Raw genomic sequence first — 71714 nt, 5'->3', positions numbered from 1 at the left:
AAGTGTGTGGTGAATGGCTCCTTCAACGCAAGACTTTTCAGCTGATTTGGAAGGAGTTAAAGAATATCAACTAAGCATTCCCATAGGGCTTGTGTGAGCCTGGAAATGAAGTCTTTAAGTGAGAGGGTAAAACTACAGGACAGCAACTTCATGCTGCTTACACTAGCACAATCACTTCATTGGTGTGATTAAACTGCCCTCAGTCAATATGGGGTGTACAGCAAAAGGACTTCTGTGGGGGTACAAGCTTCAGAGATATGGCAGGAGGGTGTCTGGAAATAATTACAGCTATCCACAGGTATGGATTTACTCCTGACCAGTCTGATAAAGTATTGCACAGAGCAAGCTGAGGACAGGCAATGGGGGAACGGCACTGTGCTGCTCCTTGTGTTTGGGAATTAGGTTTCAGAGTTGGCTGAATACTGTTTATGGCCTGAAACTGGGGAAAGCCTCTAAGAAAGCAATGTGAGGTTTTGCCTGGAGGCTGAGCAGTGATGAAGCCACACTAGTGGTTTGGGCAGTTTTCAACATTTTTTAAATGTAAAATAGGCGGTGTTTTGCTCCTCTGATGAAAAAGAAACGCTTGCACTGGAGGTGTAAAGTCTGAGTCTGTGATTAGACATATCATTATGCTGCAATGGAAAACACTTCCCAGGGTGCCTGCTCCTTGTCAGTGTGGCTTGGGGTGTCAAGCCACCCTGCAGGGCCTTACTGCTGACAGATATCTCTCCTATTCTCACAACTTCTCATTTATAAACTTCTCTACCTTCATTTCAATCCCATGACTTTATCTTGCTCCCATGCACACGAAGAGATTACTCCCTCCCTCTTTGCTTCTGACTTTTTCATGTTTTGGGAGTGTCACCACATTCCCCTTAGGCCTGGTCTGAATTAAACAAATGCAGTGCAACATGGAGGAAATGTTGGCTCTTGCCCAGCTGGAGGTGGAAGAGAGGGGGCATGGAACATCTCTGGGGTGAGGGGGAGAAGGTGGACATATCTGGAGAGGGGCCATGGGTGATGCTAGATCATGCTGGGATCATTGCAGGGGATGAGGATACATGGGGGAACGGGGGTGGGACATGCATGTCGTGGTGGGACCCAGGGCATCATGACGGAGACAGAGAGGATACCAGAAGAAGCTGGGGTATCTTCATGGCGGCAGGCAAAGCAGAGGAACTGGGGATATTGCAGTGACAGAGAAGGGACAAGATGCAGCCACATTTCAAGGTATTAGCGGTCAGCGAGTCTCAGGAGTCAGACAGCCTGGTGTGAAGTGTTTGATCTCCACACCTAGGAATGCACCCGTATTACTGGAGACTTTTCATCGCCCCACATCAGCACAGCAACACCAAGCAGCAGCCTGGAGGAAAAATGTGAACACAGCAAGCCCCTGGCTTGTCCCACACATGCGTGCATGCACACACACACATGCTCATGTGCATGTGCACTTACCCTCTTAGTGCTCTCCTCTTTGCAGGGCTTCAGCATTCTGCAGCCTCTTTTGGCAGTCATGGTGAATACCGGGAACGTCTTATTTTTGGTGGCATTTGAAAGAATGTACAAATATTCAACAAGACATTTATGTTTTCCCTTAGGATTTGCTGTCTGTTTCCCCATGGCAATAAATTCCAGTTTTGAGCATTATGAATTATGAATTTTGGCTGTAAATCCATCTTTCCAGCCCTTTCAGAGGGAAAGCCTATGTCTAGATAGAAAGGCCTGAGTAGACAGAAGTTTGTACAGACTGAGAAACAGCTTTGAAAAAACCTAAGGGACAGCCCTGTTAATGCTGTCCTTCCTCCTTTTATCTGCTGGAAGAGGATAAACCAGGCCCGTGGGGCCCACCCTCACTTAGCAGTTTAACCCAGCATGTTCGTGAAAGGTGGGAGATGGCCTAAGACTCACATCAAGGATATTTTCTCTTCATTATATACCCCCACCTTGAAAGTACCCACTCATTTACACGACAGCATGTACCACCACCCCTACATGGGTCATACAGACCCTACATGAACGATGCAGGCATGGAGTGTGTCTGGACATCCCCTTCCAACTCCATGGCTGTTGTGAGCTTGCTGTCTGGAAATCTGCCCCTTGGGAGCACTGGGAAAGCCAAGGTCTTGCAGTCTATGTCTGAGTGAAGTAGACATGTGCCCTGATCTTGGCTCCTAAGAATGGGATGTGCCAGGTCATGGCTTCTTGTTCACAGGGAAATCATCTCAGAAAAGCACCCAGGGCTGGAGGAAGGACAGCAAACCCAAGGTAATTGCTCCTTGGGAAGGGGGAGCAAGGAGTGTGGGTGCCATCCCAGGGGATACCAGCACACCTACCCTGCCAGCTTTCTCCAGAGCTCAAAGCAGCAGAAGTGTCATTAGCTTGACATGCTATTGCCTAGCAACTGCTGGCATTGCAAATGAATCCTTTCACAAATGTCATCGCAGATCTAATGTGGATGCCCCAGTCCTCTGGCAGGGCCCTCTCTGCTCAGGCTGGGTGTGACAGAGAGGAGTGAGAGCCCTCCAGGTTCATCTCTTGGGCTTGAATGACCCATGGGGGGGCCATTGGTGTGTTATATTTAGAGTGGACAACCTCACTCTCAGATGCACCTCAGGGTTCTCCTGTCTCATCATGGCTAGGTCCCAAGCAGGTCCTCACTTTCTGGGTAGGGCAGCTTTCAGTGGGGGCACGCTGCCCCACGCACCCACCTCCCCCAAGCACATTTCCTCTGACTGGCCTCAATGCTCTACACCTGCCTTTAAATCCCTGGCATGGGCAGGCAGCAGGTGGGCATCCTTGAAGCCCTTCCTGTCATCTGTCACAGTGCCCTGAGGAGAGATGCCCTGGTTCAGTCCTCACCCACCGGGGAGGGCAGTCAGCAGAGGGCGCGTGGCCCTGGCCCACTGTGAGAGTCCGGCTGACCCTTCTCAGCCAGCCCAGACACACGTAGAGAGGAGCCGTGTGCTCGCCCCAGGTTCTCCATGCACCAGCCCATGTGAAATGGGGGAGCCTGGGACAAGGTCCCTGCGGGGAGAGACGGGAGCTTTTTTGGACTCTTGGACACCTAGTCTTATCTCAAAAATCAGTGCTGCCTTAGATGTTCTGTACTTGGGGAGTACAGCACCCTAGATGCCCAGAGTACTTGGGGAGGACTTTGCCCATCCTTGAGCCCAGACTTGGATAGTAAAAGGAATGGATGATTCAGCTTCTCTGTTCTTTTCAGACATTGCAAGCCTAATTCTCCAGGCTCTCCAAACCCCCAAGCCCAGCTCAGCACTTTACAAGTTCAGGGTCCTTGGCCTCAGGGTATGATGCCAGTCCCTGAATAGCTGCTTCCTCCAGGCTCTTGTATCTCTCCCCACTTCTCTGTCTCTACTTAAGAGGGAAGTGTCAGTGTCAGTGCTGGTGCATGTGCAGAGCTAAGCTGGGCTTACTTTCTAATGAAGGTGCACATTGGCAGGGCAATTGCAGTGTGCACAAAACTCTTCTTACATATACCTGCACCCACCCCAGGGTCCCATATGCTGAGGATCTTCTTCAGTACACAGATGGTATGTCTTTCCTGGCATTATGGAGAGGCTTTTAACCTTGCTAGTCCTGAATGCCTTACAAGGGATCTGACCCCCAAATCAGGCTGTACACCACAGGACTGTATGGAGAAGCCAGCACAACTCTCCTTCAAACGGTTACTGGGCTCTTCCTGCCCACTTCACAAAGCCAGTGTGGGGAGCACAGGCAAGTGCCCAAATGCCCTCACCTTGCCTTCAGGGTCCTGACTAGTGGGAGACATACAGGGTGAGATGGTCCCCATCTCCAAGCTTGATAAACTTCTGTGGTGAAGTGCACAAACTCCCAGCCAGAGCAGCCACTGGTTCCTGCACAAGGCTAATCCTCACCAGGGAGACATTTTTTTGCAGAGCTGGGAAGTAGGAGCTACTTGACCCTGCAGGGATTGCACATTAGCAAAGGGCTCTGCATGCCAGTACACACGAGGAATATAATCCTCCTGCATGAAGATCTGCCCAGCCCATGGCACGGCCACGCTGCACAGCAAGCTGATAAGCAGACAGCTGGTAGCTGCAATGTCCTGATTCATGTGAAGAGGGTGACCATGGCTTGGGCCACCTTCCCTTTGCCCTAGGTGCTGCAGGGACATTTGCAGAGCCAAGGCCACATCACCAAGCCCAGGGATAGTGCAACCTGTTGGGATCCCATGCACTCCCCCCCTTCACTTGTGTGATCCCCAAGTGCTCACAGAAGCATCCAGTTTCCTTAGGATACTGAAAGAGTCCTTGATATTCTTGGGAGCACTGGGGAAATGCCCCTCCATTCCTAAACAAGATGAAGGTGTCCCCCCCCCCCCCCCAAACTTTACTGCCTGCCCCAGCCACATGGGATTTGTTAGCATGCCAGGAACATGCTTGCTGGCTTTGTTTCCCTGTGACCAGGCAGCTAGAGGGACAGGGATACCTGAGCACTGATGGGGAACCCCTGCTGGGAGGGGACAGGGATGGTGACACAAATAGCCCAGGGAGGAACGGCTCCGAGGATGCAGAGAGGGAATTCTGCCCACCCAGAGCTCTGCTTTGTGACTGAGCAGCAGATTTCAGCTGTGTGTGGGGACAATAAGCAAGTTGTTTCTTCCTGCAGCGCTGGCCTGTGGGGCAAAGATAGTGCTTGGGTGGGTGGAGGATGGATGGGCTCTCACTTCTGCATTCTGGATATGTCCCAGAATCACCCAGGGGGTCACATCACTGGGACTAATGGGGGCTTTTCAGGGCAGGTAGGACAGGATAAAGATCTGCCTGGTGCTGGACTGTCTGGGCTAGGAGCTGTATGCCGGGGCTGGGTGCAGACTACCTGACTTAGGTCCAGTTCAGGGCTAGCACACCCAGCCTGGAGCATTCCAGAACCAGATCCTTGGGCCAAACCCACAGGTAGCCATGAGTCCTTTGGAAGATCCATCCCACCATTCTTGCCCTGTTGGGTGGCAGAGACTCCCTCTCATGGCTGCAAGTTCCCAGATGTCATTCCCAGTCTAAGCCTATCTCCATGCTGTGGATCTCTGGCTTCCTAGCTGCACACACAGAAAGGGAAACTGGCAGCCAGGTCTGCCTGCCACCCTGGGAGCAAAAGAGGCCTCTCCTCCAGCCATCCACCCATCTTGTGCTTCCAGCGGGCTGGCTAGAGACAGGGACTGGCATTTGCTCTAGACAGGCTCATGCTGCTTGGGAACGAGGAGCAGAAGGAGACTGCCATTTCCTTGATCTCTGAAGCAGCTCTGAGCAGTTCCCAGGAAAGTGCACAAGGGCAGAAGGAGGTAGGATTGGCATGGGGCTTAGCAAGTCATGAAACAGAGTCTCTGCACAGCAGTCTGACTGGGACAGGCTGTGGGAAGTGTTCAGCTCCCTGGAAAGTGCTGTCTGAAACAAAGTCTTTCAGGCATCCTGCCCTGGTAAAGGGCTGACTGGTCACTGTAGGGAGCAAACCCTCTCCTGGAGGGCGACATCTAGGAAGTCAGTGGAGGCTCCTGGAGAGCTGCACTTTCTTTGGAAGACCCACAGATCTTCCTACCCTTGGAGCGGACCATCACTGCCAGCTGCATCCTCAGGGAATCTTCCACTGCTCTTGCCCTGAGGCTAGTGAGTGCCTCTGTCCCTCGCAGGAGGCCAAAGAGAGCTGATGTTTACAGTCCCACCTCTACCCCTAGAGAAATAGTTGCTAGTGGAGGATCTGTGATATAGCAGCAGTGTTTCTGAAAACATAAAACTCAGGATATTAAACATGATCATCTCTGCAAAGCAATTTACTTCCCTGGAAAGCCCCTGCAGGGGCTCATCAATGGGATCATTTCTTTCCCACCCTTGTTAATTTATGGGAGATATTATAATTTATCAAAAAGACAGAAGCAGCACAGGCCTAGTTATCATTTTTAATTCTATCTTTAATTAGTACTGGCAATGGGTTGCCCAGCTGTGGCACTGCCAGAAGCAGCTGCACAGTAAATCCCAACCTAATACACTCACTTGAGTGACCATGGAGATTAAGGCTTTATTAATATGAATGAAATTGCATTATGTTCAATTGAGTGCAGAAACTAATTTAATTGTGCTGAATGCTTGTCCAGTCGGTGCCAAAATTGATGGACAAAGTCTCATTTTGCCAGGGTTTCCTATGGTAAGAGAATGAAGACAGAGGCTGGAAACAGGGTTCTTCCTTCAGATTCGATGCCCCAAGCGATATGTGATGGAGGGCGGACGCTTTGCAGCACACTGCCTGCTGGATGCTCTACGTGCTGCCTTTGGGGAGGAGGTGAGTGGGGTCACAGGGTCCCCAGACTGTGTCAGGGGAAGACTTCTACCTTGGAGATGCCCGCAGTCATGGCTGGGACCTGGAGCTTGCTGCCACCCCTTTGGCTGTGACATTATGGTGCCTGGCTTGGGAAGGGGAAAGGAACCGTGGCTCTAGAACATGATGCCCACATTGGGCTCTCTTCTGGAGGGTACCAGGGGGATGCTGCATGATGGGGCTACCAAATTCCAGCATCCATTTGCAGAGCTGCAGTGGCACTAACTGCACTCCAGCAACATCCACATGGCCTCTCTAGTTACCAGGTCCTATCTGCACTCTGCCCCCTACTCTGCACCTGTTTGCAAATCCTCCTAGGAGAACATATGCCTCTGCATCTCACCTTGGGCTCCCAGCCGCAGTAGCAGAATGGGCTGGGACCACTAACAGCTGGCCAGGGTACGCAGGCACAGGTATGGCTCCCTCTGTACTGCACTCACTGCTGGGAGTGGGGTAGGGTGCCTGCGTAAGCCTGGACGATGGAGGCCACCCAGTGCAGTAGCAGCTTGCGGGCAAGGTCGGGGGAGCTGTCAAGAGCATAGCACCTTGGAGTGTTTCAGTGCCCCAAGGAGGCAGGAGGAGGGCTCAGGAGGCGACACCCTCTGTCCCCCATATTTCACACATCTGCAGCTGGGTGGCAGAAACATATTGCTGAACTGAAAGGGTTTAGTTAAATACAGTTTAGCTCTGTCATCAATTACCCAAAGCCTTGAGAGTGAGTAAAGATTTATCAGCACCAGCAGAGCTGTATGCTCAGGAGCAGGTGTACAATCTGGCAGCAGCTGGAGTTGGGCTCACTCTCCCATTTTGCTCATGATGACATGCTGGGTCAGGCAACACATATCCCCAGAGTCAGCTGCTCTGGTCTTGTCCTGGCTCTGCAGATCTCACAGGAATCACCCTGAGATACCCTAGGAAACAGCAAAAAAACAAAGGGTAAAACTGCTGAGAGGAGGATGCTGCACATTCAGCTCAGTACACCAGGTAGATGTCCTGGCTGCGCTTCCTCTGTGGCCATCTCTGCCTCCTAGAGAGCAGAAGCACCAGCTCTCTCCAGAGCCAGCCCTGCTGCTGGTTTTTGTTCGCTGGTCTTGTGTTCACTCCAGGTCAGTCTGTAAGGCTGGGCCAGAAGCTAGGCCAAACCACTGAGGAAAGGTCGGATGTTACAGTTGTGGCTCGGCAAAGTGACTACTCACACTATCTACTCCACAGAGCTAACACACCTGCCACATGGGCACACATGCACAGTCCTCCCAGCACACATGCACGCACACGAACATGCACAGATCCTCTCTCACATGCACATGCTAGCTGTATCAGCCGCTTGCTTGGCCTGCTCGGATGGGAACATGTCCCTGCTCACACACCCGCTCAGATGCAAACACATGCATGTGCAAACAGCGCCTGCATACCTAGATGCAGACACACGCGAACACACACACTTGCAGACACCCATCTGTGTGCAAACAGTCACGAACGCGCGGGAACACAAGCATACCTGCCTGCGTGTGCTTTTCATGTGGGGAGCCTGGGAGCCAAGAGCAGGGCTGGCACCCAGGGGCTGGGTGAATCCAGGTCTCCATCACTGTCTGTGGCAGCCACTGGATGGCAGCAAGTCCCCAGTGCTGATCCACCAGTGCCACCAGGAGAGGGAAGCTGGGCTGGCTTGCGCCAAGCAGAGGAGCAGGAGTCTGGGGGGAAGTCGAGGGACAGCCTGTGGGGAGCGGATGAAGGCATGTGCTCTCTGGAGTGTCTGGGGAGCTGAGGGATGTAGAAGGGATTGCCTTGTGCTGCAGGGTGGCTGAAGCCAGGCTGCTCTTTTCTCAGCCTAATGAGACCTTAACATGGAGAATTGCTACTTGGGGATGAAATAAAATGACAGATCAAATTAAATGACAGCCCCTGAAGACCAGGTCATCAGGGGACAGTGCAGTTCCTGCTGCAGACAACGTAGCACTGCTGAAAGCTCCCCAAGGAGTGGTGGGAACAGCACCAGCCAACAAAAACACAAGTAATAAAGCAAGAAGTAAAGACACCATAGAGTAAATGATTCGCCAGTTTGGCCCATGAAGCAGCCTGATGGGTCTTTGATTCTAATTAATGCAGACTTAATGAAAGCACATTTGCTGCAGTCTCTGTGGTAGCCACTTGTCTAGACATATTAGGGATACCAAATATATTTCAGGGTTTTCTGTAGCTTCTGGTATAAAGATAAATCTTGCTAGCTGACATGTGTGCATTTGGTCGCAGGAGTAAGCATGACACCTTGCCCTGATCATCTCAGGCATTTCACACCTCTCGGGCACTTTTGAACTCTGGAAGGGAAGGGCAGGTCTCAGCCTGTTGGCTGCAGAAACCCACATGAACACAAAATCCCCCTTGAAATGTTGCCAGTGTATGGAGGATGCTGCTGTTTCAATTGCAGAGGAGGCAAAGCCCAGAGGACTTTGGAAGGCAACTGGTCTTTGACCTGAGAGGATGAAGTTTGCAAACATCTTCACATCTGGTGACATGTCCCAAAGATCATTCTGGGGAATAGCTCCACTATACGACAAATGAGGAGAGGAGAAAGGGGAGAAAAGACTCCTGAACACACACAAGCAGGGAGAGATTTAAAACCTGCAACACTGATAACTTGTCCAGAGCAATGAGGTAAGAAGAGCTGGGAGAAAATGAAGGGCAAACCAGAGACAAGGATGGCAAGGGCTAGGAGAATCTAGGGCAACATGGAATAATGCGGGGAACTGGTACTGCTGGTAGCCAGGGACACTTACTTCCATGTTTTTCAGGTGATGAAACCAGGACCCAAGGAAAAGCAGGGAAGGAAATTTAGAGGGAAAAAGCTATTGGAGCGACAGGAACCTGATGTCGATACAGCTTTGCAAAGAAACTCGTGTTCCCACTGTGATTTCTGATCCTGCTTGGGCTTGGGTAGATGCTTTGGCAGTATTCCTGTGGGAATGTCTCTGAGCTTCAGACACAAATTAATGGGCTTTCTTGAACTGAATGTAAGTCTAAGGGGATTAGAGAAAACAGAGGAGAACATCGCCTTTAACAGCTCGCCACGTGAACCAGAAATTTGTAAGAGTGGCCTAGAGAAGGCAGGCTAATGGGAGAGCTGCTCAGATATTCCAACAGGCCTATTGCTGTGTAGGAATCATGTATTACTCCAAAATGATGTGAAAATAACTACTGCACTGGCAGGATTGGCACCACAGTGAGTAGTATGTGGATGAACATTTACAGTGAAAAATAAGCTATGTAACAACAATTGTTAATGGACCACTGTTTAAACAGATAGGAATTGCTCATCAGAACGTTGGGGCAGAGTGAAAAATAAGCAGTTTAAATAGTTCATGAAGGAGATAAAACAAAAGTTTGTTATAACTTTAATACAATTAAGATAAATGAGCCATTACATAATGGTGAGACATGCACATTTAACAATGCCCTTTGAGCCTGTCGTATGTGTGTGACCCTTTTTATGGCTAAAAGCCACGTGCAAAACAGTGGGAGAGAGCATTGCACCCTGACCTTTTGGGCTTATGTTCCTGAGCAAGGTCTCCCTTGCTCATCTTCTCTAGCTTCGAGCAGCCAGTCTAGCACAGGATCTCTTCGCCTGCTCCTCGGGTAAGGAATAGTCTTCAATAAAAAACAAGAAAGCAAAGCAGAATGCTTTACTGTCAAAGCCTCATTATTTAAATTCAAACTCCTCTTCCCTCTCTGGAAAATAATATGTCAAGAAACAGCAAGACTCCAGCATCAGTACTCTCCTGGGAGAAATGTTAAAAGTAATATCTTAAGCATCAAGTTTATGTAATACAGGAAAGCCTTGCGGTGTTTTGAGCTTTGACAGGAGTCCCCAAGTAGACATCAAAGGGCTTCTCCCCCAGTCCGGGTCTATTCACCCAGTGTAGGGTTTCTTCCAAGGAGCAAATCCCAGCTGGTAGAAAGAACCTCTTGGAAGTCCAAAGAGCTGTCAGGCCTTGGAGGGGGCGGTTTCTGTGTTGGCAGTGCATCACTAAAGCTAGCAATCAATCTCTTCAGTTTGGGATTCAGAAAAACAAGTTCCCTTGCTTTTGGGATGGTGCTTGTCAGTCTGGCCAGAGTAATGCCAGGGTGTATGGCCAAGGTGGTACACCCTCATGATGCCTAGCACCCAGCAGAAGGCTGGCAGCCCTGGGAAGCTGGAAGAGGTCCTTTCCTATCCCTAAAGAACTGCTTTTCTTGGTCAGGAATGTGGGGGGCAAGTGACCCTGTGGTGCTCAGCATGATGGCAGACATGGAGAAGAAGGGCATCCTCCCTGGTCCCTGTTTGGTCCCTGTTTGGTCCCAAAGGTAAAAACATCCTTGGCTGCCTGCTGCAGCCTGACTTTTACTAAGCATCCTGTAGGGTTTAAATTTAAGTGATGAGGGCATTCAAATTAGACTATGACACCAAAGCATATCAGAAAACAGCTCAGCCAGACCGTGCAGCCATCTGGAGATAAGCCTGCCTCCCAAGTACTGCCTTTGGGAGGTTCATCTGAAGTATGGGCTCCAAAGACAGCATGAAATAGGCTGTAGACTGTCTTCATAGGCAGACAGTCCTCTCCACAGAATGATGAAGCCTTCAGTCCCAGGGTTATTACAGGGCTGAGGTTGTCTGGGGACTTGTCTGGGCCTAGCACCGTAATCATCAGCAGGAACAAGCTGAACAACAAGCTCCCTGACCCCAAGGGCTGCAAGGCTACAGTGAAGGTAAAGGTATGGCTAGGTTCAGAAAGAGAGTCTTTGTGCTCATGCTTCAGAGCTGCTGGATTCGAAGGCCTGTCTGTTCTCCAGTGGAAGCAAATTCTTTGGTACCCCAGGCCTTAGTACATCTTTTAGTATTCATTGGTGCTTTATAGAGGGTGCCTGGGGAGAAGTGAGCTTAACTATGAAAAAGAGATATTTTTCTGCAGAGTGCTACTGCTCCTGCTGTGCTCAAATTCACCAAGGACCTAGAGGCTGAAGTGTTGGAGAAGGGCAGAAAGCAACTCTTTAATCAGAAAGGGGTGTTGCTTGGATACACTGCTAAGCAACCTCAGGGCTCTTCAGAGATGGAAATAACTTCCTTCCCTTCCTTCTCCAGTCCTTCCTCTCTCATCAGCATCAGCCTTGAGTTTTTGGCATGCTGAGACCATAAACATAAAGCCATTGCAGTCTGGTATGCTGTTATGGCCATGTGAAGCCTGTTAGAAGCCAAGCTACAGGGGACATGCTGGTAGAGTGCGGAGAGAAGTATCCCAGTTTGACAGTGCACATCTCACTGGTACAAGGGCTGCCTTGGCTGGCGTTTGTTCAGCACTGCCTATTAATTGTCAGTGCATAATCCAGGCACAGCAGTGTGAATGGAGCTGACCCTGCTGTACTGCAACAGCATGTGTTGGGACACCCTATATCAGACATCCCACAGAGCCTCAGGGTCCTCAGGGCTTGCCAGATGGACCCAGCACATCTCATGCAGAACTGAACCTGGCCTGGTCCTTCTCCACCTTGGTGACGGCCAGGTTGTTCCATTCACCCCAGAGGTGCCTGAGATGTGAGTGGGACAGGAGATGGTGTGGCGAGACATGCTCTGCGTTCTGGGGAGAGGGTGTCCTGCCCAGTGGGCACACCCTGCCCCGTCCCTCTCCATTTGGAGACTCGCCTCCTGCTCCTGCAGGTGCCACATCCTCTATTTCTGAGGGCTGGGGCCTCAAGGGCATGCACAAGCATGGGGACAGAACTGAAATCCTTGCTGCCTCGGAGAAGTTCCTTCTTCTCAGCAGAACAGCTTGCATGCCACCAACCTCAGATCTTCCTGAGTACCCTAGCTCAGCCTCCTTTGGGATGTGTGTGCCCCAGCTGTGCCCCCCAGCACTCCACTCTTTCTTAGGGTTGGGTACACAGGTGGTACCTCTACCTTGCACCCTGCTCTGGGTGCAGAAGCCCCTGCAGTCAATGGACAGACTCAGCGGGGCAGGTGCAGTGACACTGGGAGAAAGGCTCATCAGACTCATCATCATGCAGCAGTCACTGCTGGACACCCTGTCTGTCTGACAGCTCGGCACAGCCAAGGACTTGGTGCCAGCTCCAGTCCCCTGCCTATCTCATCCTCTCCGGCTCAACTCCAGCCATTGCTTACAGTGTTATCTTTCAGGCTTTTAATTAAATCTCCATGAAACACCCATTTGAGATGCTTAATTTAAAGTGAGAGCTAATTAATTTTATGGACCTTTGCTGTGTCTGTTTTATTTCTGAATTGATGCCCGAGATGTGATGGCAGGGGCTGCAGCATGCGAGGCAGCTCCTGACTCTTGGAAACTGTCTAGACAGTCATGGCTCGTAAATGCCACTGAAAAAACGTGCATGAGGCTGGTAGCTCACCTCATACCCTGCCCGGGCTCTCTCTCACTTGCTCAGCAAGACACCAAGTTGAAGGGGGAGGTGTGGCAATGCCAGGTTGGGCCCTTGTCTTGGCTGGTTTGTGCCCCTAGTGCATGTCCTGCACTGGTTGAACCCAAGTCCAAGGGCTATGTGCTAGGAGTGGGGTCTGTTCCATGGGGATGTCTAGAGATCTGTTTCTCAGTGACTACCTCAGCACCAGCATGCCTCACCATGTGTTTGCCCCTCAGGAAGAGCTCCTGCCCTCAGTTTGCAGCAGAATTAGGGCCAGACCCTTGATTCCTAGTCTGTCTCACACAAGACACCCAGCTCTGCTGCGAAGACCTCCATGGCCTTGGAAGCTTGACTATGCTTTTACAGCAGCATCAGTTCAGCCTGAGGATGCTTGAAGTGGCTGGGTTCTGCTGTGCTGCTCCCTCTGGGCTGACTGGGGTGGGAGGTCAAAAACCCTGCTCATTTTTTTGTCTGTCTTGGCCTTCCCATCCCCAGGGCATTGCTAATGCTAACCGCCATCAGGAAGGCGCAAATGTGCGAGCCACATTCCCACAGGTTCCCACTCCCTGCTGAGCTTGATGGTTGGGGGAACTGGTGTGGGAGGGCAGTGACCCACAACATAGTCCCTGGCCCCTTGCTAGCAGGCTCTGTGGAGCTGCTGGAGACCAAAGAACAGGATCTAGGGAGCAAAGCTCTTCCCTGGAACAGCCCAGGACTGAAGCATGCTGGCTGGATAGGGAAGGAGAGAGACTTCCCTTTTGGGGCTGATGCTGTCCCTGGCGGCACAGGTAGGTCTGTCTCTCCCTTGCACCGTATCAGCTGGGAGAAGGTTATGGATTCCCCAAGTGAAGCTACACAAGTGCCTGGGCACAGCTGAGCCTCTCGGCATAGTGGCTCTCTCCCTGCGGAGGAGCCTGTTGCACAGACGGTACCTCTGCCAGAGGAACCTGACATGGGTTTGTTTTCAAGGGCCTGGCAGACCTACAGGCTCCTGTTTTACTGCTGACTGTAAAGGGCCTTGTATTAAATTGTGATTGAAAACATGAATCATTGCTCTAATTAAACTGAGTTGTTCTGTGCCAGGAAATCTCTCTCTTTGTCAGGATCTTTGTTTTTAAAGGGGCATAAATCTCAGGCAAGGCTAAAGATTGGCTCCAAGAGCCTTTAGCACAGAGCGGCAGTGATTTATCCTGTGCACCTTGGCACCAGAGAGGGAATAAAATTAATAATAAATATTTATTTATAAGCCACAGTGAGTCTGAAAGTGTCTAAATACCCACAACAGCAGCATTATCATTCTGTAAACTGAGCTTGCTTTGGCTCTGAAGAAATTTTGCCAAACCCAGGCTTGTCCAGCAGGAGATGGGGCACCAGGCCACTTTGGGGGCTTGCTGACACTGAATAGAAACTTGCAGTGGGGTTCATTGGTTTCCCCATCATGCCAGTGGGATGGGATGGGATAGGATGGAGTGGGATTGGATGGGTGAGAAGAAGACATAAAGGCCATGCAGGACCGGTCTGTGTCCCATGCCTGGTACAGCAAAATTGTAATAGATGCACTTTGGTAGTGCACTGGTCCCTGCTGGATACCTCATGGTAAGGTTTGGGCAAGGGGTAAGTTATTGCTTATATTTCCTCTGAAGCACCTGGTGCTTGGCACAGCCGGAATGGGGATGTGTTGGAGGTCCCAGAGATCTGACAAACTTCTCTGGATGGCATGGGACTGGGATGTAGGCAACTCGTGTTACCATTCTGACCAGATCTGGGTTTGCTGCAGCCATGAGCCACTCAGAACCTTCCCTGCACCTGTTTTCTTCTGTGTAACAAGGGAGCACTGGGACCTGTGCTTTCCTCATAGGGAGTTCATGGTGGAAGCTCACTGTTTGCAAAGAGCCTGTGTGTCTGCTGGGTGCCTGGAAACCCGTGCAGATGCCCCAGGGCAGCTGCCTCTACTGCTTGCAAGTATCTTTCCAGGGTAACGGGAGAGAGGGAGGATGATAATTCATTACTACAGACGCAGCTTTGCTCCTGCTTCCTGCCGTATCCATGAGATTTTTCTCCACCTAGAACTGCCAAGGGTGTGCAGCTTCTCCTGTGCCTGGTGGGTGGGAATCAAGCTCCCATGGCCAGTCCTGCCAGCGATCCAGCACTGAAGGTTTGCCTTGCTGAAAGCACAGGCTGCTAAGCCCAGCTCCTGGGAGCACCATCATCCCTGATATTTGTGCCATTCACTCATAATGACTCCCTGGTATTTACACAGAGTTCCCAGAGAGGTACCTCACATCTACTGACCCTCAGGTCACTATTGACAGAGCCTGCAAGAAAAGAGAGAGAAATCACTGGCAAATAGTGTAATGCATTCATCCAGAAAAATATTCTGAGCTGCCATTAGCATCTGAGCAATGCAAGGAATAAATGTGGAGCAGATCAGAGCAGTAGATACTGCAGCTGGAGTAAGCCAGATGTTAATTATCTTAAAATGAGAATGAGCCCTTCAGTCTCCTCTCAGAATGGATTTATTTGCATCCATGTCTTCAAGACAGCTCAGCAGAGCAGCACCTTGGCAGTGTTTGTTCCTCAGAGAGGTTTCTACAGGTCATACTAGTAGAGTACAGCTCCTCTCTCCTCTCATTAACATCAGCACAGAGAAATGAGCATCAGGGCTGGCTGCAAGGGTTATTTTGGCAGTCTTTTCCAGTTCTTCTGGCAGTCTGAGATGAGGCCTTGTCTGGCACTCTCTCTCTCTCTCATGCTCCAAAGTGTCCATCTGTTCTCTGAACAACTTATTCTACGCCCAGCCTTTCAACTGGTTTGCACAGGGATTTCAGCTTGGCCTGGGACTCTTTTTCCTCCAAGAATCACACTTGCAAAATGGGTGCAGTAATACCAGCATAAAAGCCCTCGAAGGACAGCTTGTCCCTTTCCTGCAATGCCTGCGGAAGCTCCTTGCACACCAGGCTGTGAAGGAGGGGTTGCGCTGGTGCACAGCTACTGAGAGACACATCCACCAGGTCAGCTTTTAAGCCTGTAGATGTGGCCACCCAGGGTTCCCATCCAGGTTTGCAGAGGGCACCAGAACAGGGATTTCATTGTCTCATGGCCTTAACATATCAGCCAGCGGCTGCACAGAGGAGGGCTGTATAGTCCACCAGGACTCTGATAGTCCATCTCTACGCACTGGTATTACAGTGTCCGTCGTTCCTTAGGGGTTGTGGAATGGCTGAATTACATGCAGCTCTGTACTCTGTACCTCTCTTGGGGCTCAGTGAACAGGCTCCAGAGGAAAGGGCTGCTTAAGATGCTATGTCCCCAGCTATTTACTTAGCCCACAGCAAATCAGGCTATGATCTAGCCCTCAAAGAGTAGCATCCTAGCACAACCTCAGTGAGCTGGGCCGGACATTACCTTCTGCTTGTACTGGGCCAGTGAGCACAGGGAAGGGATGGACAGCGGGGGCTGTCATCTCTGAAATGCTGTTAAATTGGCTGCCTGACCTTTCCACCAGGGCAGGAACCATTTCAGTCCTGTTGGCATTTGTGGGGAGAGCTAGGAAATGTCACACAATCCTTCCTGCAATCTATATCCCAGGAGAGAGATGGGGAGCACATCGCTCTTGTGCCTGCCCTGGGCAAGACCGGGAACTTTTGGGGCTAATACTGGGACTCACATAAGTGCGCAGCACTGGGGTACAAGCATGTGCTGCTGGACATGGAGGTGAGCCTGTCCAAATGCAGAGTACTGCTTCCCTGAGGGCTTTCCAAACCGCTTGGCTGTTCCCAAGAAATCAGGTTTTTAATAGGTGTCTTTTATCCAGCAGTAGCAAATTATGCAGGGAGAATTAGAGCTAAAACATGAACTGCAGCAAAAGACTGATACATCCCACTGCTAAGTCTAGGAACTGTGATAAGTTTTGGAGTATTTCTTCCTACAATATCTAGAAGGTCTCCTGTGCAGACACTAATACAAAACCCACCACCTCCCCGAGTGACTTTAAGAGAGTGACAGGAAGGAAACAACTTTATTGATGTCAGAAAAAATATCCCCTCCACACTTCTGACACAGATCACGTGGGTGTCTGTGGAGAGTGAGCTGTGGAATGAAAACCTGCACAAGATAAGACAGCAACAGACTGGAGCTGTCGCCCATTCATGCGAGGATGGGAGCAGCAACGGAGTTATGCCTGAGTTCCCCGCAAAGTATTTCAAAACATGTTGCTTCCTTTTAGCCAAATTTATTCTAAACTTGAATCCACAACAAAAGCTACCAAGGTGACAAAATACAACCCTGCTGGATATTTTCTTGTACTTAAAAAAAGAGTTTTTCAAAGAAGGTGGGTTTCAAAACCCATTTGAAAAGTGAAAAATAACAGACACGGAAATCAATGACAGCATGAAGAGGCTGGGAGAGGCTCAGAATGTTGCTGAGAAGGCTCTTCAGGAGAGCAAATGCTCTGGCTCACTCTCGCTGCATTTTCCTAAGAGCTCTTCCTGATTTTGGTGAAGGGTTGTTCTGTGTTAGCTTCAACAGCCCTGAATCTCTTGATTTCTACAAGGACTTCCAAAAAGCCAAACTGAATGATTTGCTAGAAAGAATCTTAACAACCACTTTTGATGGCATTAACAAATGTTTGCTGTCTGGGATACCCAGGATAGCCACTACATCAGACCATGACCTTGACAGAGCAAATAGATTCAAGCAACCTGAATTACCTGTTTATGATCCACGTTTTTTGTTGGTCACTACCAATAAAACAGCCAAAGAGACAGCTGTAGATGTTATATTCAGGCCAGAGTCACTTACATCTCTCTTTTCCAGCATGAATGTAATGAAGCTTTTTGAAACAGCAAAAATCCCTCCAGACAGTGTTTCTCATGCACAGCCTTATGTTTTATGCACAGCCTGAAGTTTTATGGCCATTTCAATGGGACCTTCTTGCCCAGGATGGCACAGTCACAGACCAGGGGACCTGCTATATAACCTGTGCAGGAAAGAGTCTGCCCTGCCTGTCCAGGTTTCTCCTGACTTTGTGCCTGGTCCCCAAATCCCACCCAGAAGTGGTGGTGGTGAGCTCTGGTAATGCTGGATATGTGTGCTACCTGCAAGTCACATGCAGTGCCTAGGAGTGCATCTCCACTGCCGGACTGCTCTGGCTCCCACAGCATGGGATGACTCCAAAGATATCCCAGGGTGGCTTTCTTTCTCCCACAGCAGTCATTGGGGATTAGCCTCAGAGGCAAGAGTGAAACCCAGGCATCCTGACCGACAGTCGGCATTGCGCTTCAGTGAGATTGCAGCCTCTGGTCGGAGTGGCAGATGTGGGGAGCCAGGCTGGAACATGTGCAGAGTGCCTTGACTAGCTGAATGCAGCTGATGCATGGGGCCTCGCATGGGGCAAAGCGCTGGAGCCCTGGCGTGTGGTGACTGATGAGGAAAGGCGATCTGGAGATGAAGAATGCTGATGAAGTTCTGATTTTATTATCCTCTGATTTTATTGCTGTTATTATTTGTAAGCTGAAGGGCTGTTTCTATTAAGGAACGTTATAGGCTGCCATCACTGGCAGACTCCAGGACCAGGGTATTCCTCCAGCTTAATGCTTGCTAGCAAACAGATGCATACACTCACACACTCGTCTCACAAGCACCCCCACATTCACAGATTCTTCAAATATCAACACAGGCTCTCAGCCTCCTAATATCCATGCCCAGGCCCTGGGCCTCCTGCTTATTGGCTAGTCCAGCTTAAAGTTTGCTAGCAAATTACCCACACAGGCACTCACACACACCAGATTAGGAGACAATATAAACACTCTGGTCCCCCAGTTGCTAGCAGACCAGACACCCGGGCCCCATGATCACTGGTCCCTCCAGCTGCTGATGCTGAGACCCTCACCCATCCTGGTTGCTGACATGGGAGCCACCATTGCCCCAGGTCTGACTCCAGTTGCTAGCCTGAAACTCACTCACTCTTATTTCTCCAGTTGCTGACACCTAGACCTTACAGCACTCACATATAGGGTAGAGAGTGAGATTACATGGAAAGATAATTAAGAGATTTAATAACAAGATATGGTAGACCGCAATGATAGGCACAGGTCTCAATCAGATAAGCGTACTGACCTGTGGCTTCTCACATGCCTTTGGCCCCTTTGATCCTTCCTCTTCTCTATTCCCACACCCACCCATGTTCCTTCAGATCCTCTTCCCCTAAACTTTCCTTAAATTTTGTATAGTCCAACAGGCTCCCCTTGAATATCCAAAATCCTCATGTTCCTCTTGTTTCCTCCTTCCTATCTGTTAGAAAGTCCAGGCTGGCTCTCTCCAAAGCTATGCCTTTAGCTTCTTAATGGCCCATCAATTAGTGGCTGAGGAGTTTCACTCTTTGTCGTTGTCTTCATTAGGGATATCAGGTTTGTGTCTCTGTGTGTTTCCTTTATGGCTTTCCCTGTTTCTTATGACACCCTTTGAACTGAAAATGTCCTTGATCTGACAGCCTTAATGAAGCAGATCCTCTTCCCATATTCTTACAGTTTCCTCTCTTGTTTTTTCTGGGAATCCAGGCAAAATATCACTGCCCCTTGAGACAGAGGATAGACGGCCTCCGGGTTTTCCATATTTTACTTTTCACTGATATGCTGCACAGTTTTGCCACCAAAACAGTGCTGCTGGCTTTCCCAGGCTCGCAATGATGGGGAGATTGTGAGTCTGGCTCCTCTCCCAGGGAAGCAGTGTTCTGACCAGGGCAGGTATCTGTGGAGGGACCACAAGCTTCTGGGGGATGGCAGGCACTGTACAGACACTTCTTGGAATCACAGTGGGGCTGACCTTGAATGCATGAGTGCCAGTCAGTGAGCACAAGCCTGTCCGATACTGATTGCCTTATTGCCATGCCATGTCCTGGGCCGGTCCTGGAACCACCAGTAAGGGGAGGCCAGTTTCCAACTGACCATGGCCAGATCCCAGGGCTGCACTACAGAATGTCACTGTCCTAAGGTTTTCCCCCTTTTCTTTTTACAGACTCTCAGAGGGAATTTCCATGCAGAGGGCTCTGAAGAAATGAGGCTGTATATGGGAAGCCTACTTTTTGGGTCTGGGATGAGAAGGATGGGGTGAGCAGTGAATTAGGCCCCAGGTTTACAAGAAGCAGGGCAGTGTCCCACAAAGGATGGGTCTGCTGAAGTCTGGGAAGCTCCTTTCTGAATGTCCTTGGTCTCCAGATGGGTCCGTTTTGGCTCCATGTGTAAGGACAAGGGCTGCACCCTCAACAGGGTGGCAGTACCTGGTACTCAGCACTGACAGGGCCAGGCCAGGCTGCAACCACAGCATGATGCCTGGAGGGACATTTCTCTGACTGCTTCACCTACTATTCATGGTTGCTAGTCTATGCAGGGCAGAGTTAAAGTGGCACTCCCAGCATGGGCTGTGCCCTCTCCTGGCACAGTGGTGGCTACTTTGGGAATGTCAAGCAACAACTGGTTGGGAATGGAGGGAACATCAGGAGGCTGCAGGAGCTAGCTTGCATCAGCTCCTCAAAAACAGGGCTTACACATGCTAGCTTTCTTCTGCCTTTGCTGGCTGCAGGACAACTACTCTGTCCTGGTCATGGTATTGGCCTCTATTTGCATGTGACCAGCTGCAAGTTAGAAGGTGGAAGTGGCCAAAGTGGTTTGAATAGTCCTGGAAAGGGCCTGGGCATTTGCTGCACACCATAAAACACCTGATGTTCAAGCATGGCAGTGAAGGCAGGACATTGCTGTGACTTTCTTTTGGACACACTTTATTTGCCCTCTCACAGATGGATCTTGCCACCCTCCTGGGTAAGGCGGGCAGTCCAGAAGCAGGATATCTGGGGCATGAAATGCTTCAAGCCTCTAGGGGAACCTCTGGGCAGTGCCCAGCCTGTGCCCTTAACAGACAAGGGCTGTGAAGATGTGTTTGAACCTGAGCAAAACAGAGGGCAAGGGCTTCCCTGCTTCCAAGCTGCATAGGGCAACAGAGGTGCTGCGAGGAGGCAAGAGGTAGATGTGTGGCATAGCCATGCTCCCACAAAGGTGGCAGTCCTCTTTCTTCAGCTACAGAGAGAGAGCAAAGCCCATTAATCACGTGTCCGTTAGGAAGAGCACTGGGCTGCGAGAACAGAGCGTCCTCCTTCCCCTCCCCTTGGCAGCTCAGCTCACACTGTGCAGCACAGCTCCCACAGCGCCAGGAGCAATGGGAGCAAGGGAGTGCCGTGGCCGTAGGAGCTTGTGTCTCCCTGTGCTGGAGCTCTGAACTCACAAAACTGCAGGGGCAAGTGAGCGTGGCAGGGCTGGCACTGACTCCAGGCACCCATGGAGGAGCCATACGCACATGCAGCTTAGCTCAGGCAACACAGAGCTCTCTGCTTTGCAGGAACTACAGTACTGTCTCCCAGCTCAGCAAAGGTCAGTGAAACCTTTTTTGTTTCTCAAAAGGGGTGGAAGGTGGCTCCAGATTGAGGCAGCAGATAGTGGAAAAGCACATGCTGAGGGCTCCAGGGCATCTTCTTGTTTGCTAGAAACTTTCAGGCTCTGATGCAGACACCAGCAGGGATGCCCACCTGGCAGGTATCTGCACTTGGGTAGAACCCTGTGAGATTAAGCTCTCCTCTGAGCTGCTGGAGCTTTCACGTGGACAGATGTTGGTCCTGCTCACAGTGTGGGAAGGGAGCATGTGTCGGTGTGCATGGGGGTATCATTTCCTGGGGCTCCTCAGAGCAGGGTGGTGGTGGGGCACACACCCATGCCGGCATGTTGCAGGCTCTCCCACAGTTTGCCACCCAGCCAGCCAGAGGAGGCCATGAGGGGCTAGCTGGAGCAAATCCCCTCTGTTTGACACTAGCAATTGTGTCCTGTTCAGATACTAACTCTTTTCGGGCAGAAAGGCATGACCTACCACAACAAACCATTCTGGTCATGACTTTCAGGTGCAGGGAGAGTAGGCTCAGCACGGCTGCCTGTGGCTTGCCCCAGTCTCAAGACCAGTAGAGATGCTACTTGTGTGGGGGTATTTGAACCTCCAGCTACCTGTTGGCAGGGTGCAGTTGGAAGATGAGTCTCTGGAGATAGGCAGTAGGGTCAGGAGCTGGTTCTGGCTCTGCCCTCCATTCGGTCACAGGCTGTGCTCTGCTGTGCAGTGCAAGGCGGGGTGTTAAGTTTTGGTGTCTGTTGCACCTTACCATGGGGTTGCAATAGTCAGAGGCTTTGGCTGTTGCTGTGGCATTGTATTTTTCTGATCAGGCAGATACCTGGGCTGCACATTGGCTTGGGTCATCAATCTGTCCCCAGGGCAGCATCTCCCCGCCTCCACCCTCAGGATGCTCTGGGTGCTGCATGACTATGTGATATCTCACACCCCTGTACCTGCCATGGCCAAGGCCAGCATGTGCTCTCCCCTGAATTCTCTCCAACCCACCTGCCGCAGTGTCAGCTCATCCCAATGGCATATGGCCTCAGCCTAAAATCCATGGTCTCAGCCGTGTGGTTGAATAGCACCTCTCTCCACTGCTTTGTGACAGCAGATCCTGAGCCCTGTTTGTAGCACAATGTGATTTTCTTCTGTACAGAAATACCCCTAGCTTCTCTGTGGGGTCGAGCACCACGGATGTCAATGCACATTGCAGTCCTAACCCCATCTTGGAGGTAAATGAAATAGTTCACAGGAATGTGAGACCAGCTTGGTACTCCACCTGTGGGGAACACCTCTGCATAAGAACAGTTAAAATAGCTGTGATGGGTGGGGATGTGCTGCTCACTTGTGAGCAGAACAAGAACTCCTGTTCATCCCATTCCTGCTGTGGTACTGCTGTTGTTATTCCCTCACCTCTCAAAGCTGGGGTGACTGGCCAGGGAGCACATAGGGAAACAGGCACCACATGGTGAAAATTGTGAGTGATCAATGGGACCTGCCTAGAGAAAGACGTCTGAGCTGTCCGTGAAATCCCCCACAGTAATGGGTACTTCCTGCAAGCTCAGAGGAGGGTCTCATGCAGGGAAGGACAGAGAGGACAGAGAAATGGCATTTGACAGGCTCCTCTATTCCATACAGACTGGGGATGTGTGGTCCCTAGATCCAGTCCTGCTGTGATGATGGTCCAGAGCCCTCTGGATTCAGCTCCGTCCCAGAACAAGCACATAGTCATCTCCATAAGACATTTCCTCCTCCCACCACTGACAATTAATGCATAGCAGGATCAGGCCTTTTCCCCAGGTCTGTGAAGAGGGGCTGCCCTGGCAGGCCCAGGAGAGGGGACACCAGAATGGTGCCATTGAATCAGGAGGGTTGCACAGTGTGTTCTGCTTAGACTAGATTGTACCATCTTCAGTCTACATGCAGTTAATCCTGCTTGCAAGAACACAGCCACGTTGGATCCATTCCCTTGTGGCTGGGAAAATCTGAAAGGCTCATGTGCCCCAGAATTAGCAGCCTTCCAGAACTGAATTTCTACTGAGCAGCTGGCTCCCAAACACTTAATCCCTCCTCTGCATCCTAGAACAAGCACAGCTCAGACTGTGTGAGCTTCCCCTCCTGGCCAGTCTCATTGCTGGGTCAATGTGTTTCATGCATACCTCTGAGCAAACAGGGACATCTCTCCCCTATTGCAGGTGTCTGCTCCCTGCACACCACAGAATCAGCTGCATTTGCAGCTCAAAGAGAGATAGCATACACATAGCAGAGCACAGCTTCTAGTGCTCGTTTCCTTGCCTTCAAACACCTGCCCCGCCTGGCAGGGCCTTCTCTCGGTGGCTTTCTAGGGTACCTAGTGCTTCTGGGTGCTCTGCCCCAGCTTCCACCTTGGACAGTTCAGGCCCTGTGGCTATGTTTTGACCCGTCAATACTAGTAAATGGAATGAGCCCAGGACTGTTCCCTCATGCTGAGGCCGCTGGCTCAGGATGGGCCATATCCATGGATTAGACAGTGTCACCCTCCCACACTGCATCCAGTGCTGCTTTCCCCGGCACGCTGCATCCGAACTGCTTATGGGGATCATCTCTGCCCCTGCTAACTCCTGACCCATGCTTCTGATTTGCATGGTTCAGCCTAGCTAGCTGGAGCCAAACCAAGCCAAGGAGAGTGCTAACAGTATACTAGCATGCAGTACCTGTGCTGCTGCATTTGATGGCATAGTAGTTATAGGCCAGACTCATGCCACCCTAATGAGACTGGCAATAACAGTGGAGGGCGATGTTTGTGACCAACTGCTTCTCAGGTGCATGCTCAGGCGTCCCATGCAGTGGTGCGCCAGGGTCAGAGAGGACAGGTCCTGGCTTTGCACCCAACACACACCCAGACCCAGACAGGACTTTCAATAGGCTGCCTTCTCTCAAGAGCAGAACAGCATGGACACCAGGCCAGTGTCTGGCATGGCACGCAGGTTGGGTGCAGGCAGTACAGCCCTACAGAGCCTCACAAACCTCGTGGAGATGTAGGTTTGAAGGTAGCAGGTGGGTCTGGTCATACTGCTACCCCGTGCCTGGTCTGAAGACTTCTTGTGCCCTGGCAGGTAGCCGATCAGTGGGAGGGGAGGTCTGCAGGATGCATGTGGAGTGTGCCAGATAGGCGGACCAGCTCTCTAGGCTGAGAGAAAGATGGTTTGAACCCTTAGCCCAGAGTCCAGCCAAAGGGGCAAGCATGGGCAAAACCCACTCTGCCATGGCTGGGTTGTGAAGGGGAGGAAGGCCCGGGGCTGGGCACATGCACACTGCAGCAGCTCGCAGGGTGCCTGAGACAGCTGTAAGCGCTCCGCAGGGGTGTATGTGGCCAGGGATGAACGCCGTGCGCAGCCCTGGGGGTTTGTGGGGGGCAGGATCTGCCGGGCTGTGCTTTGTGGGCCCAGGGAGCTGGCAGTGCAGTTCTGTAGTGTGTTTTGGGGGCTCTCGTAGCTCTGCATCTGCTTTCTCCCCCACTCCCCACCGCCCCATCCTGCCTCTGTTCCAATTCTGTCACTCTCGGTGCTGTTTGAAGTTGGCTTTTCCAGGGTGGGTTGTCAGATTAGATGCGGTTTGAAGCAGAAGCTCCTGACACACTATTAGTGCACAGAGATGTGAGGAAGTTTGTAGGAGCCTGGGAGCTGCAGAGTGATGCTATGATAAGCAGCTTTCGAACAGGCAGCGGGGGCAGGACTGTTCGGGAGCAGGGAGATGGCACCTTGTGAATGCTCAAACCCAACCATTCTGCTCAGGTACCATGTTGGCTCCAGAGCAGGATCTAAGTGCTGAGGGTGCAGAGAGAGGCTGGGCTGGGGCACATGAAGGATCTGTGTCATCCAGTTCTCCCCATAATATATACAGCAGTGGGCACCCACACTGGGAATTGGTCCAGAAATTGGAGCAGAGAAGAGCAAATCCCAAATACTGACCTCTCCGCATTGCAGGCTTCAGGCAAATCCATGGTGCTGAGATGGGAGCACTTACCCTGTGCCCATGTCATGCCCTCACTGCTGGGGCTGGGGGCAGATGAAGGGGACAGCTTTGCCATAAAATCAGCCTTGGAAGCAAGGAGCACAGAGAGGCACTGGGTCTTCTCCTACTGTGCTGAAATCTGCAGCAATGAATATTTGCTTGTCTTATTTATGTCCTCCCATCATGCAACACTGCCTCCCCCGAACAAGGAACAGTATGTAACAATTCCCATCATGTTGCTCTTACAAAACAGAGTGGCTCCAGGAAAAGTGGGTCAGTGGAAGGGTATGTTGGTGCTGGCACCTCACTTTCTTGGCTGTAGCCCACAGCAACCAGTGGTCCCAGCATCTTCTGGCAGGCAGAGCCAGTGTATGACTCCTCTTGGGACAGAGGGAGGCACAGAGGGGATATCAGAAGCACTGCAAGACTCAGATTAATTGCAAGTTCAATGACTGTGCACATGAATATTTAATTATCCTCGTATTTCATGAATATGTATGACATGCAAATGCCAGTGGGAGCAAGCAGTGAGATGCAGCTCAGGCACAAACACACAAGGAATACAGACAACAGCAGGCAGAGCTGCCTGCTCAGGGCTGGAACCCTTGGGGAACCACTTGCCCCTGCAGTCTGGTACAGTGGGACCACAAACAAAAGGAGATATGGGACTGTGGGAGATAACCCGGAGCTGCCAGTCTCCTGGCACTGGAATGCCACACTTCCCCTGGGGAGGCGGTGAAGAACCAGCCCTGTCTATCAGGCAGTGCAGAGCAAACTGACTCTGGGCATGTTTGGATCATCTGTGTGACTAGGCATGTGTATGTGGGGTTGTGTGTGTACATATTGGTGTGTCCTGCTGAAACGTGTGTCTGTTATGTGGGAGTGCGTTTGTGCTGTGCAGCACGGGCTGGTTCCTCTTGGCAAGGAGAGGGGAGGAAAAGTTCAGCACTTTCCTCTTGTCTCAGGCTGTTTCCCAGCACCCCATTTAGGATATGACCTCTCAAAGGGCTCCAGAGATGCCCAAGGTCACCAGCAGCCAGTGGAGGCCATGTGTCCCAGCCAGGAGGCTGCAGTGGGCTGGAGTCCAGCTCCCCAACAACTTCCAGTTCAAGGCCTTGCAGCAAGAGACAGTTTCACGCCCAACTGCATCTCAGGTCTGCAGCTTGAGAAACTTTGTCAAAGGGACTAAAAAGCCATAATGCAGCAATTGAATTTAAACACTTCATATCAGCAAAGGAGGTTGTCAGCACCAGCCTTCAAGACTCAACAGGATGTGGAAAGTTCCTCCTTCTTCAGGGTTGTCCAGACATCTGATGGCAATTTGGAGGCCAGGCATCACAGGGGTTAGAGCAGAAGGGTGCAGGGAGAGCAGACCACTCGGCACGAGAGTTCTTAGTCCAAACACATGCTCTGAATTGGCTAGATCTGGACTTCTGCATCTCTTAAGTGCCGTGGCCAGGAGGGCACTTGTGGGACTGTGCCAGGCTCCAGTCCTTGGGGGTCTACCCCACCTTTGATAAAGCCACCTGACACGAGTCTGCCATTCATTCAGAAAAAGTGCTGCTGATGGGCAGAAAATAGAAATAGTGATGAGAGCAAAATAGAATTAAAACATGAGAACAGTAATGGTGCAAATACCCATGCTCTGGGGTCAGTCTAAAACTCCTTTTTGTTTTGACCGCTGAGTTATGCAGGAGGAGAGTCCTGGAGCTCTCTGAAACCAGGGGGGGGTACCTGTGAGGAGCATCCAGATGTGTGCACCAGCATGGCTTTGATTCAGAAAGTTTCATAGCTGTGCAAGGTACTGGAGCTAGGTCTGCAGGCTAAGAGAGTCTGGCAGCAGCCAGTGCTGGAAAGAACAGTCTATGTATGCCCCAGAACTGGCTCCATCCAAGGACTGTTTGGGGCTGTGCCTGGCGTCTGTTGCACTCCCAGGCCGTGGAGAGCTGTGACAGCCAAGGGAAGCAGGCTGCTCCCAAGGCAAGGTGTTCCTATGCAAGGGGTCTCTGATGCTCTTCCAGATGGAGCACTTTCCATTTCAGAGGATGGTTCCAGCAGGTGGGAATGCCAGCCAGGACCTCTGAATGGCCCCCTTGGCATGGACCCAAATCACTCTGCAACTCCATGGGGAAGTGAATACAGCCTACAAGTCTCGACACTACACCTCTACCCTGACCTGCAGCTTTAAGCTAGTCCACAGGCCAATGTCCTGGCCAAGCCAATGTCCTGGCTCCTGCTGGCCGTGGGGGCTCTGCTCCCTCAGCTATGGAGAAAGCAGCAGTCCTGACAACGTCTGGGATCTTGAGGGGAAAAACTGCCTGCCCAGGGCACTGGGACACCCTATAGCCCCTGCTCTGCATTGCATGCCTCTTCCAGCCATCCATGGCTATGATAGGGAAGAATGTGGAGCTATGGCTGGCAGGGAGAGTCTTATCTCTAATTATCATTGCAACTGCTATGATGATTAGTTTTAGTGGGGTCTGGCTGCGAGAGGTAGTTACCAGGGTGTTATATATCTGTCAACACAGCTCTTTTTATGACATGTAATTACAGCACGAAATAGCTTTCTTTTCTTTTATTTTGGCATTAGGAAAAGCTATTACAATGCAGGGATAAGACTGCTACTTAATTTCCCCATAAAGAACACTCTTAGCAGCGATTGGTGGCTCCCACAGCATGAGGGATATGGGGGCCATCTGACAGCCAGACCCCCACCTCCCAATGAGACCATATCGGCGGCCCAAGCGGAGCTTCACTGGGTGCACAGCACCCCTGACAATGTGCCCCTCAGGCAGGCCCATTGACTGCCACCTCTCTACCATGGGTGATGCTGCTTTTCCCAAGCTTTCATAAGAGAGGCTCAAGAAGAACAGAATATTCTGTCTTGACTTTTCTGGAAGGATTATTTTGGTTTAAAACAACTTTTCACATCAAAATATATAGAATGTAGACTACCTGGGATTCCTCCCAAGGAAGAAGCAAACATCCCATCTGCTCTGCCCTGGTAGATGAACTCCAGCCTCAGCTTCAGGGTAAATGTGATGGTAAAGAGTCAGTCTCACCTCCAGGCCCTTGGCAGGTGGGAGCTCATGCAGGAAGCAGCCTGCTCCCTCTGCCCCCTAGTCCTCCTATTGCAGGAGCTGGTGAACAGAAGTTCTACATCTGGCTTATCCATCACCCCAACATTTTGCAAACCTTGATCTGATTGTCCTCAGCCTTCTTTCCAAATCATGGAGTCCATGCCTCTCTCATAAGGCTCCATGCACTCCCCTGGACTCCCCACCTCCTCTGCCTTCTGGAGATGGGGCATCCCAACCTGTGCACGGATGTCCAAGTGTGGGTGCACAAATGTTTTACACAGCAGCTAGATGACACTCTCCATGTTGCTCTCAGCATCCTCTTAGATGATGTCAGAGCCTTTTACTGTTTTTTCTGGCTGCTGCTGAACACTGAGCTGATGATTTCAGATCACTGTCAGCAATGGCTCCAAGGTCTTTCCTGAGCTGTAACCACGGGTTCTGAGTTCAGCATCATATAGGCCTGACTTAGTTTTTCTCTGGGTGCATTTAAGGATGCCAGCCAGGACGGGAAACTTACTGACTTTCAGTTGTCTACATGGTTTAATATGGCCCATGCAGTTACTTCAGTTTGATCTGCCTCTTCAGATCGATCTGCTACAGTGTCCCCAGCAACTTCATCACAAAGGATTCACTGACCTGCTCTGCTGTGGCCTTATCCTCAAGCACCCATTACCCCTTTGCCTCCAACTAGTCCCACCGATTCCCTAGAAAGCCTCTTGCTTTTGATGGATTTCCCAATTTTGATACTGTTTGGACCATTTCTTTTAGTTTTTTGACAGCTTTTCTCATTTTCACATAGTTTCCTTTCCTAAAACTGAATATTTGTGTGCTGGATTTATTTGGCCTGCACTCTCCCTCTGTGGCATTAAATCTAGTTGTATTGTGATCACTGTTAAAAAGCAGCTCACCCACTAACACAGCTTCAATCAAGTCCTGTGTGGCATCCCGGACCAGGTCCAGAACAGCATATTTTCTTCTGGATTTTAGACAGTTTTGTTTAGGAAGCATCATTTGTGTCTAAGAATGTCTCCTGACACGGCATCAGTCAGATCTGTACAGAGTAGTTGAAGTCTCCTACTGTTACTTTACACCTTAAATTGCAGGTTCTGTAACCCTGCTTAACTTTTTCAGATCATCCCTGTCATTATTGGAGTCTGAGATTTTCCCCCATCCTGCCTGGCATTGCATGTGGTCTGGTTTTCCCTCCTTACTTACTGTGGTAGCGCTGTTTCCCTGCAGACTTTCCAGAGGCACATGGAACTCTGATCACATCCACCGCTAGATCACATCAATTCGAACCAGGTGCTCTTCTCCATGACCTCTAGTTTAAATACTCCTCTAGGACTTTTGTAGTGCCAGCTATTCTTTCCTGTACCTGTCCCTCTCATTAAAAGGTTCTCCAGGTCCTAAGTTGCTAAATCCGTCCTCTCTACTCCATCTTCTCACCCATGCATTGAGGATGCTGGATCTCTGCCTGTCTCTCAGGCATGTGACATTGGCTGTATTTCAGGGAAAGACACCTTGCACCCAGCAAGCAAGTCACCATGAGGTCCTCCTGGATACCACAGACCCAGCAATCTGTAAGTCTAACATGCCTGCTTCCCCTTCTTCATAACCCCAAAGCTCCCATCTGCTGCAAGAGCACCCTCAGGGCAGGAAGATGCTGTGGCCTCAGCCAGAGGGCAGGTCTCCCCTGAGAGATTAGACCTCTCCTTCCCTGCGTCTTATACCCACTAGCAGTAGAGGGGTGCCCCAGCACAGGTGGGGTCACTCTACAGCATCTCTATGGTCCTCTTCTCCAGACCTCCCTTTCCCTAGGCTGCTCCAGTTCAACCACTCCAGGGAATGAGTCTGTTCTCAGTGCTTGGAGCACCTTGTTCCTCATATACACACAAAAAACCCATCTGTTAGGTTATTAGATATGTTACATCTTGCAGCATAGACACAGTAACTCCTGCTCTCCTGCAGCGCTTCAGCCTGCAGCTAGAGGTGGATTTTAGGAGCTTTTGTCAGCTTCATTTCTTCTTCGAAGGACAGAATGTGATTGTTCTCCTTTTGCCTTACTCTACCTTCATCTGTGCACAGGCCTGCCACCTCACTCTCTGTTCCCCTGCCAGCCACTACACACAGGGATGGATATGAAAGATGTGGCCCTGTAACACTCATCGGTAATTGCAGGGCAGCTGTGAGTATGACTTGCTCATGGAAATGCAGGTCAGATTTTGATATGTTTGACGAAGCAAAAGCACACGTCACAGAGGCCACATTGACCTAATTGACGGTTTGGCCTAGATGGGCTGAGGCCTATCATCTTGTAGCATTTAAACACCTAGCACAGACAAGACAAACAAGGGGGAAGCAATATACTTGGTACTGCTTACTTCTTCTGTTTTATAACCCAGGATGTCTGCATGGAGGCTCCACTTGCTAAAACCACAGGCACATGCCCTCTGCCTGCACACAGCGTGGCTGGGTGCATAGCTCCCAGCAAAGCTGGCAAGTGCCTGGGCCATGCAATGGGCCTGACATGGGAGAGGAAGATAACTGTCCGTGCCTCGAGGTCCAGCTTGGAGATGAGCACTGCAGAAGAGCTGGGAGGTCACTGTTGGAACAGGGGTTAGTGTGTCTACTGTGCTTAGCGCAGGCAGCCCTGAGACTCCAGCCGCTTTGGGGGAGTCCCAGCAGCCTGTGGGACCAAACTCAGAGGGGATGGTTTGCAAAGCATTTCTGTGATCCATTACATGCAGGGAGATACCTCAAACTCCCTCTTTTTGCTACTGCTGCCCTCAGATCTCTCTGCCCTTTCAGAGAGTGATCTGTGGAAATGCTCAGAGGCAGGGCATGCCTCACACACATGGAGTTGGAAACTCCCAGGCACTGGACAGAGCTGAGGGCTGTGCATGGCTTTGGTGGAGCACTAACTGAGCCATGCATTAGCTGCCACAGGGTTGTCTCTGCCTGCTCCAGCAGCTTTTAGGTTGACTTGGAGTAAAGAAGTGTCTCTTATTTATTCATGTTATCAGTTTAATGTGGCACCTTTCTAAACCTAGCTTGACTGAATATTATTAATAAGAAGCTCTGGATTATAAAATGCTCAGGGACTTTCTTATCCAAGTTGTGATCTGTTCAACATCTTGCATTCCTATACTGGCTCTAGCCACATTGCAGGATCATCTGCTGGGAGCCCGACCACATGACCCATTTCGTCTGTGCTATTAACATGCAGTTTTGATTAATACTGGCTGAGTTCAATTCCATAAAGCCTAATTCCCTCTGAAAGTTCAAAATGGAACAGAACTTCCTCATCTCCAGAGGAGGGGAGGCAGAGACATGAGTCTGTGTGGGGCTTTCTCCTCTCTTCCTCACACAACCAGAATTTGAAGCTGTACCCCCAGATGCCGAGTTCCCATCAGATGCCGTCAGCTTGCCAAAGCCTACTTTGCAGGGGAACATGCTTGGGCAGCACTTTGCTTCCTATAATCTGCTCAAGTTTCCCAGCGTGCCCTCTCGCCCTCTATTACAGTATGAATTGTCTGAAATGGGAGCAAGGGCTGCCCAGTGGGTGCAGTGGTTGGAGAGTTTAGGAAACTGCACTCACCCAGCTGAGACCCCTGCCTTAAGGGAAGGGTGTTTCACCTCTGAAATGCCAGTCCTGGTCCACCTTAGAAAGTAAATTCAGGGCTCCTTTAGACCATCATCTCAACTTTTATAATGGCAAAAGCTATCTAAGATAAATTTTGTCTGTGCTCTGGATGTGGATGGTCACCTCATTTGACCTGTCTGACAATCCTGAGAAGGAAATCTGTCCTGAAACATACGGAATTTGTGTTCACTGTGCAGTGAACACAATCAGCTCCTCCCTTCCTGGTGAAGACAAAGGCAGTGACGACCTCTAGAAGTGGGAGATCACAGATGAGCTTCTGTTCCATGTCCTTGGATGTGATCTTGAAAGGAAAGCTCTGCTGCTAATCAAAAACATGGTCTTGGGTTTGTCCCAGGTCCAGACATCTCCCTGAAGCTGAGAAAACTCTTTTAGTAACATTTCATCCTGGGTAATCCATCTGAACAGACAGAGGATTAGGCAAACCTGCCTTTCTAATGGGAAGGTTTTGTGAAACATGAGCTTTGAGCCTAGCCCTACACTCTCACACTCCAGGGTTTCTGCTTTCACTCATCTCTGTTGGCTTTGCACCCCTCCTCAGATACCTAGGCATGGGTATGGAGTTTATATTTTAATGGTCTCAGGGGATCTACCTTTACTCTGTCCCGCACTCAATAAATTCCTATTTTATCTCCCTTTGCTACCCTGATCTTAGGTGACACAACTCGGCTCCAACTTCAGCCAGGGCACTGAGGAATCTATAGAGCCCAAACCCTCCACAGAAATGCCTCTAACGGTGCTCCCTGGAAGCCCATGACCCTGCAGTAGAGCAGCTCCAACGCATGCAGTGCAGCTGAGATAGCCCTAGCACCAACATTTCAGTGGGACCAGCATAGGTGATACCAGACCAACCCTCCAAGCCAGTGTTCCAGCCTTTCTGGAAGGGGGACAAAAACCGTCACATGGTGCTTCTGAATTCCCAGGGCAAGCTCTGTCCTTTCAGAAGGCCCAGGGCACTGAAGACAACAGCTGTCATGTTTATTCTGTTTCTACAAGAGCTTTCTCTTGCTGTGGAGACCTTAACTGATCCTATTTGTCAGTTCTCCCTTGCATTTTCAATTGAACATCTGGCAAAAGAGGAAGGACACCATACAGCTCCCTCCTTCCTATTTTATGGCCCCATGTTTAGGCTCCTCTGTTCATTCCTTGCTATATCCAGAGGGTCACTGCACTCTCCCCTACTCTGTGATATCTGCCAATCCTGCACTTGCGTGCCAAAGGAGAGAATGGGCACACAGAGAGGGACATGCTGTGGGGTCACCTCCTCTCTGCCCAGGCACTCTGTGACTCACAGCACTGGAGCAGACAGGCCCCTGAGAAGCATGCATCCAACTCTTAGCTTCTTGCAAGAAAGGCTGGGCATGAAAAATAAAAGCAACCAATGCACCCAGGGAATTAGGTCTGCCCACAATCACTTTTGAACCAGCTCTGTGATGGGATCAAGTTTTGCACTTTCGTGCTTGCACATGGCCTCCCTCTCACACACACCAGAGCTGGCAGCCATTTGCCCCTCATGGAAGGGCTCAGACCAGGGTACAAGGCCGTTCCCAGGCAGGGGTGGTTTATTGCATATAAATCATTTCTACCCATCTTGTCATTAAAACATGGAAGGTGTTCAGCAAAGGCTTCAGCTCAGTTTGCCACAGCAGAGCAAAAGCGAAATGAGACTGGGGCAGAGAGGGCAGCCAGAGAATGACTGCCAGCTCTTGCACATATTGCAAGGCCAGCTTTGCCCAGATGATGCCTCACACTGCACAAGGGGAAGGGAATATTTTTATTTTATTTATTTATTTAGATATTTTAACTACCAGGGAAGGGACATGCATAGTACCTTAGCCAGTTTTACAGTGCTTGTCACTTTGACATGGGTGTGTGCTGGGGAGGAGACATGTTCCCATGCACAGGGAGTGTGTGGCAGAACAGGGGGCCAGTGTGTGGGAAGGTTGTGAGGATCTGCACAGCTGCGCACAGAGGTGTGTGGAACTGGGTCTATAGAGTGCCTGAACCTGCTGGGAGGTAGAGGCCCAGGACTGGCAATTTTCCTCCTTCTTTCCCTTTTGCTATCTGTACCATTCCAGTTCTGGTCCCTGTGGAGTGTGCTGCCTCTGCAGCAGCTGTGTGATGTTTTATTGAGGCCTCATTACAGGGGTGGGCTGATGTGAACAAACTCTCAAGCTTGTGGTTCTCTGGCAATCGTGGGCACTTCAAGCTGGAGCTGCTGCTGGAGATCTGTGTTAAAAAAACAAGCTCCTGGGCAAAGCAGGGCAGCAAGGCAAGCTGGCAAATGCAATTACTGCTGACAGCTTCTCCAAGCGAGAGCATGAGAGAATTGAGAAAGGCTTAGAAGTCCTGGACAATTTGTGATGGAAAAATCCCAGGCTCTGAAATTTCGAGGTATGTTTAGCTTTAGATATGTTCAGTGCTCAGCTTATAGGCTCAGAGACTCACATCGACTCCTAACAGCCAGTCTGCAAGTCTCTTTTCTCCGAAGAGACGGAAGAGCTGTCTCCGGTTAATCTGTCCAGGCATGGTCAAACTAGCTTCAGAGAAGGTCTCAGTTCCCCTAACGGGGCTTGAGGCAGAGAACCGCTTCTCATTCTCCCCCTAAAATTGTTCAGAGAAACAGCATTTAGTAACCAGCAAGGTTTAGAGTACCTTTTTGGGAGCCCTGCCTCCCCCACCCTCCCCGAGTTAAAAGCAGCCAGTTCAGCACAGTTAAAACCCAGATTTTCTTCCTGATAATGATCACTGGGCAAGGTGAGCCCTGGGAACACTGTTTGCAGTATAAGCAATGTTTTCATTGACTGCATGGCTGTACCTTAGTGTGCTGAAGGTGCCAATTAGCAGATGGCTGGGAATGTGGCAGCTAATGTCTGGTTCCCGGTTCCAGTCTCTGACCCAAACTGGCCCAGACTTCCAGGCCATGAGCCCAGCTAGGCACTCTAGGTCCCAAATGGAGCCATCTGTGTTCTTTTCAATTTCTGATCCTGAGAAGGCTCTGGCCTTGTTATTCTCCATTGGCCAAAGCCTGGAAATCTTGTGGCAGTGCCCTGTTTACATGCAATGTAAAGAAGCTCACATGGGCTTTGGTCTCGGATGATCAGCAGGGGAACACAGTTCTGGCCTGGATAGAGAACTAATTTGTGTGTGAAAAACTGGCTGGACTGCAGTTGCTGCTGCAGCTAGTACAGTTTAAAATCATTATTGAAGATGATGTGCAATATGGTGCACTCTCAGCAGTCTGGTAGATGATAGCGTTAAATTTGGGGGGCAGTGGACACACTGGAGTCAGGGCTACTCCTCAGATGGGCCTTGCCAGGCTAGAGAAAAGGCTTGGAGAAATGGGCAGAGGAAGGGATTCCTCCCATCTGTTGGGCATGTGACAGACCACATCCGACCACTGGATCCATTTTGGTGGTCCACAGCCCCAGACAGTTCTATTTCTCTCCCTAGTCTTAGCCCATGCGATGCCTTGGCCCTGCTGGGGCGGGCTACCCTGCTGGTCCGCCAGGCAGTGATGGCTAAGTGCTCTGGGATCTCACCATCCCTCCATAACACCCCAGTTCCAGTTCCAAGAGCAGCTTGGAAAGCAAACATCAGCAAGTATCCCATAAATCAGGCTGTGAATGAAAAAGAGAGAAGCTGAGTTCAAACACTGCCCATACACACAACCCAGTGTGCCTTCTGATGGTGTTCCCCCAGCAGCTGTCTGGAAAGGGCACAGCCTTGGGTCCATCTGGTATTTGCTCTTTTCAGAGCTCAGCTACAAGGGAGACACTGAGAGCCATAGAATTAACCCAGCTGCCACGTTTTCAAGTTGGAAGTGGGCAGCCAGTCATTCCTGGAGAAATTAGCAACCTCCTGCAGCAAGAGATAGCATTGACAGTCACCTAATCCCTCCTTGGACAGGGATTTATCATCCACAAGCACTGAACATACCTCTGCCTCGTGATGGAGTGAACATGAAGAGGGAATAGCGGCACAGGGGAAAGTGGGAGCCAATAACACAGTGATAATGGAGTTGGTGTGTTTGTGCTTGCAGCCAGCCCTGGACGCATTGCTGGCCAGCAGGGACAGCAGCAGAGGCTGGCCTTTCACTCTGCTTTCATTTTGTGGCCAAGCATGTGGTGAGGACAGGGAGCAAAGTGCTGATGCACTCCCAGGATCAAAAGAGATCTTCTGTATCTTGGTACAAGTCTGAGTTTCATATCCATCAGTGCAATTAAAGGGGGGAGAGAGAGAGCGAGAGAAAGAGAGAGAGATGTTAAGAGCTAGTGCTTTTCCCTAAAACTTTTCCAGAACAAAGTTCTCCTGGTACCCCAGACCCAGAGCACAGCCTATTCAGTGCATGGGTTTGAAAGGCCCCAAAACAGCTGTGGGACAGGGAGCCAGCCTGCTCCAGTGCTGCACACACAAAGCATGTATGTCAAAGCCCTGCCTGGACATGGCCTCACCAAAATAACCCATAACTCAATGGTGACTTACACAGGTCACCATCAGCCCCCACCACAGCAGTTCCCCATGCTTGTGCCCCTTCCCTCTCGTGTCCTGGGGGCTGGAGGGGAATCCACAAGGCACTCCATGCCTGACAAACACATCTGGACTCCCAAAACATTTTGCCATCTGTAGAGGAAGCACAGGTTCCAATTCTGATATCCCACAATAAGCTGTTAACACACCCAAAAATGCATGCTGCTGGAGTGCCTCATTGGAGCAGCAGGTCAGGACTTCTGAAAGCAAAAAGTATACACAGACAAGCCCTTCCCTGCACACTGTCACAAGCCGCATGGCCATGGGTGGCACACAGCACTTGAGACACACACACACACTCAAAATACGCAGCTCCAGCATGCACAGGCATCTGTGCAGCTCACAAACAGAAATGATCCCACATGTGCATATGAGCATTTACTCCTGTATCCCTGTATCAAGATCTAGCCGCAGTCCCATGGGTTTATACATATATACATATGTGGGTCCAGCAAACGGAGGCCCTGTGAAGGCATGTCCTCTTTGAGTACCAAATACATGAAAGCCAAATTTGCCCTTCCTTATGGTCTGCAACTCTGGTGTAAGTAGCAGGACAGCAATGTTGGCTGCAGCAGAGTTTGCATGAATATCTATCAGAGCAGAAGGTCTAGCCCCTTGCTCATAATTAGCTGATAGCACAAGGGCAACAGTATGGCTTGAGTTTATAAATTTGCAAAGCACCAGTTAGATTCTAGAGCTGAGCTCCAGGAAATGACCTTGTCAATATGCAGTCAAAAGAATGAACATTATAGACAAGATATAAATGGTATTTAACAAGGATGGGTCCTTTTATAGGGTCCAGAGAGTACAAACTGATTAATTTTAAGTCTGTCCTATTTTCTCAGCATGAGGTAGGTAGTTACTTTTATCCAATCAGTGGGAGAATTCATTCCAGCAGAGAATCACTGGTTTTATGGCTCAACATGATTCACAGTTGCGCAGGTGGTCCAGGCTGGGAGTTACGCTTGGCATGGGGCAGTTCATCCAGTCACCTGAGTCTGGCAGCATGATTGCCTCAGAGATGGTGTCACTGTCCTCCTGTCAAAGCCCTCCTGGCTGTGGGAATGGTGCTGCTAGTACAGCCCCAGCACTACCCAGCTCTGTGTTCTCCAGCTGGTTGCATATGGGACCTGCAAAGCCACCTTGGCAACAGGGCCTGGAACCCAGCAGGGACACCGAGGGTTGTATCTCAGCTTGCAGAGACCCCAGCGTAGGAGTAAGCTTGCTTTACATCACACGCATACAACAGTCAGCATGTGTGGTCTGCACACAGTTACCTAGTGCCCTCGGAGAGACCCTGAGGATTCCCAGTCGGCCCTCGGAAAGGCTGGCATCCCTGTCCCTCCTGCATCATGTCTGCCAGACCCACGCAGATATCTGATAGCCCAGGGCTGTGTGTGAGGCCCTTCACTACACTGCAGAGTCCAAGCCAGCCTGTTACACCTCCTTTATCAGCATCCTAGACAAAGGTGGGGGAGAATTTCTTGGCCCCACACCATGACAGACTAGCTGATGGCCCACTCTCCAGTGACAGTAAAGCATAAGCACACACAGACACTTGTTGGATGAGACCAGTTTTACTTGGAGGCATCTGCAGAGCCTATTGCACTGTGCCTTGCACTAGCAGGGATCCCTTTGCCTGGATATCCCAGCCTGCCGCTGCCTGGGAGAAAAGTGGGTGACATGAATAGGTCAAGGGCATTAACATAGAAGGCTGCGGAAAGGGGTAAGCACACATCTCTGTGAGCTCAACAGTAGTATATAAGGACAATGCAAACCAGCAAGGATGCCTCGTGCATTTATTTGTAAGCTATCGGTTATCAGTTATTTGGCCTCCCTAATACGTTTATCGCATTTGAGGTCATTCTCCAAAGAATGGGGGGTGGGGGAGGGGGACTTGTCTGCAGGCACTCTGATGGCTGTGTTGCTTTCCCCTCTCCATCCCCATTTGAAAAGGATTAGTTTAAGACATCAAAAGCACTTGCTTTAAGTTAGCGTTTGATGTTCCCTCAGGCTAGTTTTATTTAAGCTTACAAAGGAGGAAACAGCATATAGCATTGGCCCATTGCAGTCCAAGCCCTTGAGCCTTGCAGTCTCACTAGAAAGCATGTAGACTGAACAAGATCGGTTTCAGCTACGTCTATTAAAGGATTGACAGAGCAATGTGACAGCTGCAATGAATCTCACGGCTTCTCGTCAGTGCTGCTAACTGACTGAAATGCCTTGCCACGCAGACAGCCCATGGGTCTGCTGCTCTTGCAGCTTCTGTGGGTTTTTTGCAGATCCCGCAGTGCTTGTCCATGACATGCCTCGACCCATGTGCCCTGTTCAGGGTCTTTTGGGAGGGCTTCTAACAGATCTTTATCAAAAGGGCTTTTAGATTTGGTTTCAATTTCTCCGTTGCTTTTGCCAATATACAGTAGGCAGTGCCAATGTTGAATACATTTCTTGAATTCTTTTAAAGATTTTGTTCCCCTGTGCTACCCAGAACTTAACTGTAATCCTCCTTTCTGAAAAATGTGCTTAATATTTCCAAACCTAGCCTACCCTCAGTACTTGGCCTCTGGGATCCCGTTTCCTCCTGATGCCGTACCATGCACATCATTTGTAGACAACAACAGGCATTCAGAGGGAAATAAATGACATTGTTACAGTTCCTCAAATAAGAGGAGTTGCTCCACAAATGATAGGATTATATAATCTCCTTCAAGGTTTAAAATCAACCCAAGACATTGTCACCAAGAAATGGGCATAAAGAGGAAAAGACATTTTGATCTATAGAGCAGATGCATAGCTTTGGTTTTGAATTAATGGTTTGTTTGCATTGGGAAGTTTGACTCATATCTAGCTCTTCTCTTTCTGTAGAGCCACATTTGGAAAGGGCCTCTAGATTTCACTTCCAACTAGTGTACTTCCAGCCACCCCTGGTTCTCCCATTGCCCCAGTGGCGTGTGCTTGTCCACTACCTCACACCAGCTCTGACTCTTCCTCAGGCCCTTTGCAAGCATCCCAGTGTGCTAACCCTCCGGCACAGCAGTCATTTTGCTTTGCTGGGCTACGCTTTTAGCAGGATTTCTGTGTTGAAATGGCTCAGGAAAGGCCCAGCCAGCCCAGTGACAGCGAGAAGCCGGAAGCATGGTTCCTGGCAGCCAATGCACTCAGTCTTGTGCAGCCACTAAAGGTCTGAGCCTGTAAAGCCCTGAACATTGCAAAGCAGCACAAACAGGTATGACTGCAAAAATCAGCAGTCCTGTCCTCACCCTAATCCCATGGAAAGGCTTGTGTTGCCTTGCAAGGAATCACCACCAGGAGATAAAAAACTTGCCTTTAAAAACTTGCCATTAAAACTTGCCTTTCCTTTTTGCCTGACTAAGTTCAACCCAAATCCTTCCTAAGTCTGTTTGTTACACAGCTGCACAGACATTTATACCAGTGTGAGGGACAGGAGGATGCTGGGGCAGGGACAAGACAGAAGACCATTTTTGCAGCAGTCACAGTGGCTTGAAAGGAAATTTCTGGCCTAAAACAAGATATTGGAGTTTGCTTCTACATTTGAGTTTCACCATGCGGAAGCTGGGAGGAAGGGCAAATGTTTGTGGCCTGCCCAACTTTTACAAGGTCTGGGTTAATAAATAAATCAACATATCGCTTTCTAGCCCCGATCCTTTCAGCACTCTGGTTTGCTATGTTTGCACCAGTGAAATGCAGGAAGCAAACGGCTTTGCACCAATGGGCGACCAGATCTCCTGCATGCCCAGTGCAGTGGAGCCCTTGGAGAGAGAGAGGGGAGAGGAGGAGGGTGACTGGGACTAGATTCCACCTCTGGGACTCTCCTACCACCTGTCCTGGTGGCAAAAAGAAAGGAGGGTGGATGCACTGTATCCTGCTGACCTCTGCTCTAGAAGAGACCGGTGGCCCTGGCAGGTCAGTGAAATCCCCACTGCTGTGAAGAAGGGCAAAGAAAGACCAAGGGGCAGAGAAGGCTTTTGCATGTATCATCGTCCTGTACCCAAGGTCTCTTGGAGGTCTCTGCATCTCACATGGCAGCAGGAGCAGAGGGTTAACAGAGGACAGCAGCCAGGAGACAACACAGCTCCTAGGCACCTGGCACCATAGCCTGGGGGAAAGGGGGCAGGACCCACTGCCATGGGGAGAAACAAGGCCTCCCTCCCTAGGGCTGGGAAGGGGAAGGAGCTGTCAGTATTATGTGGGATGGAGAGCTGGATAGCCAGAGCTCTCTGCAGTCCCTGAGTCTTGGGCCAAAAGGGACCATCCTTACGTGTGTCATCACACATTGCTGAGTCAGACCCACACACTGGGGTGTGAATTAGGGCACTGAACTGGCCAAAGCACTGCCCCTCTGCCTGGGGCCCTGTGAGTTTGCAGGACTGGGCTAGGAGGGAAGGTGACAAGCCAGAGCAGTGACCAGAGAACATGCTATAGGTTATGAGATGACTAATTGCATGGTGGCACGGAGGAGTGCAGCACAGCATGTCTGGGGAAACATAGTCCTCCTAAGGGCCCTGCCTCAGTGGTACGGGATGCCCTGCTGAGCTTTGCTCTCAGGCCCCCTGTGAACATGCCACAACAGTTTCTCTGTTGCTAAAGCATTAAAAGAGAACAAGCGCAGAGCGGTCCTTCAGCATGTAGATCCCAAGTGCAAGGAAGGAGGTGTTCCCCACCATGCCACTCAGAGGCACTTGGCAAAGACCAGCTGGTGCTAGGGTTGTAAACAGCCAACCTGCAACACAGGTAGTTGAAGCAGCCTGTACTAAGGCAGCTTGGGCCCAGGGAGCTCACTGCTGGGACTTGATCTCTCCAGGCAGGGGTGAAGGAGAAAGATACTCTCCCACAGATGCCAGTTGCATTTCACAACCCCAGATCTTTCTGCAGAGCTGTGCTTCCTGTCCACTGCTACCAGCATGCTAACAACCCTGGCGGGCCATGGTTTCCAGGTCTGCCCCACAAAGCTGGAGCCTTAAGAGGCTGCTGGCATCGTATGTGCAAACCACTATGTTAGATGTAAATTCAGTTTAAATGTGAAGTTAAATGTAACAGAGCCCTGTCAAACAGAACTGACATCATTTGCAATTGGATGACAAGCTGGGTTGACAAATGTCTGCACTCGCTTTACCTCTTGTAAGGGTTTGACTTAGTGTGCGCAACTGATTTAAAAGTTATTGCTATATAAAATCACTGTAGCAAAGACCAAATGGATTAGATCTTGCCTGACTGACAGAGCTCGCCTGTAAGTCAGAGATCTTTGCACTGTGGGGATACTGCAAGGGGATGCCGCAGAGCTCTCTTCTTGCCTCAGTGCTTCCCAAATTCTCCACCAGTGAGCTGGAAGAGAAAAAGAGGTACTTTTTCTGGGAAAATTTCAGGCTGCTGGAGACTTAAATAATGTCAGAGACAAATCAGGTTTACAGCATGCTCAAGAGCCTGAGGTATGCTGGGCTTGCTGGACAGCGTGGCTTCAGGCTCTGCTCTGCCATGGGCTCCTTTCTAGAACCCAGCAGCTTCCAGCTGCTTCTGTCTTTGCAGAAGAGCCAAGATGCACATGCACGTGTGTAGACAGGAGGCTGAGGTGTTGGAAGAGGCTGAAGAGCTGATCACAGGGAGGCTGGGCCTTGTCAGAAGGATTCATTTCTGTCTGCACAGCAAGCACATGGCAAAATTACTGTGATAGGGCATGACTGCAGTTTGCTGCTGCACTGACTGCCTGCTTTACCACTTCCATTTTGCATCAGTCTGCATTTTTGCCTTTGCTTGCATCCACACTGTCAGACTCCCCTCCCTAATTTTCTTTCCCCAATGGATAACCATGAGAAGGGGCCCGAGGGCTCATCTCAGCTAGAGGAGAACAGACATGGCTCAAGGATTACAGGACTCCCCAGAAACCCATCCTCCAAAAAACAAGAGCTGCATGGCAGGGAGAGGGAGCAGAGATGCTCCCTGCTCCAGCAAATCACACCCTGGGGGGAAGGAGCAAGCAACCCATACAATCTTAGTACAAGGAAAAAGGTCCTGCCACCTCTGTGAAGGGCCCAACACATGAAAAGAGCACCTCTAGCCCCCAGCATTGCTGCATTCTCCCACAAAGGTCTTTAAGACCTTTTATTTAGAGATGCAGAACTCAGCAGCTGACCTGACTGTCCCAGGAGGCAGCCTGGAGCATCGTTTGCAGGACTGAGTCACACTGCTGCCAGGGCAGCTCTGTGGGGAGTTGAGCTGCTCAGGACAAAGAAAGTCACCTGCAACTGCAGTCAATGGCAGAGCTAGAAAAATCTTTCTTTGTTTTAGCAGTCCAATGCCTCATAACTCCCTGTACTTCAGCTAGCAGAGGTCTGCCAGGGATTATTTGTAGCATGAGATGCATTAATCACATCCTGCAGCACCATCTCTGCTTTCTGATGGGAGCAATGGAACTATGTCAACAGGAAAGCGAATTACGTGGTGAGTAATGAACAGACACTCCTGTCCATGCTACCCATCTTCATACATTGGTGTGTTCCTACCAGGAACCTTCCCTAGGAGGTTCATGAACAAGTCCCCCACCTGTGGGGACAGTGCAGACCAGAGTGGGTCACCATGCATCAGGCCCAGGATAGTGCCAGCAGGGAATTTCTGGGTGTGTACGGCCACACCATGGGACAGTCAAATCCCCAGTCACCAGCTAACATCACAGATGGGACATTCTTCATTTTAGTGGCTCACAATTCGGTCATGCCTCGGGAGCTCTCTTGGCATTGCAGGCTTGAATGCCTTCTTCCCATAATTCCATTCAAACTAATTCACGATCACAAACTAAACAGGAAAAAAAATGCCTCTAAAGAAAAAAAAAAAGAATAAAAGCATGTCATGGAAAATAACACCACAATGCAAGGAGAGATTATCAGTGGAACAGTTTGCTCTTCTAATAACTTTCTGAGCTAGTATCCTCCTTATATTATTTCCCCTTCTTCGCACTCTAAGTATCTCATGTATGATCACTCCTCTCACCTGAGAGTAATTCAGTGTCAGGATTTAAACAGATACCATGGTGATCTCTCAACATTCCCATAGCATCACACCCCTGGGGTTCTTTCACCCTGGGCGGAACCTCCACTTTTCTGCATTGAATGTGCTGTTGCATGACATCCAAGACTTGGCTGAGAATATGAATTTACTTATTATCATCAAGTGATAAACAAGGTATCAAGTAATTACAATAAGTCAGCTGAGAAGACTAAAGCCCAAGAGTCATCCAATTGCCTGTATACCTCCACTTGGCTATTCCTGTGGCCTGTGTCCCAGTACATGCTCTTGATCTTTTTCACTTCTACACCCTTTGTAAGTCCTGCAGCCACAGTGTGATCCAGGATTAGTTGTTGGCCTTGGAGCCCTGGGGGCAAGAACTGCTAGATGGTTAGAGGCTGTGGTGGCCACAGCACTGTTGGGAACTTCAGGGCAACCAGGGGCAGAGGGCTAGGGATCCTGCTGTCTTCACCTGTGCTCGTACAGACTGCCACCATCTTACCACTCTGCCACCATCGCAAGATGCTGGATCAGTGATCCTATGACAGAGAGGCTAAGTGAGGAGCAGCCCTTCCCATGGCAGGCAGAGGCTGTCTAGCTCCTGGCCATGTTCAAAGGCAGCTCATGTACCTTTGGGAACGAGTGCCTCTGGGAACCACTTTTCCTCCAGGGCAGCATCACCAACTCCAGAGCAACATCCTTGTGAGAGGACAGAGACAAACCCTCTCTTGTAGCATACAGTGTTGGGAAAAGATTGGGTATATGATCACGCATTGGGGGAGGAGGAAATTGAAACAGGATGGGAAACTATCCTAGCACCCAGAAAGGAGGTGAAGTGCTCCCTCATGTGACAGGGGCATCCATTCTTCTATCCTTGGCCACTTCGCACAGAAACCCTTGCACAACAGGCGGTAACGTGCGGCCAAGCCCCAGGCCATGCTATCCTGCTGAGACCAGCCTCTGTGAGCATCCCCAGACAGGACCTGGGCTGTGGCACACTACTTACACTTACAGCTGACATGAAGGGCTGACCCAAAGCCTATAGTCTCATAGGCAGCATCAAGGCAGCACTGGGATGATGACAACTATGTACACATGACAGTAGGTAAGGAAGAGTTGTGCTGTGCCAGAGCAGGAGTGAGAAGGAAGAGATTTGCCCCCAACACAGCCCAGGTGAGCCTGCAGCTGGGTAGGAGTAGAGGTGTAGAGCAAGGGGAGGCATCACAGGGCAAGGGAACACCCAGAGAAGGGGTCAAACCAAGTCCCAGCAAAGACAGGCTGGTAAGATGGATAGTAATGGATAGGAAAGGCACAAGAAATAAACCTTGGAGGAAATGGCTGGAAAGAGGAGAGAGAGGACAAGAAATGCAATACAAGTGGCTGACAGTGGTGACACCAGGAAGCCTGTTTTCCCTTGTACTTGCCTGCCAGAAGACCAGTAGCAGATGGCCAGAGAGAGGGCAAGCCTGTGATGCTTTTCCCTGGTTAAACCTCCTGGTCTCTGGTGATCTGTGTCCCCAGAGCTCACTCTGTCCATGCCTTGTGCCAGGCCACAGCTGAAAAACAGCAGGCCACAGGGAGACCGAGCTGACCATTACATGTGAGGGCTGGGGTTTAGCACAGTCCATCTTTCAAAGGGTGAGGATGCAGGACTTCAGCTGTGTTTCTAGGTGTGAGCAAGCAGTGGGAGTGCTGGCAGCATAAACCAGCTTTCCTGCTGCTTTCTCAAATCATCAGAAGGGGAGCCACTGACACTGGGAAAACTGGGGAAGGTTTGGGCAAACTGCTGGGGTGGGAGAGATGGTGATGCTCTGGATCTACTGTCTGTATACCTCTGGTTTTGTCTCTCCAGCTTCAGAGCAATAAGGAAGTTTAGTTGACAGGTGAAGGCAAGACATGTGGTGGCAGAATAGAGAAGAAGCCTTTTGCATTCACATCTTATGGGTTAAATCATGCCTGAGAGTCTTCAGCAAGCCTCCATTCACACTGGGCATAGCAGCTGTGTGCCTTGATCGATGAATTGTTGACCTAACATCCTGCACACCCCATGGCCTTTCTTCAGGGATGGAGCAGCAGGCACCTCTTGTGAAGGGCAATTAAGTATCTGTCAATACCAAAATTGTCTCTCCCTGTAGAAGTGCACAAATACCATTGTTTGCAGCTCACGCATCAGAATAGTTAGCTGCCTGGGTGACAAAGGGATGTGATGGAAAGATGTGACAAATGCGCAGGACAAAGGCAGCCGTGAACTTCCCAGATAACTGAGTGTCTTTCTGGCTGCTTCTTCCTATGGACAATGACAGATTTAGCCCTTTCATCAGGATCTGTTTTAGAGGCTGGTCCCTGGCTTGGCTCCTGCTTGGCTGTGAGTGGTCTAAACCTTGGGGCCACTCTAAATTCAAGGCTCCTCAGAGCTTGGCATTGCAAACACTCCAAGGAAGGTGAGAGGATGGGGTTAGCCCAGCAGCAGCAGTACTGGTCATATAGTCCTCATCTTCTCTGCCTTTGCTCACTCCTGTCCCTGCACTGAATGAATCAGACTGACCAAGTGAGACAGCTGAAAAATAATTCCTCTCTTTTTTTTTTTTTATTTTTTTCGGTGGGGGGGAAAGAGGAGTATTTCTCAGTAGGGATTTTTCCCCCACTCTGGTTCACTGTAACACAATGCTTGTCCCCACAGCTGTGGAAAATGACCAGTGACAGAAGGAGAACGGACTCCTTGAATTGTCACTGAGGCCACTGGAGGTGTATAGCCCAGCCATGCCAGGAGAGCCAGGGCCGCTGGCTAGCTGCCGGTGTGATCATCCCTCATCATTTCCTAGCCACATTGCCCTCCAGTGTGTCCTTCAAACTCCCCATGCACCAGTGTTTCACCAGAAACGGGCTGCAGAGAAGAGTTTTGCCCAGCTTTTTCTGTGGCTGCCTCCAGCCTGCCCCACACCCAGTCGATAGCCCTCCCGTCTAGGCAGGAAAGGTTGCAGCTGGTGCCGGATCTCCTGGTGCAGCCCATGTGGTACGAGACTTGCCTAGTGATCCCCGTGCCCTGGGATGGTGCTGTTTTCCTTCCAAGGCCAAGGCAGTTTGCGAAATTAGCAGAGAGGCCAGGAAGGGATGGGGGCACTCCAGGCAGCAGACGGGGGGACCTCCATACAGGCAAAGCCAGCCACCTCCCTGACTGACTGGCACAGCCCAGGATGCACTGGGACCCTGGGGAATTGCTGTCTGGTTTCTTTAACAGCCAGCCTGGAAACATAGGGAAATTTAAATGTACGTGATTTGTTAATGGCAGCATCTTTCCCCTCATTGCCCTTGCTTCATGCCAGTCACAGGTTCTTTGCCAGCCAGCTCACTTTCTCTCAAAATGATTCTCTCAGCACATTTTATTCATTTTATTTTTGTTATATTCTATGGTCCAAAATAATCCATGTGAGGTTTAATTTCCCATCAGCTCCTGCAGCTCCAGAAGCTCAGTCAAGGTGCAGGTTGGAGTGGAGTGGTCGACATTAACCTTTTCATCCCCAGAACTGACTCTGTCCAGAAACATTAAACCTGAAATTAGTGCAGAGGGTTAAGCTCATGGCTGTGCAATCATTGACCTATTTGCTAAAATGAAAAGCAGGTCTCCAGGCCCAAAAGACCCTTAGTACCCTGGCTTAAGTGAGAATTTATATAAAACTCCTGCTGCAGGTTGGTGACTGCTCTGTGCAAAAATCCCAGCAATGCAGGTTTCCTGGGATGTCTCCCTGAGAAACTAGGGGTTAAAGCAGGTAGCTGTGTTGCTTACATGTCCAGAAGGCGACAGGGATGTGTATGCAAGTATGACCTTCCAGCAGTGGGGAGCAGCCTCTTTGCTTACTTGGAAAAGCTGGAAAGTATGAGCCAGAAGCAGTCTAAAGGCTCGTGGCCTTGGAGGAACACGGGGTAAAGTCCTCCAAGTGGACAAGGAACACAGACTAGGAAATGCCAGCTCCTAAAGCACAGCTACATAAAACCAGGGGCTAGCAGACAAACTGATGTGCAGCCTGGTGCTGGTGAGGTGAGAGGGCATGAGCACGTGCAAGACTGAGTGGGCGGGGAGTCACACAGGACAGTCCCTCCACTCTACCATTTCCAAAAGGCATGTGAGAAACAGCAACGTTTTGTGTACTGCTGTTCCAGAAGCTCATCCTGTCCTTTACCAGAACACCCTAAAGAAGAGAGATCTCTGCCACCACGTGTTGAACAGCCAGAGTCAAGAAACCCAACCCAATGTGATGGCCAAACAAGGCATCCTGGGCATCCTGAGGGCTACCTTTGCCATCACCAAAAAACAGCAGCCTGCAACTGGAACGGGATGTGTCCAAGTGAAAACAGAGTTGTGTCCAGTAGCCCCAGTGGCCACACCTCACACATTTCTGTGATTGGCATGGAAGACTTTCTGCTTCCGAGCTGCAACTGAGTAGTTGTCCTACTGCTTTTCCCTGGGAAACCTGGATCTCACAGGTGCAGGGAGACCTGTGAGATCAGATTTCCAATAAAACTTCTCTCTGAAAGATCTCCAGAGAACTGTAGATTTAAAAGAGGTGGATGAAGATGGAAGTCCCTGGCAGGTCCAAACAGGAGACAAAGCACATGCCTACTGATGTTCACCTGAAAATGGGATTTTTGAATTCTTATTTTGGGTCAATTTGCAGAAAAGGCATACTGAATGAATAAGTGTTGAATAAAATGCTTTGTTCCACTGGACATAAATGTTTTGGTTTGTTACCCAGAGAAGCTTGAGGATCTCCACCTTTGGAGGCTTTCAAGCCTTGGATGGACAGAGCCAGGTTGCCTTATTCTAGTGCTGTTGATAGTCTGCTCTCAGAGGGGAGAGGTGGACTAGGTACCTCCAGAGTTCCCTCCCCACTAGCACCGTTGTGAATCTGTGTGATTTCTGGCATGTTTCCAATAGTTTTATTTTTAAAAGAATTTGAGAATGAAAAATGGGTCTATCTTGGAAAATGGAACCATTATCAGAATGGTGGTTTAAAAGGAGTCAGCAGAAACATAATCATAAAAAAGATGTTAAAATTAAACCACATTAATTTTTTTTAGCCCTGAGTATTGGTACCTTCCTACTGCATTGGGAAGAAGTTGCTGTGCCCATGGGAAACAAGAAGTCAGCTCTTTCATGTCTGAATGGAGGGGAAGCACCAGCAAGAAAATAGCAACACAAGTGAGGAGGAAATTCAGTTTTAGACTCAACTCCTACTTCACTAATCTTAAGTGTTCCTCCTAATTTAAGGACATGTAAAGAAATACAGTTTTAATTGAGTGGATCCCATTAACAGAGATTAAAACAGTATTCTTACCAGGCTCTTTGTGTGCAGGAGAACCGTTCCCCGTGATTCCCTTCCCAGCAAGGAGCCACTACAGCGCTAGATGAATTGCTGGACATTTTCATAGCAGAGGAGAGCATGGGATTTTCAGTTTGACATAGCAGCTTTTTATCTGATTACTCTTCTACATTTCACAGCCTTGGTATGCCAGGTGCCATTTTACAGGGAAACAAACCCCAGCAAGATAGCCTGGTAAATAATACAGATAAAGCCAAGATTGTTGCATTTAAGCTTTGATGTATGCTTATTTCCGAAGAATTTGAATTCACATAAAAACCCTGAGCAGAGGAGAAAATCTTTTTAATTGCAGTGGGTCTTCTCTTCTGGTGTCTCTGGCATGAGGAGAGATTTGATCTTTTTGTGCAGACTTCCTGTTAAATTCACAACCCTTCGAATTTCTTAAGCCCAGCAAATTTGTGGGCTTCTGGGCAGTGTAATTACAGGCAAAGGTAAAGGAGAGAAGGCACAGCACAGAAAGCAAGAAGACAGTGTTTAAGAACATCTCCTGATGTCTGGGTCTCACATCAGAATGAAGGTGGGAGTGCAGTACTGGGGCATTATCCCTGTTGTCCCATGGGCTGTTCTCCTTCCCAGCTGGGATGCTGGCCACCTTTCTATCACAGCAGCCCTTGATAAAAGCTTTTTGGCATGAAATCTCTTTGGTCTGTCTTAGGAGGGATATTGAAATTAAGCATCCTGCCCTGCTAGTGCCCCTCAAATACTCTGTGTCCTGTTTTGCCATACAGAGAATGCAGAACCAATTTCTTTTTCAGATTAACTCTGGGAGCCATACAGGTGCTTTCCATGGGTAACTGGGCAAAAAAGGGCCATTTCAACAAGGTGCGTTGATTTCAGCAGACAGGCTTTTTCAGATGAGAAACATTTCTTAGTGGTATTTTTCCACCCAGCCCTAGACACTGCCTGTTAGCAATGCGAGGCTCAGGACCCGTCTGTCTGTTTTATCCTTTCCATTGCTCTTGGCCATAATGTCACCAGGAGCAGGGCTCAGGGAGTGGCTGTGTCCCCTCATGCTGGGCAATGTCTATCCACCACCACTGTGGGAACTGCTCTCCTTTCAAGGCTGGCTTGCACTATGTTTTGCATAGGTTCTGCAGTCTTCCCATAGCAGAAGCTGGGCCTATGTGGCGTGACGGCACCCCTCTTTCAAGGACAGGGCAACACGAATTTGCTGTGAATAAGCTAGGCTCCATTCTCTGATGTGCCAACTAGGGGCACATTGTGCTCACTGAAACACTCCACAGCTGATCTGTGAAAGTCACCATGACAGCAGCCGGCAGTCCCCAGGAACCCAGATGGCGTTTGCAAGAATGAACTGCTTTGCATGGGGAGCAGGGTCAGCTCCATTCCTGCTTTGCTGCTGACAGCGGATCAGACAGCAATGAGTACTACCTTTGAATCCCTCAGTTGCTTCATTTCCCTGTATCTCACTAGCCCTTGCCAGGTCCAGAATGTCTATGGACTTCCAAAGATAATGACTTGGTTGATACTTCCTGTGTCCTTCCATGGTGCTGAAACAGGATTTTGTCTGTTTGGTCAGGCACTATATTTTCAATGCTGCAAATCTCCTCTGCATTTGCAGCTGGTTGCACCAACCAGTCTCTGTCTTGGGGATCACCTACATGCCTTAGCGCTATGTTTTCAGCAGCCTGTCCTCAGGGCCACAGGAGCTGTGAGCTATGGAAAACACAACGCAGCAGGTTAGAGTTCCTTTCCATTCAGAAAAGGTGTCTCTCACAACCCACTCTAACTCTTTGTTCCTGGAAGTTATTGGAAGTGATCCCTGAGAGAGCTAGCGCTCTTACATATCTTGTCTGGAGCATGTGACACCACCACCTATAGCAGATAAGAGTGTTTTTTCTTTCTTTTCCACTTTACTTTTCCCTTTCATCTAGGCCATTGTAGTTTGCCTGCTGTGATCAAAGAAGGCCCAGGCGGTGAACACATCTGCCTCCAGCTCCTCCACATGGGAACAGACTCTGCAAACAGATTAAGTTTTCTGTTTGCTTTGGTCTGGGTTTAGCCCTAATCTCTGTTCCTCATTTCCTGCAACCAGCTCTGTTCTGATGCTGAGTTCTCAAGCTAGATGGATGAGTTTCAAGGTTGGACACCCCATGGCTTTATGCCATCTTCAAGACCTGCTGGTCTTCCTCACCAAACACACCATGAAAGCTGAGATCTCCCAATTCCCAGCTGTAGTCAGGCACTAGCACCCCTTCTTACAAGTCAAGCAGTGTAGGTCCATGCAAATCTCCAACTGAGCTCCTCAGGGCTCCCTCTATACTTTGCAAACACTGATCTATCAGCTCCTTTCTCAGGCAGGATTTCACCTGTTACCATGAGGCTAAGTGGTTGCATCAAACTCACATACACCAATGGCACAGCCAGAAAGGGAACCCAGGAGTCTGGTGATGCATCTGCTTTGCAATTGCAGGGCTGCAGTACTGGCCATGCAGCAGTGCCCCTGGCTGAGTGTGTGAGGTTCTCTGTGGGGACACAGGCAGAGATCACATCTTGTCTGAGACTGGACAGGGCCTTTGACCTGGTTCCACGATGTGGTTCAGTGCTTTGAGGTATGTGTTTGCAGCTTTCCCAGGTTACACCAATGGGCCAAGTCAGGTGCTTGCACGTGGGTGTTACAGGATGAAGAGGTCTGCCAGAGCCCTTTGGGCAATAATGCATAGCTACTGGTCAGCTTCAGAGCAACATGGGGCTGGCAGGGATGTCCAAGAGCTGAGTGTCTGATCACTGCTACCCAACCCTGCCATTAGATCATCCTGCTGCAAACTGCCCAGGCCCCCTGGGAACCAGGGATGATTGCAGTTTGTTACACATCCCCAAGCTCAATTCCAGGCCCTCCCTGTTCTCATGGTTGGAAATGCAACTGTACTGATCCCTGGTCAGGTTAACCTCATTTGTTTTTGTGCCAGCATTGCTTTTTAATAAATACCCCGTTTCTCCTCCGCCTCCTCCCTTGCTATGTTTATGGACACCAGTTCCAGCAAGCTCTGGCTTGGTCCCATCTTATCCTGAAAATCTTATGAGGCCTGCAGTGCACTTTGCAGTCAGCATTCTCACATACACTCTGTTTCTCCTACTTTGATGCTCATGACCCGCCACTCCCTCCTTCATGTCCCATTTCTCCCTGCCAGTGACAGCACTTCTGAAATTCAGACCATTCTCCTTTTCATTAGTGCACTCCTGCCTTTTGTGGTAGGGCTGTGAAGAGAAATACAGAACAGATGAGCTCAACAACTGACTTTGTCCCAATCCAGCACCCTCCTTTCCAGCTTGAGCCCTGTAGTGTCCCTTCAGGCAGGTCCCTAGTGCCCTATCATTGACCTTCCCAGCTTCACTAGGCCATTCCCTGCATGGTGCAGTACTGAGGTCCAGCAGCATTTCATCTGTCTACAAAATCAGCTGCTCTAGGCTGGTTTTGGCCTCTCCTGTAAATACATAAGGCTTTTTACATTCATGGACTCCAGCCAAAACTATCTTCTCTGCTTGAACTGACACTCCTCTCTTGTGAACTCCTTGGGGTATACAAGAATCAGGGAACCTGTTTGGATCAGACCATTCAGAGATGCCATTCTTTGGCATCCTCTATAAACAAGTAGGCAGGGACTTGATGGGGACCTTCCTCTCCCTGTCATCACAGAATCACCCAATATGTGAGGTTGGAAGGGAGCTTTTGACATCATCTAGTCCAGCTCCCCCTATTCAAGCAGAATCAGCTAGAGTAAGTTGCCCAGGACTATGACCAGTTGCGTTTTGAATATCTCCAAGAACAGAGACTCCACAGTTTCTCTGCGCCACCTATTCCATTGTTCAACCATCTTTACAGTGAACACGGCTGGAGATGCCCAGGACATCTGTGTTGTGTCTCAAAGTGTTGGTGAGGGCAGCTGGACCAGGCACAGACTCCCCTGCACAGACCCCTACCCTTGAGCCCTTTACGCCTTGCTGGCCTGTGGGGCAGACACGATCTCCATCCCATGGGTATATCTTGTTCTGTTACTTCTTGCCTATGTAGATCATTTCTAACATGGGGGATTTTGTATTTTTCTTACCTTTATCTCAAAAGCTCTCACTTTTCCCCCAAGTATCTGGAGTCTCTGGTCAGGAGCTTTGCAATGTTCACTTTCCGGATCAATGTGCCACTGGCAGAGACCCCATCACTCCTCTCTGTTTTCCCACGGGATGCATTGACAGCAGAAAGCAAACCAAAGAGGAGTGGGAGAGAACTGAACTCTCCCATGGGGTGGTGACTATGCAGGGACATGTGCCAAGAGCTCATGCCAGGCTTTGCTGATGCCTCAAGTGGAGATAAACATCTCCTCGCAGAGCCTCCACTCTGTAGGTTGTGGGAAATGTCCCTTTTTCTTGCATTCTTCTTCTGCAGCAAGTGTTCCTGCTGGGGTGGATCTTCTTCTCTGTCATTGATTCCCAGGACAACGTACCAGCCCAGCTCTGTGTTTAGTCATAGCGATGGGAGCTCTCCTAGGGCACATATAGCTGAGGTCTTTCAGCTCTGGTCGGCATTATTTCCCCCTTCTTCTTTCTTGCAAATATTCTTATGCTTTTCCCTCCCCTGGGGCTAGCTCCCTGCCTTTCTGCACTCTCTCAAGGGCTTCCAAGGGCTTGACACATTTTCAACCCACTAACGAGTACTTTTTCCCTGGTGTAATTAAAAATTAAATCTTTTTTCCAATTAGCAGCAGAGAGAAGAGATGAAGCCTTGGTCTGGTCTGAGTCTTCACTGCAGCTGAATGCAGCTCATGGACTTACCTCCTACAGCAAGAAATCAGGGAAGTGAAGGGCCTGTTTGCAGCATTTTAGGTGCCTGGAGGCTTCATGGCAAAGGTGCTTTCTTGGCATCTTAGCCAAGCACTTTCTGGACAGCAGTAAATTGTACCAGTGTAGAAAGGGGAGGGATGATGTAGGGAAGAGAAAGTCTCTCATGAGAGGAGCAGAACTTTTTTCCCAGCTCAGCAAGACATAGCTGGGGCAGAAAGAGGTGGCAATGCCATGGCCCATCACTCTCTGCTATATAAGCTGGTAGGGATGACCAGCACACTGGGAGTGGTCTGTCCTCCCTGTCCACCTCCTCACGCCATTTTCATTCTCTCCACCTGTAAGACTTCCTTGCTAGCACCCATAGGGCATAGTAGGGAACCATCCCCTTTCTCTTTATGTTGCGCATTAATGCAACACATCACATGGGCTCAAACAGTCTCCTCTTCATCCAGCTGCCATTTAGAAAGGAGGGCTACAGTCATGGGTGAGTGTTATATCTACCCCTTCCAGCCACACTCATTAGGACTCCAGTCTCTGGACTTATAAATCTAGTCCATTCAGCGACGGATGCAAATTCATATACTACAGCAATGAAAAAGCCCCTCCATTTTATTTTTAGCATGTAGAGAAAAAAAAAACCAAAAAACAAGAGCACCAGAAAGGTATTTAATTATACCCCATGTTTGCAAATTTTATATCCCCACATTGGAATGTACTGTATTTAATTCAATTAGACATTCTAAACCTGCTGTTATCCCCTTCAGATGTTAATAAAGCCAGGAACTTCCAACTCACTTTATTTGTAGCTCTTGCAACACCAAACTGCTGTTATTTATATGCTTCTAAGATGTTTCTAAACATAACAGATTTTTATTCCTTTTTGGACATATGCCTAGAATGGGCAAAGTTTGGGGAAAAAAAATTAAAACCCAAGAACTTCTCTTGTTGCTTTTCTCTGCTCTGCCACTTGCACAGAGTGTCTGCATTAGCTGTGAAGAAAAAAAAAAATCCTGGAGATTTAATTGTTAAACAGGCCATATTAAATGCTGTTAAATGCCATCACAGATTCCTCTTGACTGTCAGAATGCAGCACAGTGCAGAACTGCTTTGTAATTTCTGCAGAAATTTACTGTGAACCCCTTCTCCCCACCTTATCTCTTTCCATAGTTGATGTTTTTAACAACTGTCTTTCCAAAAGTGGGTTTTGTTGGCTCTGTTTTGTAGCCGCATTGTGCGGTGGGTGCTTGAGTCATGACGTGGAGCAAAGCTAGTGAAGCTTATAGACAATCTTGTGACAGGATTGTTGGCAGAGGACACATCAGTATTGCTGGGGTGAGACAGAGGAGCCAAGGGCCAAAAGAGCTTTTGACTGTTGTTGGGTGTCACAAATGGGTGAAAACTGGGCCAAATCTTCCATAAATTTGGTGCTTTTCTTAATGTTTAAAAAGAGATGATCTTTGAGGTAAAATGATCCTTAGGGCTATGTGCCTCCACAAGTAGATGAACTTAGGTGTGCACTTGAAGCTTTCTGGGCCTACGTATGTACCCAGCTCTATAACTTAGAAGAGAGGACCACCAGCATTATAAAGGTGTTTTACTCTGTGAATGGTGGTTGTACCCTGGCAGATGTGTGTACCTAGCCACTGGGTTTGCCTGGGTAGTGCCACAGAGTCGCTCCTGCTCACCCCACCAAGTCTTACTCCCCACTAAAACCAAGCCCATAGGATCTAGCTTGCCTTTCATGCCACCTCCACGTCCCCAACCTGCCTGGTCTGCACCAAGTGTTCTTGCTGCCTTTACACAGGAGCTGGCCGCGATTCAGGCCCATCAGCACCATGCACCTTTCTGAGGCCCAAAAGGTTGTCCTGAGCGTCACGGGCTCAGCAGCAGTGTACAGCTCCACAGTACAGGATCGTGGCAATGCTGTAACACAGAAAAGGTTTTACAGAGCACAGGCCAATGCTTCCTGGGAAGGAAATTCCCACCCAGCACCCTGACTACCCCGTTAACTTGTGGGGCTGGGACTTTCCCACTTCCTTCCATCAGGCAGAAGGAGCTCCTTGAAGGTGCAGGCCTGTTCCTCGCCTGACATCCAGGCCCTTGGCTCCAACTCTGCATGCTGCATTGGGAGAGCTGGAGAACAGCCTGCTATTCATGGGCCATTTAGCATTGCATCTCTAGGAGGCTCAGCTACCGCTCACATTAGTGCTGAAAGTGTCACAGCCTCCAGCACATGTCACAGGGACACGGGGAAGCCACTGAACAGCTGCCTGCTAGAAATGACTCTTCTTGTTACCAGCTCAGCAGCAGAGAGCTGTGAGCATTGCTGCCTACAGCCCCACACCCCAGTGCACCTCCACAACATGTCCCTTCTGCAAGGTCGCTCTCAGGCCCTGGCTTTCCCAGACCTTCCCTGCTGACATAGGGCTGAAGGGAAAGACAGTCTTCACAGCTCGGCTCTACATGACTCCGCTCGTCCTGGAACAGGCATCCCTCACTCCAAGCCTCATCCTCTTTGATACTGGCACCTATCCAGTCCCCAGAAAGTGCCCAAGCCAGGGGCACATGCTCCAGCATTGCTCAGAAAGGAGAATGTTCCCTCCTCTGGGGTAAGGGGAAGCAGCCTTGTGAATTCGCCTCCTTCTGTTCTTTGTGGCTCTCACAAGTGCCTGAAAACAAAACATGTGGGAAATGCCAAAACAAACCATTTGCCAAGTAAAAGCTTTCACCACCAGGCTGAAATGTTTTGTCAGTCTTGTTCCAGCTGAGGCCGCTCAGCAAATTGGGCAGCTCATTTCAGTCCCTCCAAAAAGGGCATTTTGAGCAAAGCAATTTGCTCTAAATACAAATTCCCCTCAGCTCTCCCTGCTGTGCCAAACCATGCTGCACCACTGGGAAATCTGGTCAGTGCTCATAGATCATTCTGAGCCCCTCACTGACATGGGATTCTCTCTTGGCCCCCAGGGGCAATGGGTGACAGTAAACCAAACCCTTGCACTGGCTGTTGAAGAGCAGTGACCAATCTCTGTGGGAACCTGTCCAGGAGAAAGGAGGACTGGTGCCTTGCTACACATGGCCACAGGCTCAGGGAGGCGTGGGTGGAGGTCACCAAACATATGGGGCTGAACAACTGTCATGGGGGAGAGATTTGTTCTCTGCAGACAGGAGTGAGGGAAGACAGATGTTTGCTGCATGCATCTGGAGGAGTTGGACTGACTCTTGGCGGGTGTGAGGCTGTGTGTGCAGACAACCTGTTGCTTGTTGTGCACCTTGATGCTTAGTGAAGTAACTGCAAGGAGGAAGGCCAGTGAGCTCCTCTCTTGGGCAGAATGGCAGGAGACCCTGCTTCCAGGCAGGCATGCATCTTGTGAGGTCTGAAGCCATGTGGAGCACAAGGGCAGGGCCGCTGAACCCTGCACGGATTCGGTGACAGTGTGAAGAAGACACATGTCCTGCAATGGTTCCAGAGGTCTCCAGGATCTCCTAGGAGTCTGCCAGCCCTTCATGGGGAATATCAGCCTGAATCTTCCCTGGGAGCACTGAGCAGCCTTTCCATGGGAAGGACAGCCTCCAGTCCCTTTCAGGGAGCATTTTCCAGAGCCTGGCCTTGGCCAGACATTCTTAACATCTGAGAAGGAAGGAATGCCTTCTTTAACCTGTGGGCCTTTTGCCATGAATGTTAAATGGACAGTAGGCTATGAACCCTTGCAAAAGCACCAATTCTCACTTCTCAGACTCCAATGCAGGACTTGGTGTCCTCAGTGTTCTGTGGCCTGGCCCAGTGCTGTGAAGCTCCCAGCCAGAAAGTAACAAGGTGAGATTTTACCAACATTCACCGACAGTCCGATTTGGGGCTCTTTTAATATTACACTTCTCATCTGCAAAAATTGTTGCCTTCTCAGAAAGTCTATTTCATAGCCAGAAACAACAAAGCTGGGCTGAAGACAGTGTAGGATCAGGCAGAGATCTGGCAAGCCAGGAGGACATATCTCTTGTCCAGCACAGGTGGACCCAGCAGTGGGATTTGCCCAGGCCAGGACGTGACCCACTGAGTGGAGGTGAGGCAGGTGTCTTCCTCCTGAGGCAGCGGTTTAGAGGCAATTCCTGCTCTAAATGTCATGGTCCTACAGCAAGAGCTCCCTGTGATGTACCTGCCTGTAGTGACTCTGGACTGCAGGAAGCCTTGTGAAAAAGGAGACAGCCAAGTCACGTACTAACCCCTGTGCCCACTGCAAGTGCCTGCCATGTAGCTGCTCCAGCTGACTGTGCTTTGACGCTAGCTGTGTTATGGCCTCTCTTCTTCTGGTTCTCCAAGAACCATGGAAATACCAGGCGCGCCTTGATGTACTAACTGCATCGTCAGCATTCCTGTCATCCAGAAGAGGCTGCAGTGTCACCATTGATGAGGGCAGTCAGCCTTTCCCCCTCCACTCTGCTTACCCCTCTCATTGCCCAGCCAACAATGGGCTGACAGGCTCTTGGCTGCAATTTGTTCAGCTCTGCTGCAGTTTTTGCCCCATCCAACCTGGCTGCAGATATATTTTGACTGGCTGGGGTGGAGCATAGGGAAATGTAATGCTCCAATAGTTCGGCCATATTTTCCATAGCCTGGATTCAAGTGTCAGCTGACCTATTCCTTCTTCTCCCCACTAAGAAATGCCAGATGGGATTTTGCTCCTCTCAGCTCTCTCAGGGAAAGGTGATCACAGCTCTTACCATGCATAGGAATGGCACATTTAACCTCTTGCAAGCTCCTGTCTTGGTCTGCATTGACAGACATCGTGAAGTCACTCTGCCTACCCCTGGGGTTCGCGGCATCTGAAGGTAATAGGGTGCCTCATGAGTCAGTGTGGCCAGACTGCAGCCAGGCAAAGTTACAAGACAAACAAAAATTACTTATCCCTACCAATGCATTAGTTGAAACATGATTGCAAAGTTTAGCAAACAGGATTGCAAAAGAGAGCGTGTTATTCATGCTGTCTGGAGATTTTGGCTCAGTGGCTGCCAGATCCCACAAAGATTTTTTCCCAGAGCTGGGAAGAGATCCTAGATGACCTTAAGGTGATCTCTGGAGTGACTCAGAAGAGGCTTGGCCAGGTCCAGACAATCATAACAGTTCAGCTGTTGTTTTCACAGGATACAGTCCATGAGGTTGTGTTGGGCTTCTTACTTTTACTAATGGGAAATAAGGGCAAATGGGGAATCTAGGTTGGGAACCAGCTGGTAAAGCTTTTGATAGGTTTTCTGCCATTTTTCCCTTTGACTCATGACATTTAGCCAAGTCCAGTTCCTTTGCAAATCCCCGCAGACAGAAACATCAGGTGCAAGAGGGTATCAGCAGACTTGCATTGTTGGCGCCTTCTGTCATTCCTGAGGAATGGGCAGTGCTTTGCCCCTGGAGGTACTGAGAAGGCGAGGACCTTTGGAAATCACTTGTCTAGTAGCACTTTTTGGTAACTGTCTCTGACTGGTTTCCTAACCCACAACCCAGGAGTCACATGCATGATTAAGCAGCAGCATCCAATTTGATCTTTACTTTAGACTACAGTCAAAATAAGACATGGATTCTGGGAGTTACCATGACTGCGAGCAGGTGTCAGGACTGCTAATTTGGTGATAATCTGCTGTGCATTGGAATGCCCTCATAGGCAGAGGCAGCCTGCAAAGTCCATCTTCTCAAAAAGAGCTGTCTTAAAGCTAACATCTGGCAGCGCTGAGCCGGTAAATGGAACAGAAAATGTTTTGCAACCGAATGACAGAGGAGGAGATTATGAACTGGACATTGACATTATTATTTAAGACCCTTTCTTGATGATGCTTTGACTCCAGACTGTTTCAACTTTAGGATGAAAAATGTCAGGCTATTACTTCATAGTGAAGAACCGAGCTGCTGGGAAACTTTGGGGCTGGAGGGAGATAATGCGAAAGTAGAGAATTATTTTGTATGCATGTTCTCTTTTTTAGCCAATCTAATTCCCCTGAGGCTTTTCAGCTTATAAACTTGTGCACTTGTGTGGCAGTTGCATTGACCTGCTTTGTCACATCAATAACCCATGTCACACAGCATTCTGGAGAGCTCACTGACATCAGAGAACACAACAGCTCATCCTGGGTCCCTAGCCTGCTTGACATCTGCATTCAGGGACATCTTCTAAACAGAAGCTGACTTAAGTACACAGGATGGGAACAGCAGGGGCTGCTGAAGAGCAGAAAGAAGGTTCATTGTCAGAGCAAATTGAAGATTCAGGATAGGAATAGCAGCGTTCACTGTAGACTGAAATACTTTGGCTCAGTGAGGAGCTTTGGACAAATAAGTGGAAGTCAGCAACTAAGAACTAAGATGAACAGCAGGGCCTATCTGGAGCCAGGATTTGGACAGCCACATCTGGTGCCAGCTCAGGTTGAGAGAAGTAAAAACTATATTATAGAACTGATAGGTGCCATGCTGCAGTGAAAACTCAGCACAGCTGCTGAAAAGTAAAAGTTCTTCTTCCCTAGCCTTCTGGAATTCTTTGTGCATTTCAGCTGGCATATGGAGAAAGACAACACAAGTAGCAATATCTAACTGGGCTCTTTGAAACCTTCAACAGGTCGCTTTAGCTGAAAGTGCTCAAGGCACTAAAATAATTCCAAACTTAATGATGTCAAAGATGAGCAATGATGCACCAAACCCCACTGCTACAGGGTTAAACAGGTGGAAGACTGAAGACCATGGGAATTACCAGAATATTTACTACTTGCAAGAGAGCTTTGGATAGGCCCTGCTAGTCATTTTCTTGGGGGAGAGAGGTGCCTGCTGTCCCCCATCCTTACCTCCCACATGGAGTAGTCTTCTTCTCTTGTGTATCTTGCCCAGCTCCCTTTGAGCTCCAGCCAGTCACCACAGTTCCCTTTTATATTGCCCACACAAAGTCATCGCTCCTCCTCCTTCACCTCACGCCATCCCACCCTCACATCCACCCTCCCAGTACACTTCTGTATCTCATGAACTCTGCTCCACCACACCCAGCTCCAGGTAAGCTGTCTGCAAGACATGGCTTTCATCAAAATGCCTTTCCCACTCTCACACCTCCCAGCCTTAACAGTTTTTTGCAGCTCTGTTTTTCTTTCTGATCCCTCTGGGAGAATAATAACCTGTATTACCTCCCCTCTTCTTACTCTCTCCATTTTTGTATGCACAAATGAAAATGGTTCAGCTTTCAGCCCAAACCATTGCTGTCTTTAGGGAGGTATTCCAGATGTCCCACTTGGCCCAGTGGGAACATGAGAGCCTTCCGCTTGCTGCACTGCACATTGGTTGTTAGGATACCACAGAGTCTCCTGGTGCAGTAAAGTGGCAGCCAGGAAATTGCAAAAGCAACTGGAAAGAGACGTCTATACTGTGCAGGGTAGAGGGTAGGAGAGACCTTGCAGCTGTGCATGTCCCCAGAAACCATGATCCTGAGCCCAGCTTGACTCAACAGCAGTTCTGGTCTGTGTCAGAGGGTCTCTGACCCCTCCACTTAACATGCCATGCAGAAACTGCATCTATGCTCAGTTCTAGCTGCCAGATGTGGATAAAGAGTTGGTTTAGCTGGGAGGAACAGGGCCTACATGCCAGGGTGGGCACAGACAGATGACTTCAGGGAGATGGGGTGGGTAGATCCAACAAAGCCCTGGCAGAGCTCAGAGCAAACAACAGCTCCTCCCTCCTGTGTGGGTGTACAAAGACAAGTCCCAAACCTTCCTTATCCTGGCACTGGGGCTACCATTTTTCAACCCAAATGCAGCCAGCATATGGAGCTGGGAATGTTATACTGGTGTTAGTCACTAGGCAGGCAGCCTCTGTCTGTGTCTCCCTACATTTCCCAACCTGCCCACTGAGCTATGCCTGATAAAAATAGACCCACAAAGAGTAAATCCTGCCAGCCCTGGCTGAGCTCTATCTCTCACCTTCCTTCCCCAGACAAGGTGAGAGCAAGGGCAAGGGGAAGAGGGCCTGCTGTGTTTTATGGACCTCTGCCACAGAGCTCCAGGAGACCGAAGAGCTCTGCCCATTCCAGCAGGCCCCCACAAATATCAGACATAATCCTATGGGAATGTGGGCATAACTTCTCAACCCATCCTCTGTCCTGGGGTCCACTAGTCCTTCTTTTCACATTCTCCAGACCACACTCCTATATCTCTGTCACCTGCTGTCTAGGGTATGTCATGCCTGCAGCATATCTTAGGGCTAGTATGCGTGCATTGTTTCTATGAGCTTTTCCTATGCTGTAGCTGGTTTGACCAGCTTCTGCCATCTTTCACCTGCTACAGGCTTCAGGCATGAGAAACTCTCTTCTTCCCTGCCCTGCTCAGTGGGGACCCCCGAGAGAGCAGTGAGTCACCAGGAGGAAAGTCTCCATTTAGCCTGCAAACTACAGGAAGGGAAAGGTGGAAGATCTCAGCCTCTCAGAGTGTGTCTGTCCATCCCTGTCCTTTCCAATCCTGCCTTTTCCATCCCTGAAAGAAAAGCCTGGAGGCATCCATTCCTCTGAGGCCTGGAGCTGAGGAGGAACAGGGGATGGGAAGGAGGGAGTAGCTGTAAGAGGAGGCAGAACAGATGCTGAACTGAGGTCTGCGGCTAACAGCTGCCTGATGGGGCAGATGTGGGGTAGCAGAGGAACAACCACAGCTAGTGGTTGCTGAGAGTCTTGCCTTTTCCATCCTGCTGGTCACACTAAGGATGTACAAGAGGGCCAGCAGGTGCAGAGGAGACCCACTCTATCTGCCTTGCTCTCAAGCATAGAGTAGTGGTTTGGGCAGACTTTGCCCACATCGCCCACTTTCTGGTCATAGTTTTAGATTCTTGTTGGACAGTGCCTCTACCATAAAAAGCACAGACGATAGTGACCGAGGCATTCTTATCGCTCTAGTCTTCCCCATGATTGGAGTTTCCAGGTCTTCCCACAGAGAAATGCCCCCACAGATGCTGCACAGCTTCACAGTTTCTGCCCATGTGCTGCAGACATCAGCTGGCTGGGAAACATTAGACAGCAGTCTTCAAATGTCTCTAGGAGGAGAGAGGGTACTCCTCCCCAGGGCTGTGATACTAAGAATAGGAGGTCTGGAGCTTAGAGAGATTCAGCTCAGACTTTAAGAAAATGGTGTGATGTGAGACTGATGAAGCACTGGGATAAATGGCTGGGGACCAGGCGTCTGCAGCACTGTAGGCCCTAGAGAACAGATTGGAAGAGCATCTATGCAGCCAGAGCTGACTGGGCCTTGGAGCATTGTAGCTGCCTTAAAGTTCTTCCAGCAGCAAGTGCTGTGATGTACAGGCCATCTGTGATGGCACACAGAGTAAGTCTCACACTTCCCAAAAGCATCAGACATGCTGCAAACATGCTCTAGACTTGCATGGGGTTTTTGTGCCTCCTGTTCATGTTCATGCATGCCTGACAAATGCCCTCTCAGTCACTGTCCAAAGGAACATAACATGGGCTTGTCTCATAATAGCATCTCTGGCATCTGCTGGGTTTATAATACAATTTCCTTGCCCTGCACTCCCAATTCACTCCTCCTCCAAAGAGAAGCCCAATGGCTTCTGCTTGCTCTGAGGTGGCCAGCCCAGAGTGGGGATCATCTTTCCACCTGCAGCCTTTCAGGTTGCTCATCAGATTGCCTGGAGGTGACTCTCTGAGCCGCAGATGTACCATGAGCTATTGCGTACCCACACTTAGGTGCCTCAAAGCAGCTGTGGAGCTATGTCCCAGGAACACATCCTGCCATTGCATTGGTGCCCTTGGGAGGGACCTCTTCATCCACTGCCAAAGGTGGTATTACCCCAAGGAGCCTGTATGGGCAATGATAAATTCACCCCAGTCCAGAGGCCATTGCCAGAGCTCTGCAAGGGGAGGTTGAGGGCTGCTGGCTCAGCCACCTCCAAGGGGTTGCACTGTGGCTCTTGCTGCACTGCAGCACTGGGGTCCCCCAGAGGATCATCACTACCCTTTCAAACACCTCTCTGCTGAGAAGCCCATAGTAGAGCCCAGTGTCCTAGTGGTGGGTGCAAACAAAAGGCTGTTGGCCTTGCTGAGATCAAGGTGGAGAAATGACACCTCCATCTTCTCATCTATGTCCCCTTTCTCAGCACTGGGTGCATATTCCCTGTTTGAGGGGTCCAAGTGGTCAAAGTCCCTCCCATGCACTTTCCTGACACCTCTTGGGTTTGCTTCTGGGTCTGGAAGGTTCAGTCTTTGGCTGACACTCTACATGGCTGAGGATGGACTACCCCAGATGAACTGTATGTGAAACAGAGCATAGATGGGGCTGAGAGTCTTGCCTTTGGGCTTGCCCAACATAGTTTTGCTCCACCAAGGAGTCTGGAGACCCTGGTCCTATGCAGACAGGAGGGGAGGGAGATTCTTATGTGGCACCCACCAAAACCATGCTCCTTGAAGCCATGGCCCTTCCCTCCTCTTGAGGCAACTGGGTGTATGATGGAGCAGGGCCAGCTGGTTTCTGAGAGCTCCTCTTTCTTCCCCCCTCCCAACAAATACACTCTGGACCTGTCTGAGAACTTCCTCTGGCCTGGCTCACCCCTGCGGATGGAAGGGTCGTAGATTCATACCAAAGTCCCCACCAGCATGTCTGGCAGTAGAGAGAACAGAACTCCATGCCTCACAGCTAAGCACACTGGTGCGGATGCCCTGGGGGGACCCCTCCTCCACATAGTCATTAAGCAAGGGTGGTGTCAAAGTATTGCTCTATCCAAGGATGAACGAACCTCCCCTAATCAATTGAACTTTCCCCATCAATTAGCTGCTGAACCCACTGATGCTTTAAAGAATTCTCCTCATTAAAGAGAAAATGCCTTAGCACAGGGTGCCAGCAGAGCAAGAAGACAATTAGAGCAACCCAAACCGCCTGCCCATCCACACATTTGGCTGAGCACACAGCCTCAGAGGCTGCTACTTGAAAGTGATTTATTACCCAAGCCCTCTCCCTGCCTGGTCTGCCAGTGTCCTGCCCCATGAATGTGGGCTGAGCTCCACACTGAGCTGCAGAACCCGACTCAGAAATAGTTCTGAGAGAGAGGCTGTTCTGCTCCATTTGTATTTGTATTAAAGTGGCACATGGCAAGCCACTCTCTGTTTCTGATACACCATGTACCACTGGACCCCAGGACACAAATGCTCACAAATGTCTTCCTTGCCCAAGCATATACCCAGCTGAGACACACCAGGGACCTTTCATATTTGTCACACCCCCTACTGACAAAGCAGTGATGTCAGCCAACAAAACTGATGTCATCTTGGAAATGCACTGCCCAAGTTCTCCTCTTGCAATTCCTCACCTGCTATCACCCATCCATGCTCACTGGAATGCAGTATGACCTATGCGTCACAGCTGCCTACCCATGAGCTACAGATTATAGCCCCCTCTTCCCACCAAAACCCATCACATCCCTTGGAATAGCTGACTTTTTCACAGTCATGCATTTCCCTAGTCCCAGCTGAGCCGTGAAAGGGAATCAGCCCTGGTTTGGGATGCAGAGGATGACACATGTTGTGTGTACAGGAAGGCCACAAGCAGGGGGCAGAGATACCTCAATCCTGAAACCAGAGAAGAAAAAAAGACCATGGAGACACAAAAACACAGTAACATGATTTTGAATCCAAATTGAGAATAATCCAAAGATTCATAAATCCAATTGATTCTCTAACTGATACTCAAAGGATTATCATTTCTATGATGTTTCTTTTAACATGCCCAGCTACCCAAGATGTTTCTCCACATTTCAGCTCAGCTGGCCAAAGCAGTAGTTTCAGAGCTTATGCAACTCACAAGCTGGGGAAATCCCAAGGACACCTTAGAATATAACACCAGTCATTTCCTAACAAGACACATGAGCTCAAAACTGTCTCCCTATGCTATAATAGATCTGCCAAGCACAACAGAATTGGCACTTCAGCTTAGAAGCTCCTAGAGGGAAGGATATGTCAGACATTTAAGAGAAATACTAACATTCAAATGGTGTAAGAGGAAGGATTGATGCAAAAGCAAGCTGTATGACAAAGCAATAAGTGTCTGGGAGAACAAGCTTCAGACAGAGGATCTTGTATCCCCAAGAATGGGAAGGGCACTTTTAGTCTTGATAGAAGTGAACAATTGAGAAATGCATATGAGTGTGCAGTAGAAATTTATCCTATTAAAAAGGAGGTATCTGTGGCATCTTCACTCCAGCATTTGAAAGTAGAAAGCTTCTCTAAACTGGTTTTGATTATAGTTCAATAAGAGGATTGGAGCTTACCAAGCTATTCTTGGCCTGTGATTCATTTGATGAATTCAGGCAGTTATTCTGTTTGCAAATTATCAGCAAAGAGGCTTTGATTTGGAGAATTTTGTTCATTACTCTCCATTATTCATAGAACATTTTCTTTCTACATCAGCACTTCTGCTGATAGGCAGTTTGCAAATTGTTTGCTGTGACAGTGACCTTTGTGCTATTCGTGTGGCAGGGTCTTGGGTCATCGTATCGCGCTGTCTCTACGCCATGATTTCTGCCTAAAACTTTAGCAGTAGCTACATGCAAATCAACAAGATTTTACACTGGCTGCCAGACTTGCCCTAAGGGTTTACTCTAACCCATCAAACACATGAATGTGTGACCAAGTGGGCAACATCCATGACAAATGACTGTGAAGCTGAGTGCCACAAGTGCCCTAAACTGACAAGCTACGATGGCTTTCTGTAGTGGAAAAACCTGCTTTTAAAAATATTTTTACACCTTGTGAAGGAAATCAGCTAGCAAACTGGGAGAGAAGGGTATGTTTACCTTGGACCTTCTTTTTTCTTTTTTTCACAGTTCCATGGGTTGGTCCAATAAAAGCTGATAGCTACAAACTTAACATACATGAAATAAATGAGCTGGGATTTTTAAGAAAATGTAAGAAAATATCTATGTGTGATCATCAGCCATTCCCAGGCCACATGTCAGCAGCGCAGCTTGGAACTGCAACTGCCTTTGCCTCCCTCCATTCCTCAATGGAGTCTAGGGGCAGCCATGTGCGGCTGGCACCGTAGCACCCACCTCAAACTCCCTTTTGGTTTGCCATCTCAGCAGTATACAAGGTCCATCATCTTTCTCATTTTGCTCTATAGAGATTTTATTAAGAAATATCCTGCAGCCAAGGGATATTCCTACCCCGCAGTAACACAGTGCTGGGGAGAGCTGCTCATGGGCACCTATAGTGACACAGCCAGGCCAGGCTGTCTCTACCACACAGGGTTCAAGCCTGAACAACCTGCCCCACACATCTTTCTCGATGACGGAAACAGTCTCTTTTGCAGACCAACTGTTATTTATAGTTTTTGACAGAAACACAAAAACATTTGAGAACATCTCTTAATGAAAGCAAAACTCAACATTTTCTTTTAATTTCTCAGCACAAAACGAAAGCCAGCTCACTGCTCTATTTTTAGCTTCTCCATAATGAGCTGCATGAGCAGATGAGAGGAATAGCATGTTGATGAGTAAGGTTATTGCACTCCAACCTCCTAACATTCCTGAAAAAAAAAGCTATGCTTAGAGACATTTACCAGCAGCTCATGCTGAGGACTGTCCCACCTCTAGCAAAGGAGCAGAGCAATGCCCAAACAGCCTCTAGCAGAGGGCAGCAAGCAGTGGGCCTAGGAAAGCAGCTGATCTCCCCCCTGCCATAAGAAAGGAGTTCAATAGTTTGCCAGAGAGGCCAGAGAGGGATGGGCTCGGATCCACTGGTTCCTTGACACCGTGGTCCAGCTGGGCCAGAGGAACAGCCCAACAACAATACCAGAGTATTCACAGATGCATTTGACCTCTCTGTTGACTCAGTTCTGTCCCTGACCCAGAATTCTGAGCCCAGAAATGCTGAGTGAAATTTCCAGCATGAGAGTGAAGAGGAGACCCTGTCTGTGGCCAGTTTTGACCCCCTAGAATTGTCCTAGAAAGAGATAAAACTTAAAGTATGGCAAGATGACAGGGAAAGGCAGCATTAGGAGCTGGTTGCAATATGCTACAAAAGAAGGAATAAGCTTGACCTAGATACATGAAACAATATGGTCCCCAGCAAAGTGCTGCAGCAAGAGGGAGAATTTCACATTCATTAAACACCCAGCTCACTCGCTGTCCACAGACACGAGTTTGGAATTAAACATGTGCAAGGATAAAATGGCTTCAGCACAAGACGAATCCAGATTTTGAAGTGCTAAAGCTGTGCAATGGTTCCATAAAAGCAACCTCCAGAAAAGCTGTACATGCCACCCATCCTGCACCATACTGGGGCACTCAGATGTATAAAGAGCCATCTGCTGTCACCCATCCTCCAAGATCTTTACTTGGTATAGTTGGGTCCCTAGCTTACTCTCCAAAAGCTGGAGGCTCAGCTTTTAGGAATTCCTCTTGTCCCTAGTGTGTAACAGGCCTGGGAAGAGCTGGTCTGATGGGGCTATGTTGCACCAGCTTGCACTGGTAGTGGTGTGTCACAATCACAACCCTGGCATGGGTGTGTAAAATTCTGCTGTCAGCCAAGAAAAACGTTGACACAGGGACCCTTTTCCAGCCTTATCTGGTTGCCATGGTTGGTGTTGCCCTGCAAGCAGGCTGTGCCTGTCTGCTTGTCCTGCCAGCTGGGATAGATATATCAGTGCCCTGACACATGGAAAAAGGGCACCTTGCTCCACAAGCTGCTCTCTGCCTTCTTCAGCCAATGCCACCCTGCTTCTGTCCTTACACCGGAAGATCTGTGTCCCAGAGGTATCAGCAGGGTGGACATAGCTGTGTTCAGTGATGGAGGCCACTGGTTGTGGCTGGTGGTTTTGGCCTGCAGAGGACTCCCTGCCTGGGGGCCACCTCTTAGCATCACTGCTAGCATGCTGTTTCCAGGGTGGTGTAAACCTGTGCCTGTTGTCCTCCCAGCCCTGGGGCCCACCTTGGGCTTTCCCTCTACTGTGTTGCGAAGGAGCCCACTGTGAAATGAAACAAGTCTGCTTGGATATTTTCCTCATGCCCTGGAGCAAGTAATGTGGACAAAGGAGTGTGGAGGCCTGTGATCCTTATGCCACGTGCAGAAAGTGCAGAACATGCCAGGACTGGCAAAGCTCGTCTGGCAGGCACCCATAAGCCTGCTTTGGTACTCCAATTTCTTATTAAAACTTGGCACTATCTCACGTCCCCACCCAGCAGTGTGGGAAACATAACTGAGCTCTCTGGGCATGAAAGAGTGAGCAGGCAGAGCCTTAAACATGGGGAACCTGGGCCAGGGAAGGGAAGAGGGAACCCAGGCCAGCATTCATTTGAGAAGTGCAAGGAATCTGTGAAAGACTCCCCATCCCCACCCACAGCCCAAGGGCATGTTGCAACAGCACTGATCCAGGCTTCCTTCCATCACAGGGAATCATAGGTAGCCTGATCCCGGCCATACAGCCTTGGGGCTCAGTGCCCTGGCTCAGGGCAGTGGCCAGGGGCAGGCTCATCTCTCCATATGGGCCTTGCAGGTCCCAGCGACTCTGCTCCCCTTCCCCTGGCAGCTCTGTTTTTGAGCAGAGAGTGTGATGATCGTTCTCCCACAACATGCATCCCTTCTGCCATCACCAGATTCCCTGTGGGAATCTTAACAAAGCTTTTGCAAACTGCTTTCCTTCCTAATCTCCCCTGAGCTGTAAAGAAGAGAGAGTGGTAGGAGCTCAGGGTGCTCCATCTGCAAGTCCTGCTCTGTGCTTTGACCTGAACGAGTGCATATCCCTAGAACCAGGAGAGATTTTTTTAAAATCCAGTCCCTGCAGGCATACAGCCAGACTGTTCAATCAGCCTGAACAAAATAGTGACTCTTGCTCATTTTCTTGTTCACTAAACTTTGTAACAGGGATTTGACTCACACCTTGCTAGAGCAAAGTAGATTGCAACTCTGCCTACCTCCAAGCTGGTTTCTAGCTTACATTGGCTCACATATGGTTTTCTGCTCGCTCCAGGGTAGTGAAACTCCTTCTTGGGCTTAGAGGAGTCTGGCCCACAGTGAGAGATGCTTGTGAGTCTAAACACACCACTCACGGTGGACCACCCTCAGTGAACAGTGTCAGAGATGCGAAACAGGCTGGACATGCCAGAATGACCCTTCCTGTGGACATCACCCTGCAAGCATGGCACCCAGAGCAGTGACTGCTGCTCCCAGACTCATCGGCTGGGCACGCTTGTGCGGATGATACCTCCCACATACACAGAGCTGATAAGCAGCCTAGCTTTTTAACAGTGAGGTTTTCTGCCACCTGTTCCACAGATGATCTCAAAAACTGATATGCAAACAGCTGGCTCACCCAGGCAGTGTCCAAGGAGAGGCAGGGGCTCAGTGTGCTGGGGACTGCTGTCCCCTGTCCCTTTCAGCAATCAGGAGTGAAGGTGACAGCTCCTAGTCTGGCAGTTCATTCAAACAAGAATAGGCAGTAGGCAGAAGTATTAAAAGCCTACGCATGTTTGCAAGGACTGCAGGTCTGGGATAGCGGGAGGGCTGTCACTTGAGGTCAGAGTTGGATGAAATATGTGGCCTGAACTCTTCTTGCCTCTGTGACACCAGGACCCCCCCCCCCCAAACAAGCGTGCAGGGGGGTAAATTAAACAAAGCATACTGCTTGCCGTGGCCATCACCTGCACTATCACGCTGCATTCTTCATTCATAACCCTGTCTGTCGGTAAGCATGACCCCAGGCAACTGTGAGAGATGCCAGGGACTGCGTTCTTCCAGAGGCGATACACATACACCCCAGCACGGACCGGGGCAGAGAGGAGGGCATGCAGACTCCTGTGACTTTGTGCTCCAAATTCCGGCTGCATTGTTGTCTTCTCAAAGCCCAGTGAAGCTCATGCTCTAGCCACAGGCTTTGCCTGCCAATATGACCCCAGGCTAGAGGTGCATAGGTTTGTTCCTGATGGGTTGCAGGAGTCACAGGGGTGCAGAAACTCTCTTCTTCTGCTGTTCCAACTGGCCAAAATATTTTCTGCCAAAACATTTCACCAGGCAGCTTCAGTTCATTCCGTGTGTGTGACAGCAGCACTGAGCAGCCTGTAATGACATGATTCAATGCTATTTTCTCCTACAAGGTGAAGAAGAAAGGTTTGACTTAGACTTATTGCTGGACTCCAGTTATCTCAGCTAACAGTGCAGGGGAGCATGCCTGACAAAGCTGTGGTCTGCGTTGCAGGCAGCCCAGCATTTTCCCAGCTCCCACAGATGTCACCGTGTCCAGTAGTAACCTGGATGACCCACTACTAAAAGGGAATCTACTGTCCCCTAGCAGCCAGTTTAGTGATGGGAGCAATGGGAGACAAGCTGCAGAGTCCCAGGAGCAGGAACGTCCCTGAGAACAGGATTCTCTATTTGGGAGAGAGTGGCATAGAGACAATGACCAACCCCAAGCTCATGTCCTCCAGGGACCATCCTCCAAGTGTCCCCTAAACTTTCAGCTATGGTCACCTTCATGAGGGACTAGTGGGGGATGGAAGGAGCAAGAGAAGGAAAGTTTTAGTTGGGTCCCTGTGTGCCTCCAAACTGCACAGTTAGAAAGAACGGGAGAGCCAAGGGGCCCAGGAAATTACCCCCAATGCCTGTCCCCCCAAAGACTGCTGGTGGGCCACCACTTTGGTAAAGAGTGCAAACATGCAGCCAAAGGCCATTTAGCCTTGCTGACTGGAGCACTGCCAAAGTTGCAAAGAGTGTAACTGCAGCAGGCTGAGCTCAGATGCCCACCCCTCAAGGGCACCATTACATTAATCTGAAGTGAAAAGGTTGAGGGCTCAGTGTGTTTGGCATTTCCTGCTTTGATGACTCCATTTTTCACTTTGTCCTTTCCTGGCCTTATGGGAACTTTATTAAGAACATAGTCTGAACGCTGGCTTCAGGACCCAGGAGGGGTCACGCTCCTGCCACGGCTCTGTGCATACAATACAGAACACATTCCTTCATTGCCCATGTGCTGCTGCCACAGGTAAAGCTCTAGGAAAAGGCTGTGTTTGGGGTGGAAACGTTTCCCCCTGTACAGGGTAGAAACCCATAAACTCTGTGCATACAGTACAGAACACATTCCTCCATT

General features: G+C 49.7%; 1 long non-coding RNA gene across 1 annotated transcript; it reads left to right on the top strand.

Moving 5' to 3' along the window:
- The first annotated feature begins 20951 nt into the window (after window positions 1–20951).
- On the top strand, window positions 20952–48156 carry LOC135329528 (uncharacterized). The gene is made up of 3 exons (XR_010390961.1): window positions 20952–21170; window positions 29758–29827; window positions 47614–48156. It is a non-coding gene; the product is annotated as an uncharacterized LOC135329528 (long non-coding RNA).
- The last annotated feature ends 23558 nt before the right edge of the window (window positions 48157–71714 follow it).

The sequence above is a fragment of the Dromaius novaehollandiae genome, chromosome 11, assembly GCF_036370855.1.
Source record: "Dromaius novaehollandiae isolate bDroNov1 chromosome 11, bDroNov1.hap1, whole genome shotgun sequence".
Classification (NCBI taxonomy): Eukaryota; Metazoa; Chordata; class Aves; order Casuariiformes; family Dromaiidae; genus Dromaius; species Dromaius novaehollandiae.
Note: the sequence above shows the minus strand (reverse complement) of the source record. Positions and strands in the feature narration are given on the sequence as shown.